Raw genomic sequence first — 72,089 nt, 5'->3', positions numbered from 1 at the left:
CCTATTTCTGACAAAAGCAGGACATTAGCTAAATATGTTAAAGGGGTCCTATTATGCTCTTTGTCAAAGTCTTGAAATGCTTGGTGGTTCATAAAACGCATTATTTTTCACATAATTTACATTATTACAATACCTTTCTCCCAGCCTGGCACAAATAGCTCGATTAGTTCCGGGTTTAATGAAGGCCCGCCTTCCAAAAAAAGGAAATGTTTTATGATTGGTTAGCTGTCCCAGTGCGTTGCGATTGGCGGCCGGCTTAGACGGTGTTTCAGTACTGCCACACCCCTTGCCAAAGCAGTTAGCGCAAGCTAGATTAATAGTGAATATTATGTTTTAAATATGGATATATTTCTTACAAAAACACATTGATTCACTACAGGAGACCCCCGGGAGACGTGTGAGGCACTTTTTATTATTGATGGATGCACTTTATTAGACTTATTATTAGACTCCGATTGCATTCGTCTTAAAGAGGGAAGTCATATACACCTAGGATGCATGGAGAGTGAGTAAAAAATACGCTACAGTAGTGTTGAGTCCCATCCTCAGCCTGCAAGATTGCAGATACATGATATTATCATGCTAATTTTTAAAATTATTTTACATACTTACTTTCATTGCCCGAAACCAACTCCAGCATAAGGCTAAAAGCAGCCTAACATTATCAAAAAACATCATCACTGATCAGCCTAGCCTAATCTAGTGCAAGTTTATGCATTTTAAAAAACAATCGTGTTATAAGTGAAGCCATCTACACTGTATGATGAATAAATGTCTTACCACACACTGCACACGTCTGCAGTGCGTTACGGCTCCACACGGCAACCGGAGTAGATCACGGCTTCAGCATGTGTTTCGACCCACTGTACTGCACACGTCTGCGGCGCGTTACTGCTCTGATGCGGCCACTCTAATCAGTGCTTGTGTTTATACCCGCCGCGGCTCGTTGAAGCAGTTCTCCATGCTGTATCGCTAAAGTTAGGCTAATCCCCCACATCCTCCCTACACACCCCCCAACAATTTAAATTTCTGTGGGTGGGATTTAATTTAATGATATTCTAATGGACCACGTTGTGACATCATTGCATGCAGAAAACAAACGCTGTAGTTCAAAGGAGCCGTTCGTTGTAGTTCTTGGAAAGAGATTTTTAAAAAACGAAATATCTCCCTTTGGAGTGGACTTTAAGATTTGTAACTTTGTAGATCTTTTTTATGCCCAAAGATACACACCACACACTGACTAAAATTCAAAAAGTGAAAAAGCATAATAGCACCCCTTTAATACACTTTAAAGGCACAGTATGTAATTTTCGCCACTAGGGGTCGCATACTGAAAACAAACAAAATGCCTAGTTTGATGACGCAGTGATTAAGCGTGGAATCATGGAAGTTGTCGTCTTTTTCCTCACAGACGATGCGATTCGACGGGACTCGGGCAGAAATCATGTTCATGGATGAGCTAATGTATTTATGTGTTATCAGTGTTACTGTAGTATGAAGCAGGATGGGGCTAAAAAGCAGTGGAAGCTAAATGAGGCCGCTGGAGCTATTGCTAAAGAAATAGGAGAGCGACCCCTGGTGAAAAAACCAGCATATGCTGGTTAGGTAGGTTTTGATGCTGGTTTAAGCTGGTCCTTTGCTGGTTTTTGCTGGTCATGTTGCTGGTCAAGGACCAGCATGAACCAGCAAAGGACCAGCATAAACCAGCAAAGGACCATCTTAAACCAGCATCAAAACCTACCTAACCAGCATATGCTGGTTTTTTCACCAGGGACAAACGGCTCGAAAACGGGAAAGCTTTTATTATGCCACAGTCGACCGCCTCTGCCTTTTCCGTTTATGCATATGTGGGGTAAAGCAGCGTTATTTTTTCATACTAGTTATATATATATATATATATATATATATATAATATGTTATAGCATAACATATTAAAGCGTCTTTGGCGTTTCCAAGTTTTCTACAAAATAAAACCGGAAATCGGAAATCACTTACAGGCTACGTAATAAGTCCGTTACAGTAGTTAAATTCTTTATTTCTCTGGATTTAAACATCCTTGGAAACATTTGGGATGATGTAAGTTCATAAGTCAACAAAATGTATATCACTGTTCTACTGTTTTTTGGATATTTTGATGAAAAACTTACATATTGTGCCTTAAAGAATGTCACATCCTTTTTTTGTGTCTCTAAAGGTAATGGTGTGATTTGGATTCATCATGCCAATTATGGACGGCGGGATCTTGTAACCTGTGCTCATAAATTAGCAACTACATCAGACTGTTACTCTCCTCAGACCCGCAGCCTTCGTTCTAGGTACAGCAGATACACTATTATATCACATACATAAACATAAACATTCAATCTTAATCTATTTTTGAAACAATATGCAAAATAATAAAGGACAATGTACATTCAACAGCTACTTATCAAATAAACACAGAACTGTTGAGTTGCGAGTAAATGATTTAATTATGTGAGGAAAAAGAGACTGCAGAAAAAGATAAACAATCAGCATAATTAAACAATACAACAAATATAACAAAATAAATGATAAAACATCAGCATAAAGTAAAAATGTAACTAAAATCTTTTTTTTAACCTTATCAGCTGCAATGGGAAGAAGTCTTGTCAATTAAACACCTCAAATCCTTCATTCTTCTCCGATCCATGTCCAGATGTCCATAAATACTTAGAAGTGATGTACAGCTGTATATAATGTTGTGAGTATCCTGGTAAATAAATGTATTTTATCCACCTTATTATTTAACATGGAAGTAAGCCTATGGGTATGACTTCCGGTTCATTAGCCGCTTTAAGGAATTAACAAGAAGATTAACAACGTGCAGTAAACGGTAAAATTGTTTGCGCTACAAATCAGTGTTCTCATAATTAAGATAATACTGTACATTAAAATAATATGGTATGACACGCCAATTTGCAATATCAAGCATGAAAACAAGCTGTTTTGTACACTTAAAAATGGCTGGGCGCGGATGAGCCACACCCATAAAATTTACAAATGGCCACGCTCGCTCTTACGAGAAGAAAAAGGTGGAAATGTTTTATATGAGTTTTAAACTAAAACACTATTATAGATGTCAGATGCAACTTTTTTGGCCTAAAACAGATTTGACTTTCTAATAGAACTGCTTATGTTTATGTAAAAATGTGCAACATGACAAAAAAAAAAACAGTGCAAAATCAATCAGTGCAAATCAGATTAAAATGTCACATTCACCTACTGTATTCAGATGCTCTAGTTTCAGTTAATTGACCAGTGTAACCACAAAATATAGACAAGCATGCCATCTAGTGGTATTTTATGGTATTGTAACAATTTGTCACCTGTCTCACTGAATACACTTATGGACTTTTTGTTTACCTGTAAAGTTTGTTTATTTATCACTTGTCTTGTATAAAATTGCACAAGAATTGATACTGTTATATTGCTGATTCATTTTGAATGATTGTCTTCATGTTGAAATGACTTCTGTGCTCCAGCGTCGCCATCTGTCCTTCATTGTAACCGATTTCAAATGGTGCTAGAAACCCCAAAAGACTCTGAACACCAAAAGAAATCGGTCAACCTTGTTTAGAGGACACGTCTTGAAGTCAAATGTAATATAGGATGTGTTTACATAGTATAAAGCATGAATGTTGTCAGTTGTCCGGTTAGACATTGCTGCATTCCCCACCCCAAGAACACTGATTTCAAATGGTGCTAGATTTATTTCATCAGCACTCTAAGACACCACTTGAAACCAGCTTCCAGGAGGAGACACGGTGAGCCTCTTTCAAGGGCCTTCGACGTCAGGTGTCGAAACATAACTCGGCGTCACTCCTCAGATGGCATGGCTTCAGATAAAAAGATAGAGAAAGTCACATACTTTATCATTTCGACCTCAGGCAGTACACAGTGCAGAAATTAATGTTGAAAGAAACGTCTTCCACTTCTCCATTACTGTAACACAGGACTGACAGATAGAGCTTTGGGATTTAGCAGAGCTGTTACTGGATCATGAGCCTGGAAACCAAAACAACACATGAACAAGCTCTTAAAAAGTGACTATCCTACTCTTACATGAACTGTGAAATCATTAGCAGCAAGCAAGGCAAAATATAAGTATGTTTTTTGGCTTTATGAACCATAAATATAAATGAAATGCCACCACACTTCATGTAAAAAACATACAAACAGGTGCATAGAATAAAGAAAAGCAAACTGTTGAACAAAAACTGATTAATCCTTTATGCTGTTATAGCTTGCAAAATCATATTTTGATATAAAATTTTGGCCATTCGATCTTCATCAGGGATTTTTTTTAAGACCCCCCAAAATAGTAATATTCACTAATAATATTTAGAATTAATGATAAAATAAAACATAATAATCATAATTAATTATAAAGTTAATTTTTATAATTAAAGTAATACTATTCAACAAAATAAAATATTATTAGTGATGTTATTTTAATTATTATTTATGATTTATATCATAATAAATGTAATGTATAATAAAATATTACGTCATAAAATTATAATAATATATTCACTAAGATATAATAATAATATAATATATATAATTATAATAATATTCACTAATAATATTAATACTACTTAAAATAAAATATGAATATTTAATAATAATGTTAATATTTATAATAAATGTAATACTATTCAACAAAAGAAAATATTATTAGTGATGTTTAATTATTTTGTTCGTAATGTAATAATGTTTAATAAAATAAAACACTGACTGTCATAAATTATATTTATAATATATTTAATAAGTTTTGTAATATAAGTAGACGTAACATATCATCTAATATATTTAAAATTATAATAATATTCACTAATAATATTTACATAGAATTCATACTATTTAATGGAAAAAAAATTTACAATAAATGTAATACTATTCAACAAAATAAAATATTAGTGATGTTATTTGAATTATTTTTGTTCATAATAAATGTTTAATAAAAAAATATAAACTGTCATAAAAATGTAAAGGATATTTATAATATATTTAATAAGATTTATAATATATTTAAGTACACATAAATAATCTAATATATTTAATTAAATTATAACAATATTTATAATATATTTAATATGATTTATAATATACTTAATTAGATGCAAACTATAAACAAAACCACACAAAATCAACAAAAATAAACATGATTTGTGCCCTAAATTATTAACAGTTTACATTTATTAAAATACAATGAAATATTATATTCATAATAAATGCAATATGTAATTTAATAAAAATTATCATATTTAATAATAATTTAAAAATATTTGTATTTAATAATAGTCAGATCCCAAACCATAAACAAATCAATGCTTGTAACAAAGATAAACATTGATTTGTATGCCAAATTATTAACAATATACATTTCATTAAAGATATAATAATTGACAAAATAATATTTTAATCTTTAATGATATGTTTAATATTTTCAATAATAAGATCAATAATATGATATGTAATAATATTTCAACACTATTTATAATACATTTAATTACATTTAATTAAATAAAAGTGGCATAATGTCCACGATTATATAATTAAATACTATAATATAATTAAATATTTCAAATTTGCTTAGAATTCACAGGCTGTCAAAGGAACGTGGTCACGTATACAGCCTATATCAACAGGAGCTAGAGTAACCGTCAGTGCTAACCAGCTATTCTCCATTAACTCTCTATTCTGAGCTTAAAGTGCAGCAACTCAAAAATCAATCCTCGTGACAGACTCACACCTCAAACCACAAAGAAAAAAAACAAGACAAAGCTCACACCTACAATTCTAGCAGGAAACCCAACACTTCTAGACTTCTTTCACAGAGGATAATCAAGATTATTAGTCTGCAAACCTACACAACACAATCAGCAACAGGCTACTTTTATCTCACACCATCATCTTCCACTCGGCTGCTCGCTTTAAACATTAAACGCCCAGAAGAAAACATTGCGTAACATGAAGCAATATAATTTGAAGAAATATTGATCTGAGGATAAAAGATAATGTGGTTTCGTAAGCGCTAGTTACGGCTCTCATAAACACAAGCAAATGTAATGGCATAATGCCAGTGAATAATTAAACACGAGACAATGCTGATTTGCAATCTGACTAAGCAAATTTGGCATGGATGAAAAACTGTGAACAGCCTGCGGTTGTGGGTTTTAAGTGGAAAATTGCGAACATACAGAAAGTATGTATAGTTCGTTTCAAACCCAAAGGAGAACAATCCCCGCCTCCGTCTCCACAGCTACAGCCACTGAAACATATTGTGTTTCTTGTGTTAATCTATAACTTCTCTAAGCAAATGAGAATACTAACTTGAATATTGACATCACATTCACAAATGGATCTCTTTCAATGCTCTAAATACAAACCTATACATACATATAATACAATAATACAGGTCTAAAACATAATTTATAGAATACACAAAATTAATAAATAAAATAATATTTATCGTGTATATCTATCCATCCATCTGTTTATCTATCTATCTATCTATCTATCTATCTATTTCTCTCTATATATATATTAAGAAAAGCTTAATATATTTATAATAATATGAAAAGAAATAATAAACCTTCCTCCTTGACATACTCAGAGCAGACTGAAGTATACAGTTTTTCAGAGAGCAGCCTGACTCCGGAATTTCCTGGGTGACTGTAGCCTAATTTTAGTATAATATCTCGGTCATGCGAATTTTTTCAGACATTATTTTTGGGGTTTAAGAACCCCAACATAGTTATCATATTTCATAAAAAAATATACAAAATGAATAAATAAAATAATATTTATTGTGTCTGTCTGTCTATCTATCTATCTCCACACACACACACACACACACACACACACACGTATATATATATATATATTTATTTTTATTTTTTTTTAGGGGTGTCAAACGATTAATCGCATACAAAGTTTGAGTTTGCCTAATATGTGTGTGTACTGTGTGTAATTATTATGTATATATAAATAAAAAAAACACATTCATGTACGTTTAAGAAATATTTCCAAGTATACGTATTTATTTTAATTTTTATTTAATATATACTATATATAAATAAAAAATATTTTGTACATAAATATTTATCTTAAATATATATATTCATTTGTGCATATATATATATATATATATTAAAAAAAAGCTTAATATATGTATAATGATGTGAAAATAAATAATACACTTTCCTGCTTGACATACTCAATGAGCAGTTTGAATCCTCCAGTATTTCAGCGTCACTCCTGAATCCTGTGTCCATGTGTTCAGACTCAGCTTTTTCAGGTGTGAGGGGTTTGAACTCAGAGCTGAAGATACACGACAGCACCCTTTCTCTGTCACCATACAGCCAGACAATCTACAAACACAGCACATATTAATTTATATAAATATATAAAATCAAGAATTCAAGAGACTTTTAGAAACCCAACATTCAAACTATTTAAAAACAGTATGGTAGACTGTCCTATTCAGTTTATGTCATATTAATAATTTTTCACAGTATTGGACTATGTTGTTCAAGGTGTATATAAAGACTGAATGTTTAATTTCACTGTCATTTTATGTTTACTTTTATATGAACAGGTTGTAAACTGTAAGTCCTGATGCGAAACCAGTTGAGCACCACGGCTCTAGAGAACGCCCTGTATGTTTTGAGCAGTTTCATCTGTCACTCAGTGGCAGGGAATGTGAAGCAGCACCTACGCAGGCAAACCAGGAAGGATTTGAGAGCAAAACCAGGTCAGAATATATGACCAAAGCTCAGTTCATTCAACCTAGCATATCAAAATGCCATTCGTTCGGCTGATAGAAACTGATAGAGAAGAAACTGATAGAACTGATAGAAAGAAATCGAACTGAATAAAAAATTAGTTTTAGATTTCAATGACAAGTACTCACTAGACCTGTGGGATATAAAGTTGAGCATCTCTATAGAGAAGAGTTTAATTTAGGCTGTTCCTCTTTCTGCCGCAGTCTCTCAAAAAGTAGCGAGCGCAGGAAATGGAGAAATCTGAAAGGGAGATTCCTAATGCCAGCACAGGCGAAGGTGTGGCGGCAGGTACTGCCCTGTAGACTGACGTTTTGCCAATGTTTTTTGTTCTTTACATATCAGTGTTCACAGAGGCAAAGTCTTTGGCAGATAAACATCCCACTCACCTGACATATATCCCTCGAATTTATCACTTTCCTCCTGAATCTTTTCAATGTCCACTCCTGAAAAACTGATTAAGACAGATTCAGTAAAGCAATTCATGGATGTCAAAATATTTTTTCTGCCTTCCTTAGTTTGCTCAACGACTGCACCGCGTGTTTGTTTTGAGCCGTACGGCAGAGCTGAAACATGCCCCAGGAGCTTGGTAACCCTTATCTGACTGATAGGACAGAACTCGTGGGAGTTTCCCGGCCGAGAGGAGAGCAGCATGGCGACAGTTGCTGTTTAGAGGTATCTGGTTGCCTTTCTCACTTTCTTCTGCCCTGTTTGTTTGCCTTCGGTCTGTTGTGCAATATTTATAAAAGACTTAAAGGGGGCTGCTTAGTTTTCTTGAGTACAAAAAACAATAAATAAAAAGAAATAAGCAAATAAAAAATGAAAAAATCAAATTAAAGGATATATATATATGTTTGTTTTTAATTAATAAACAATGTCCCTAAAATATACATGTATATATTTTAAAATGACTCATTTTATTAATTGAAAGAATGAGTAAATACATAAATTAGTAAATAAATATTTAGAAATTTAATATTATATTTATTAATATTATTATTTATGTCTAAATTATGTCTAAATTATTCTGACTCTTCAATTACTTTGGAAAAAAAAATTATATATATATATATATATATATATATATATAAAAAAAATATATATATATATATACACACACTTTCTTCTGCCCTGTTTGTTTGCCTTCAGCCTATTTATGCAATGCAATATTTATAAAAGACTTAAAGGGGGCTGCTTAGTTTTCCTGATGACTAAAAAAATAATACATAAAAAGAGATAAACAAATAAAAAAAAAAAAAAAAAAAAAAAAAAAAAAAAATCGAATTATAATAAAAAATAATAATAATATTATGTTTATTTATTAATATTTTTTTAGGTCTAAATTACAGATCCCCTGATTTGATATTTCGGTTTAATATCAGATGCACTTTGGTTTGATACTGGTTTGATATTAATATTTGTTATTTAAGGCTTTTAAATCTGTACTCATTTTTGTGTCTAAAAATGTCCAAATACATTTTGGGCCCACTATATAGAGATTATAATACAGTAATCAATCAAACATACAAAAACATAATATACATACTTCATAACTCTCCATAACTACATAATTCTATACATACAATATATACATTGCCTAGAAATCTCACAAAAACACAGGAATACTTTCAATATACAATTTACAAGTTAACTATTGAAACAGGACAAGAACTGCTTATAAAAATTAAACCTTCGTCACAACGTAGTGTCCAGTATCTTCTACGCATTCACTTGAAAATATATTTTTCACCAGGTCTGTTTTACTCCATGACAAAATCAGCAAAAATAAAATAACGTAAGTAAAATTCAAGACGAGTTGCTACGCTGACATCCGATATTACGCGGAGCAACCGTGCCAAGCTGAATATCAGTGAAAAATAGCACAAGTTACAATCTGCGTCACAGCCCGATCCTCGGCCCAGACGCCTGTAGGTTAACTCCATCATGTGGCGAGCTTCATCCATAAAAACCGCCCATCCCACGTGATAGGGAGGATGAGGTAGACGGGGATGCTTTCCCTTTCGGCCCTCTGGTGCCACCAACGTTTGCCAGAGCTCCGTTCTGTGGCGTCTAATGCAGCATTAACAGCTGCAGTGCAGGCCTCTGCCTCACACACACATACACACACACTTGGACATAACCTGGGGACAGCACCGCTCAACACGCAACAGGTTTCAGCACAAGACCGTTTCCCTAATAGAGCAAATCACATGCACGTAACAAGATGCTGTTTTGACGCAGTCTGTCTAAACAGGAAGCAACTTTGAGATCAGCTGATCAAAACAGAAAAAACAAACAAAAGTAAATCAAACAACAAAAAAAGAGAAGACTATTCTAATCGTACAATCACGTGATATAACAAAACAGCAAGTGTCAATGAAAGTCAATGGGAACTGAAACTTGGAATGACATGATGGTAAATAAATGACAGATTTTTGGATTAACTAGCCCTTTAAACTGCATTTAAATCTTTTACTCACCCTCATGTCGTAAGAACAAAGTTAGGGAACAAGCAAAATTGGATCCCATTGACTTTCAGTATATGGACAGCAGAGACATTCTACAAAATATCTCCTTTTGTGTTCCACATAAGAAAAAAAGCCAGAGATTTGGAACGACATGCGAGTAAACAAATGACTGTTTTTTGACTGGTTTATCCCTTTAAACAACATGCTTTTGCATATTTTTCCATTGCGAGCTTCTACCAAATAACATCTCTCTAAAACAACAACAGTCTACCGTAACAGAGTACTCACAAATGATAACATTACCTCGCAGCCAATCGGATTAATCCCTCCAGCTGCTTTCCAGGACTAATCCAATGGGATTTAGAGCTGCGAAAAAGTCGGAAACACCAACCAGCACCTGATAGGAGCAGAGCTCTGTCACTCATCTCTCTGATGCGGCTGCATTAGGAAGTCTAGCGCATGTGAACTGGACGCTTGCCAGTGCACAGTCACCAAGAGAGCAAGGTAAACAATTTCTCTCTCTCTCTCTCCCTCTCATTCTAGTCCTTTCCCCGGTTCCCTCCCATGACATTTAGACCCTTTTCATCAACGTAACCCTCCTCAGGATGCAATTTAACCTCTGTATTAGACCCAGGGAGAGAGGTGAAAACAGTCACGCACTGAAAAAAAAGTGCTGCAAATATGACTGCGTCATTGCTTGTGTTTCTAGTAACTGTGCAAAAACAAATGTTGTTGATGGAAGTGCGACATCTGCCCTCGTCCCTGCCAAAAGATCACAAATTTAGCCGAGGCACCTGCTCGTCTACTCATCCTTCCTAATACGTGGGACATAAAGTAATATCGAAGTCGCCTTAAGAATCCAGAGACTGATCTGTTGTATACGACTTACCTGTTAAGAGGAGCCAGAAAAGATGTGTTGTAACGTGTACCGGTTTCAGTATCAAACCGCAATTATGCGTATCGCGATTACGGTACGGACCCTTGCGGTATCCGATCGAGTAACGGGCAAGAAACGGTATTTCTATCAACTATTTGCACATCTCACAAGAACCTTCGAAAGCAGCATTTGTTTTGTTATTTCGTTTTTGTTAACCGTTTTCCGCCGCCTCGTCACACGCCCAGCAAACGTCGACACACACCGAACCTCTGCGCACACAATCGGAGAAACTCTATCACGTTCTCAGCATCCATGTTGGAGCTGCGATTGTGGAGAAACGGACTAAAACGTGAAATCAGAGAGAGTGGAAGTGGGAGAGAAAAAGAGATGGAGAAGAGGAGGATGAAAGGCGGACGAGCAGACTGGGATACACTCACAGGTAGGAGAAAAGCACACATGTCCGAATCCTCTCCTCCTAGCTGCTGTTTTCCTCTCGACGTGAAAAAGTGACGTAGCAACTAATCCAAAATCTCTTTCTCCCTCTCTCTCTCTCTCTCTTTCTCTCTCTCTCGCTTCCTCCCTCCCTCTCTCCACCAGACCTCCACCCTCTCCTGCTCGCTCTATTTTCATCTTGTTGCAACAGCAGAATCGCTGCTGTTTTTTCAGACAGACACATGTCTACGTAAATAGATCGCTAATAGACGCATACAAACACACTCATTGTGATCACTCGGACAGATAGTTGCCGCAAACGCTCCCACAATCCCTCTGTCTCCTTCTCCCTCAGTTTGTCTCATTGTGACGCAGCACTTAATTCTTGGGTCTTTTTCGCTCTGTGTTATGACCACACTAACGCAGCGTCTCGAAAAATCCACATAACGAGTGGGAAAGTGAGAGATGGAGAGCGAGAGAGGCACAGACACTTTGATTACAGTTGGCTTCTTTCTTTTCCTGCCTATCTGGTGTCCTCCTCTCCCCTCTGTCCTCCTATAACTGCCCCCCCCACCCCCTTTTTATATCTTCAGCGTCTCATCTGAGTCTCTGAGAGACGCGCTGGTGTCTCGGTGAACTGAGATGACGGTGCCCCTGTGATCACCTGACAGCCTGCAGCTTTTAAAGGCACATCGCAGAGCTTTGCTTCGGTTATGTAACAACTGGGCTGTTTTGTTTCTCGTGTTTTTAATCTCGGCCTATTTGCTCGGCCTGTTTAAAATATCCAGGCTGTCGGGGGCCAGCCAAATCAGATAATATGGGCAGGGACGGAAAGAATCTTGAATCTATGAGCATCACAAATGACATCTCTAATAATGTAACGTCATTCCAACGTTCGGAGAAATTAGCAGAATGGACGTGCAGGGAACATATGATAAAGGACTTTATGACTCTAGAAAATAATAGGGACTGTAGAATCATGGGAAGGCACATCAGTAGTTCATAGACTTCCTCTTCCTGTTTTGTGACTACATATCTGTAACCATGGAGACAGACAGTAGAACAACATGGATTATGTCACCATATTCAAAACTGAAGTGATGTATGAGGAAAAAGGGAGGGTAAACCCTGATAATCACATTTTGAAAAAAAAAGGAAGAATGTATATATATATATATATATATATATATATATATATATATTACTATTAGTGATATATAGTAATTTATTTAATTAAATATATATTAATTATTAAATTAATAATTATTTTTAAAAAATAATTAAATTAATTATTTAATGAATAAAACAATTAATTACTAACTTGATTAATAAATAAATTATTAAAATAGAAGAAAATAAAATTGAAATAATAAAGTGACGCAAAATAAAATAAATTAATTAATAGCTTAAAAAATAAAATTCAATAAAATAAAATAAAACAATGTGGATAGGAGGTCCAACTGATTCATAAATTTCTAAATCCTAATAAAAATATGAACTGAATCTATTTCAGAAAATTGGAAAACTAGTCTCTTCTGCTTACCAAGCCTGCATTTATTTGATTGAACAGTAAAATTTTTCCTATTTAAAATAATTGTTTTCGATTTGAATATATTTTAAAATGTCATTTTCATAAACATCATATTCCTGTGATTTCATATCTGAATTTTTAGCATCATTACTACAGTTACGTGGTACTTCAGAAATCATTTTAATGTTCTGATTTGCTGCTCGAAAAACATTTATTATAATTATGATGTTGAAATCATTTGTAACATTATAAATGTCTTTATTATAAGTGATAAATAAAAGTATTAATTTCTATAATTTAATTGTTATTATAATTCTATAATTTTAATTTCAGATCAATATTGATAAATATTTAAATATTGATAATAATAATAACAAAAAAAGTGTTTCTTGGACAGAAAATCAGCATATTAGAATGATTTCTGAAGGATCATGTGACACTAAAGACTAGTAATGATGCCCAAGTACTGCTCACTGCAGAGCCGAATGGCCTCCAGCTCCCCCTCTCTGGATGTCCAGCTCCACCTCTGTGTGAACTAATGGGTGGGGTTATGTTTAGGATAGGGTAAGGGGTAGGGTTAGGGTGTGGTTAGGTGTCTGTCTCCACCCATTACCTCCAGCAAGGGGGAGCTAGAGCTCCAGCTCCTCCCATTTGGCTCTGCAGCGAACACCCTCTCTGAAACTTTAGCTTTGATCACAGGAATAAATTAGATTTTAAAATATATTCAAACAGAAATCAGTTATTTTAAACAGCAAAAATATTTCTGTATTACTGCTTTTGCTATATTTTGGATCAAATAAATGCAGTCTTGGTGAGCAGAAGAGACTTCTATAAAACACATTAAAAATGTTACTATTCAAAACCTTTTGACTGGTAGTGTATATTATACGATAACATATAACAAGACATGGCTAAAATTGCTCTGTCCTCGCCTGACACACTTTAACACAGACCACAATTCCCAACATGCTCCTCTGTTTGACATCTCAATCCTAAGTGTGAAAGTGAGGTAGGTCAGCTGGTAGAGAGTGCACGGCAGGCCGCAGTCTAATGAAATGCCACCAGCCAATGATAATCCTCTCTGCTCCAGTTTATGTTAGATTGGGAGATGAACACAGTATGAAATACTGCACTATGAAGCATGATGTTATTCTGATGTATCTTCAGTAACATTTATCTTTAAGTAATCAAATATCTGCTTCACGCCTAAGGAGGAGCTTCTATGTCTCCCTAATGGCTTCTTGAACCACCTCTCATCACATTACAACTTGGCATCGGAACAATGTCAACTGTGTATTGATTAAAGCATGCTAAGTATGCAAGAAGATACAGACCTATGGAAAATAGACTCAATAATACAATAAACTAGAACCAGCTGGTGGTTTAAGATCGTTCATCCATCTGCTTTACCAAATGCAAATCAAACCTAGTCACAATTCACAGTGCATTTTACCCAAGCTGTGCTTCAATCTATTTGTGTCCGGGTAGATCAGGACAGCTATTATGTAACATTTACAGTTATGAGGGCATCTGTTGAGCTGATGGACGACTTCTTCAGCATTTATCAATTTGATGTGCACCATTATATATATCATAAAGCAATAAATGCAAAGATGCACTGCATTAGTTCAGGCAGTAAATAATAGCAGAAAAGGGAGATTTATTGTGTCAGAATCAATAAAAGAAATTATAGCTACATTTCATATTATACATTATGAGAAAAATAAAATAAAGTAACAATAGATCAAACTGATTAATGAATTACTAAATCCTGATAAACCTATTAATATTTTGGAAAATCTGACTCGGAAGACAACTTCTTTGCCTACTAGACCTACATTACATATTAATTTATCAGTTAAATATGTCATTAGCTATGTTTCCATCACCCTGTTTTTATGCTCATTTTGAAGTATCGCATCAAAAACGAGTGAGGAAAATGCCAAAATAAAAAAAAAACTTTTTACGCTCACTTGAGGTGGTTTTTGAATTGTGCGAAAAAGGGTTAATGCGAATAATGGGAAATGGAAACGAATTTTGCGAATAAAATCTTCCACGCGCACCAAAAGTCATGTGACTTTGCACTATGGGACAGAATAACTTGACTAACCAGTGGACCGATCTCATTTCACAGCATCTGAAATGTTGTTATGGTCATTCTTAAATGCCTGAACAAAGAACTGTCTTACAAGACTGCGTTCGCAAACAGCAGGCATCGGCTTCCCCTACTTTTCTTAGTGATATTTAGTACCAGTTTATCAGGAAGTGACAATTTTGTTCTCTTTGACTCGTTGGATGGAATCGGTGTTCATTCGCAAATGTTTTATGCGATATTCTAATTTTGTAACTTTGGATGGAAACCTGGCTATTGAAGAAAATAATAGTTTGTAGTATTAATAAAATGACAAAAAAATTATAAAGGATGTTATAAGTTATAAATGGCCGTGAATGCAACAAACATTTAAAAATGTACATTTTTAAGCATTTCGTACACGATTTTGTCCAAACCAAACCTAGCTTGAAATCTCACTGGTCCAAAAACCCACTCCGCAAAACATTAGTTTGGTGCGGTCACATGTACCATTGCTTGGCGAAATTTTGCAGGTCAAATCCAGCCATTCCAATAGGAATCCACACAATCAGGTTTTTCGCATGAGAGTAGGGCTGGGCGATATATTGAATATTAGCGATAATATCGCAATAATTTTGATGACGATGTAAAATTTGAAAATATCGTGAATATCGAATATTTCAAATTCCCCCTTCTCCCAAAACAGTTTATACTACTCTTTCAGTTATTAAAATAGTTCAGTTTTGTATGTAATGGCAAAGTGATTAGATTTCGTTTCGTTTTTTTATCAAGTTAATTTAGAAAAACGTTTCGAGCATTTTTTGTTCGTTAAATATAAGTTTTTGTTTTTTTTACGTAACGGCCAAGCGGCAAGCGGAAGACTGATCATAGTCTGTTTGATCAATTTTGCCTTCTGAAATCATCACGACTTGTCTAAAATAAAATTTATAGATAGCTGTTCATTGTTTTTACACAACATTTATAGTTAATAATAGTCTACTGGTGTTATACCTTCAGTCATTTTGAATTTAAATTACCTTGACTTTTGAGATTTTTTTTTTAACATTTTCCTTGTATGATTTCTGAACGTACAATATGTATGAGACAAGTTTGTACAAGATGGAGTTGTAGTTCATACATCTTTTCTGCAAAGATATTTAGCAAGTGATTTGTTTAACATTTACAGTACATCATGTTGACAACTTTATATGTGGTGCACTTGGAATAGAATTTTCTTCAACTAGAGGGTTATTAAAGAAAATGAAAATCTGTTTTGTTTGATTATTTTACTAGTTCACAGTATTATATGTTGAATAATCAATCCACTCACCTTTAACTTTCGTTAATGAACTTACTTTCATCTCTTTTAACTCTTCTAACTTCATTTTACCCCAAGGTCCAACCAATGAAGAATAACAATGTAGTTTAATCTCAGACAGAATTGGCCACTCGCATCAAGCGTAGGAGCTTTTTTTAACAAGAAGCTTTGGACATGAGACAGAACATGATTTCCTTATCAATTCAACATGACATCTTTTTGAACTTCAGCATCTGACATAGCACTATGTTTGTCTCTTTATCATTTCACACAGGATATACAGCACCGGTGCATGCTAACTAGCATCCTTCCTGTGTCTGTCTGTGTATTAATGCAGCCGTCATTAGCAGCAAGCATCAGGTGGGTTAATTTTAGCAGTGTCATCTCTACATAGTAGTCCAGTTCCTGTAGGCTTAATCTCTAACAGTAGGGGAGCCTGGCCGACTGACTACACATTGACCCTGAATGACGCACTTTCAATAGCTGCCAAAGTGTTCGCTAAAATAAAACCTTGGCAAAACAGAGAAATGAGATGAAGATCTTGGCATACATGCCAGTAAAGGCAGCTGATTCACACGCTATCAATAAATGTATGAGGTTTTAATACATAGTGTGGGAGAATTCCTATTGTTTAAATTTGGTGGAGGGAAACGGCAATAGGGTTCTGCTTGGATGGATGAAACTGCAGATTCCCACTGTGAACGCCACAATAGTGCCACACCCAAGAAGTGAAAGCTCGTTCTTTGTCATAACCTACTTTATATAAAAATCATCTCAGGATGCTTGCCGATAAGTGTACACATACCTTTACAGTGCTGTGGTTGCTTGTCATCCCGGATTCACTAAAAAACAAAAATAAATACGAGAGAAAATGGTATAAATCACATTAGAGGGATTTCATTAATATCCACAAGGAATGTACAGTACAGCACATTTTATACAATGGTGAGTCCAGACATTCCTAAGACGTGTCTGAGTTTGTCTGGTGAATAAATACAATTCATCATTCAATCTCAATTCATTTTGGTTTTGAATCATTCCCAGAGCAAGATGTATTCTCAAATAATACTACGACTAATGTTACATTATTCTGAAACGTGACTTTCTGATAGTGTGCTTTAACAACATTGATTTGCATAATATCTCTAATTATTATACTAGTTTGTCATATACGTCACATATATGACCCTGGACCACAAAACCAGTCGTAAATTACATGGGTATATTTGTAGTAATAGCCAACAATACATTGTATGGGTCAAAATTATCTATTTTTATGCCAAAAATCATTAGGGTATTAAGTGAATGTCATGTTCCATGAAGATATCTTGTAAATTTCCTACCGTAAATATATCAAAACAGTAATATGCACTGCTAAGAAATTCATTTGAACAACTTTAAAGGCAATTTTTTCGGATTCCAGATTTTCAAATAGTTGTATCTCGGAAAGCTCATTCACTCACCTTTCAGATGATGTATAAATCTCAGTTTTTAAAAAATTGACTCTTATGACTGTTTTTTTGGTCCAGGGTCACATGTTTCCTGTGAAGTAATTTGAGGTCAAGTGCCTTCATTCAGTGGCACAATAGTATTAGTTACTGTATCAACCTACAACCATTTAGTTACCAGTCCAGATCTAACTTTTAATAAGTGACTTACTGTAAATAAATCTTAAATTAAGTGAATATCAAATTAAAATTAATTATTAATAATATTTTAATTTAAAATATGAAACGTTTTTATTTATTTAAAAATAAATAAATGTGTTATTTAAGATAATGTAATTAAAATAAATTAATAAATGTTAAAATAAACAACTGTTTAATTTTAAATAAAACTATTATTTAAAACATAATAAATAAATTCTACTCGATACAATAACTGGTTGAAATGATCTAATCTGAGCAGTCAGTCGCAAAACAGCGCCGCCCAATGCCAAAGGAAAATACATGCTAGCTTTGTTTACATCAAAAATAAAAGGTGCGCACTTGACTAAAAATACCATTAGCTGATAAATAAGAGGCTGATAGTGGGTGTTTGCCTCACGGAACATTTAGAAATGAAAATAAGGTCCACAGAATCAATATGGTACATAAACTCAGTCAAATAATATCATGAATACAGTATCAGCTAAGACTGTACAAGCCTTCCATGCAAATCTGAGTTTATTTGTATGCTAAGCGCAGCAACGATTTGGTTAATCGACTGATGTCTGTGCGGAAACTTTATATGCTTTAATCAGTGGAAAAAAACAATGAGCTCACCTGTTAGATGGTATTGAGGCTGTGTGATCGACATGAAAACATATTACACGGGTCAGGGCAAAGCACACTGGGTTGTAAATAAGAACTGCGTAACATCCTCTCTTTGCCACGCCAAGTAGTCTAGGCCAACCACACACGCGCACACACACCTTTGTCGCAGCAGAAAACCCTCCTCCTTCCAGCAATCCCCACCTTGATTTTTTTCTTTCTTAGAATCACCTGTATATTTACCTAAGGACAGTATTTCCACGAAAACTAGTCTGGGTATTTCTAGAGCATCTCATTGAACGTGACTGACAGCATCCTTATAATGCAGCAAATGGATGTCAGGACAAACTCAGTATATACATATATGGCATATTTCAAATAATACATACACAAATTTCATATTAGACCACAAACACAGTAAAACAAAAGTTTATTAATGTGTCACACATCACAAAACAGCCTGTTTGTCCTGACGGTGGGTTATTTAGAATAACGCAACGCCCAATGTGAAGGACTTCACAACTTTGCTAGATAGAAACCACTCCTACTAACCTGAACAAACACGTCGTTGAGTTATTCTGTCTCTGATTCTGTCCAACGACGGATGATATCGGCTTCAACTTCATTTTTCAGTTATAAAGCGTCTTGTTGCCGAGCACATCGAATTTTCCACAGCGCCACAGCGAGGCCCCGCCCAGCTCACACACCCCCGTTTTCTGATTAGCTGAGCCTTGGAGCGCAGTATTACGTCAGCGGAATCACATGCTTTTGACGCATGTTTACAAACACTCGAGCGAATCACATGTCGCAGAGCCCTATTGACATGTTTCGCGACTGCCGGGTGGGTAATTATGATTGTTAGCAGAGGTATTTCCCTTTGCGCTACATTTTGTGTGAAGGGTGACGTTTTAAATTGTTCGACAGATCTGAGCGTGCTGTCATCGAATGTGAGCGTACTACGCTTCCTGCAAGAAAAAGGCGTTTCCACTCTGTTGGTGAAAGTCCTATTGGGCGTGTACCTGACGAACATGTTTTTAAATTCAGATTTAGAGGTCATTTTGATAGTGTATTTCTCATCTGACAGAAATGGTGACAAGACAGAGAGTGCACCTGTAGACCCCCGTGACTATGTATCAAAACAGTGTTTGTATTTGTTTATGTATTAGATATTTTAAAACTTTTATTGAAGGCATGTGCTGATGATGTTCACATTATAGTGATAGTCGTAATAGTATATGGGCTAATGTATGACTACAATGTAAGTACACTACCGTTCAAAAGTTTGGGGTCAGTATATTTTTATTATTATTTTTTTAACAAATTAATACTTTTATTCACCAAGGATGTATTAAGTTAATAATTAAAAGTTTATTAAAAGTTAATAATAAATAATTTACATTGTTATAATATTTATATTTTGAATAAACACTGTACTTTTTAAACTTGTTGTTCATGATAGAATCCTGAAAAAAAAAAATCACAGGTTCCAAAAAATATTTGGCAGCACAACTGTTGATATTATCCAACATTGATCATTCTAATAATAAATCCGCATATTAGAATGATTTCTGAAGGATCATGTGACACTTAAGACTGGAGTAACAGCTGATAAAAATTCAGCTTTTCATCACAGGAATAAATTCTATTTTAAAGTATGTTAAAATAAAAAACATTATTTTATATTGTAAAAACATTTTGCAATATTACTGTTTTTTTTCTATATTTTTAATCAAACAAATGCAGCCTTGATGAGCATAAGATACTTCTTTAAAGACTATTACAAGTCTTACTGACCCCAAACTTTTGAACGGTAGTGTATGCTTGTTTATTTTATAAGATGTTAACCTTTTTATGTAAAGGTATGTGCTGATCATGTCAACATTAATAATTCTAAATTCCCTATTGTTATTAAGATACGAAATAGGGTCATAGTATATGGGTCAATGTATGACTAGGACTATAACAATATAATGTATCCTAAAAATACACAACATGTGTACTTTTAATGTGAAATAATAAAGTAAAAGAAAAGACAAGAAAAAAGATTCGCTGTCTTTCCAGCTGCGTTTTCTCTCAATATAGACGTAGGTACTGCGTATAGTCATTGTTATTACAGCAGAGGGCGACATTTCTCCAAGAAAACATCCAAGAAGATCGTGGCTCAGTTAACATTCTTAATCCATGATGCAAGTGTTATGATGGTTTATACTATGCTGGCATGCACTTCATTCTGGGCTCAGTACACAACACGAGAATAGTTTTAGACTACCCATTTTGTATAAGTTGCTTTACCGTATTTAGGTTTAAATACATTTTTATGCTTAGTTGTTGAAACTGAGCTAGTTTATCACAAATTCCATAGCTAAATTATGCTTAGGCTGCTTAATTACAATCAAACATACACACACCATACAGATTTAATAATAAATCCAGTGTCGATACATAGAGAAACAAACAGCTGTATGATTACAATAGACTGGAATGTTCAGAGTTGAGCTGAGATGACGCTTGACTTGGGAGCGTTTAGGAGAACAGGAAATGAAATCGCTTAAGTGTGCATTGCATCATGGTGGAAAGAAAGAGACATGTTTTCCCGATTCTGCATGGTCTTCATCAGACACTGTGGCCTTGAAAAGACAACGAAGACTCCCCTGTGAAGAGAGTTAACACATCCCACGGAGAACAATAGTTGTATTCATCGTATTTTCATCTGCTGTCCTGATCCTTCTTATGAAACCAGCATTTTCATTGAATGATGACAGTTATTTATTTATTTATTTATTTTATGTTTTTGATTGTTCTTTGTATTCAGGACAATAGTGTCTTGGGTGCATATTAATTTAACCAGCAACCCAACATAAAATTCATTTGATTTTAATATGAGAAAATATTTTAACATTGATACAAATGTAAGGTCATATATATATATATATATATATATATATATATATATATTCTATTAATATTAAGATAGAAAGAGGTAGGGTCGCTGAATATGGGTCAACATATGACTAGGACTATGACAATATAATTTATCATTAAAAATACACAACATGTATACTTTTAATAAAAAAAAAAATAAAAAAAATAAACCAAAAAAGTTGGAAACATGCTACAAATAAATAAATAAAAAAGACAAAATGAATAAAAAAAAAAAAAAAATAAAAAGTAAAAATAATAAAATGTGTATATGTAAAACCATGAAAACTATTGCTCAATACATGCAAAATAAATAAATAAATAAATAAAACATTAAAAAACATTATATATAAATTTTCTATTAATATTAAGAGAAAGAGATAGGGTTGTTGTATATAAGTCTATATGACTAGGATTATGACAATATAATTTATCATGAAAAATACACAACGCATAATAATTTAATAAATAAAAAAATACAATAAATTATAAAATAAATTAAATGATGTATCTGCAATTGTAAAAAAAAAAAAAAAAGAAACAAATAAAAGTCTGAAACGTGCAATCAATCAATCAATCAATCAAGTAACAAAATAAATTCACTTAAAACAATTAAAAAGTATATATGTATGACTAGGACAATGTGTATTTTTAATGTGAAACAAAATAAAATAAAATGTAAAATAAAAATAAGAAAAATGTAGGTGATGTATCTGAAGGTCTGACACATGCAAATAAATAAATAAATAAAAAAGTACAAATTAATAAATACATTTGAAAAAAAGTAAAAATGTGTATATGTCAAACCAAGAAATCTATTTCTAAAATGCATGCCAAAAAATTAATTATATATTAATTTTCTATTAATGTTAAGATAAAAAAGGGGTTGTCAAAATTATCGATTTTATGCCAAGAATCCTTAGGATATAAGTAAAGATCATGTTCCATGAAGATATTTTGTACATTTCCTACTGTAAATATATCAAAACTTCATTTGCACAACTTTAAAGGTGATTTTCTCAATATTTAGTTGTTGTTGTTTTTTTTTGTTTTTTTTGCATCCTCAGATTCCAGATTTTCAAATAGTTGTATATCGGCTAAACATTGTTCTATCCTAAGAAACCACACTTCAATTGAAAGCTTATTTATTCAACTTACATACACAAACACAATTTCACAATATACACAATTTCACAGTTTGAAATCTGTGTTTGAAAACTCTTTTTATTACATGACAAACATCAACATTAATAAGTACATCAATCCTACACTGTTCTATAAATACAGAAGCATTCTCATTTAGTTCTTCTTATAGATATGCTTATGCAATTAAGTGTTGATCTGTCATGCGTGTCCAAACAACAGGTGCAGACTTTGCACATGTGGGAAAATGTGATAGCATATTTGACCCGGCAGTAAAATGTAATGATCCAGTAATATTCTTAAACCAGAGGACTATCGCACTGTCATATGGCTGGGTTATACAGGCATGCTCACACCCAGACTCACAAAACCCCCTCATCACAGGCTCCTTGAAATGACCTCAATCAGGCTGGGTGGAGAGAACTTCACGAGGCACTTATAGCTGCTGATTGTATACTTAGAAAGAAATGAATGCTTGTGAAAGTGTGCCTTCCAGTGTTGGCAACTTGACAATGTGGCTGTCCAAAGTGTGTATGTGTTGTTTTAACATATGCATGCATGTGTAAGTGTCGCTAATAAATCTTAGCAGGATCATATTTTACACATGATGAAATTAAAACCCCCAGGCGCGGCCACCAGGTGTCAGAGAGAGTGTGTCTGTTGAGAGATCACTCTGGCTTGGACGGCTTGGTATGTGCTAATGTGTGTGTAGTTTAAAATTTGTTAGGAACACTCCCTTTAGGTCAGACTTAGGAGTAGCACATGGCTGTGTCAAACTCTCACGCAAAGATGGATTGAAATATGCACACGCCTTACATGCGTAAGCAGCAATATCCTTTTGGCCATTCTTTGTGAATGTTTATGTCATGTACTGTATGTTCTCAAATAAAGGAATATTTTATTGCTCAGAGGTTGAGCTTTCATGGTTTAAAGGAATCTTCTGAGTTCAGAACAAGTTTCCACTTGGATTCCATATGGCAAAAAATAAATAAATACAAAAAAAATAGTAATAATATATTATTATAATATATTTTATTATATTAGCAACATCACATGAGTAGCCAAGACATATGGCTGTATATCGGCACAGCTGTGATTCAGCCATAGGTAATCACAGCGTGCCGATATACAGCTATATCTCACGGCTACAAGATGATATTGTGTTTATACAACAGTTCGACAGCAGAAGTGTGTAAACATAAGAAATAACAACGGAATGTCTTTAAAAACCCTCTTTTGTGCAGAACTACTTCCTTCCACCACGGATTCAAAATCTACTGTAAGTTGTGAGGGATTCCAGAAGAACTTGTTTCTGTTTTCTGTGGGGTTATGAGTGGTCAGTGGGTTCTCAAAAAATTGAGTTCCTGCCAAAATCAGTATTGCATCTGGTCGGTATTGAAAAGTCAATTTTTAATTTACGCAAAATGTGATATCCGCCATGTTATTCTGTCATGTTTTCTCCCTATTTTTCCAAACTGCGACAAACGCCAGTCTCACTTTTCTGCAGAATACGATGCGATAGAATACATGTCTGCCGAATCCCTTCATAAACAAAGTGTAGAGAGATTGTAAATAAGAGATTCATTGTGCAGTGTAGAGAGCTTCGTTGATTATAATGGAACTTTGTGAGAACGCGATGAACTAAGATGAGTCCCTGGTGAAAAAACCAGCATATGCTGGTAGGTATGTTTTGATGCTGGAATGCTGGTTAGGCAGGTTTTGATGCTGGTTTAAGCTGGTCCTTTGGTGGTTTATGCTGGTCCTTAGCTGGTTTATGCTGGTCCTTTGCTGGTTCATGCTGGTCCTTGACCAGCAACATGACCAGCAAAAACAGCAAAGGACCATCTTAAACCAGCTAAGGACCAGCATAAATCAGCAAAGGTGCATCTAGTGAGTCAGTGATTCAATTTCCCATTCATAAAGACTTGCCCTGCATCCCAATGTGCATATCCACCCTATCTGCCCTACATAGTACTGAAAATTACCACTATCACATAGAATTTAGGATGGATAGTATGCACAATGGGATGCAGGCTTGCTATTCCTGAATGAATCAGCCGTTCGAATGAATCAAATGAATGATATGATTCAGTAATTAAATCAGTGACTTGCCATCACCTGCTGGCAGTTCTTAATCTGTTGTTTTAATTAGAAATTTTAAAAAGCTTTAAAATATATATATTATTAAACAACAAATAACATACTTTTAATAAAGCTACAAAGGTTAAAACATAATCACCCTTTAATTAACTTTAAGGAGTCAAATATCACCTCATAATGGGAAGGCTAATTTTTTATTTTATTTATTTATTTATTTTGATTATTGATTAGAAGGTGCTCATGAAATTTTGTCTGTGCTCCTAAATTTCTTTAAGCGTAGAGCCCTGATGGATTTATTGCATTTTGGGGGGGGAAAATAATCAGTTTTTGTAATAAATCTTTGAAAATCAAAATCTGGATTTGAATTTTTAATGTTACTATAACTATAAGGATGCTATGTGAAAGTCTGAAACAAAAAATAATGGTTTTCATCTTGCTACTTTCTTGGTAAAGAAAACACATTTTTAATCAAATTAATCAAAATGGATTTACAGCGTCTTGGAACCAAACTCTTCATTTGAAGTCTAAATAACTACATTCTCATCTAAAAAAAACTCTTAAAACTACATACCCTTACACAAAAACAGTATTATTTCTAAAATCATAGTGCATTTGGGCGTCCGCATGACACTGTGAGAAAAAAACGCAAGCTGAGTGACACAAACGGTGAAACGGTTGAGTTCTGTTATCACCCGAAAATCACACTCTTATCAGCCAATCAGATTTGAGGACCAGAAAGAACTGTTGTATAAAATTAAAAAAAAAAAATCAAATATATTTTTAAATTATGTTTCAGAATATACATAAATATATTTAAAAAATAAAATACAGTAAGTTTTGATTTATATTTATGCTGCCAATATGTAATTATTCTACCAATATATTTTTTAAGCATTTAAACATATATTTTCTACATACATTTTAACATATATTTTTGTATATGAAGGTTGAAACGAAATATACATTTAATTTGAAAAATATATTTAATTTAGCTTCACATTTTACAAAATCTGTTTGGCGAGGAAAAACGATATATGCATTTTTAGTGTACAAAAATAGTTACAGTCTTTTCTGTGTTGTTATAATTACATAACTTTGTTGCAATGACAACATGGCATAACCGCTTAAAATGACTGTAAAAATGTTTAATAAAAGTTTCGCTGCTCATGTAATGCACAAATTTTAGAAGAATTAATGTGAGTGCTTTTATAAAATAAAAATAAAGGTTCACATTTAAACTTTTAAATCCTCCAAAAATTGGTCCCATTGTACTGTAATAAAACAAGTCAAAATGAATTTCTGTGGTATTCAGCATTGTGACAAATCCAGATTATAACTGAATTTAGAATATTATTTCAGGATAATAATAATATTTTAGTCTTCTGTTTTACATAGAATTAAAGCTATCCTCAACTTTGCTTCAGATTGTTTTAGATGTTTCTCCTAAAGTTTCTAAGAATACACATAAGATGGGGTCATTAGGCACTCAGAAACAATTAATACTGTAAAGCTATCACATATAGTTTCATTTATATCCATCCTTATTTTTCCCATAAGAACGAGCATGGCCATTGTGTCTGGCTTCCTGTCTCATCCGCATCCAGCTATTGTTAAACAGCTTGTTTTGCTGCTTGATATTGCAAACTGGTGTGTCTTACCATTTTATTTTAAAGTATTATCTTAATTACGAGCACACTGGTTGCAGTGCAAACAGTTTTACCATATACTGCTTGTTGTTATTCTTCTCGTTATTTCCCTATAGCAGCTAATGAACCGGAAGTTGCGTCCATAGGCTTACGTATAATAAGTTGGATAGGCGAATCTGCTCTTGGTTTGCTGCTGTAATGCTACTTATTTTTTTACAGTGAAATCTGGAGCTTATCCAGCAGCTTTCTGTGAACCTCCCTGTAAGGACAGCCTCTGATTGCCGTCAGTCACGTATAGCTGTGGATTATGTGTCCTCTATACTATCTGTACACACCCTCTTGCTGCCACAGGACATTCATGACAGTCTGTGCGTATTAATAACTGTCTGGTTTGTGGCTGGAGGTGTAGGGACAATGGAATGAGGCGAGGACTTTAAGATGGAGAGATGGATTACTCTGAAAGGCTAAATGGTCATGGGGTTCCAGGCAAAATGGAGCCTCCTAGAGGGGCTTGCGTTAATGAAAGCCACAGCCGTCTATTCTGTTACTTAACTGGCCTTGAATGACATGATGCTGATTTTCATTCCTTTGCCAGTCTGCGATGAAAATTCAGCCATTCTTCTTGCAACAAACATCTTTAGGAGTGAATGTTATGGTTAAACAGTTTATGTTCAAATATTGTATCATGCTTTTGAAAACAAAACTCTTATTGTGGCGTTGCAGAGTTGGATGAAAGCACGCATGAGCCAGGTCCAGCATATACAGTGCCTTGCGAAAGTATTCATACCTCTTCATTTTTTTTTCATGTTTTATGTTGCAGCCTTAAGTTAAACTGTTTTAAATTACTTTTTATCCACATCATAAACTCATCTAAACTCCATCAGCAAAAAAAACAGAAACAGGTTTTTAACAACTTTGCAAATTCATTACAAATAAAACACTGAAGTAAGTACACTGCATAAGTATTCATACCATCTTTTTTTCAGTGGCATTTCAGAGGAAAGTATTGAGTTTGGCCACACTGCCATCAAGCCCAGATCAGTGTTTGTTCATCACTGCAACACTTCATGTCTGCATGTATGGAGCTCAACTAGAGTGACCATCTAGAGTGACCAGTATAACCAAGGCTCTTCTCCATCAGTTGCTCAGTTTGGACAGAAGGCCAGCTCTAGGAAGAGTCCTAGTGGTTCCAAACTTCTTTCAGTATGGATAATGGATGCTACATGCTTCTGTGAACCTTCAATGATACAGATTTTTTTCTGAATTCTTTTCCAGATGTGGCAGATCTTTTGAACTCAGGGGTTGGTTTTTGCTCTGATATGCATTTTCAGCTGTTAGACCTTTTATTTAGAGCAGGTGTGTGCCTTTCCAATCATACTCCTTCAACGAATGTGCTACAGGTTTACTACAGGTGTAGTAACATCTACAAGCGATATGAATGCTTCAGAGCTAAATTTCAAGTGTCCCAGAAAAGGGTATGAATATACTTATACAATGGAATCATTTAAGTTTTTTTTATTTCTAATAAATTTGCAAATTTGTTACAAACCTGTTTTGTCCTTTTCATTATGGTGTATGGAGTGTAGATTGATGTGGAAAAAACGTAATTTGTAGCAGATAATATATGGCTGCAACATAACAAAGCATTAAAAAAAAGGGGGGTATGAATACTTTCGCAAGGCACTGTATATGGGCATATTTTTGTCTCATTTATTTTTACATATTATCAACTTTATTCTTTATTTCATATATTTTCTTACAAATGAATTTCATTGTTTGACCCAGACTTTCAATCTTACACTAAAATCCGTCATTAAAACGTGATGTGTGAAGAAAACAAAGAAAAATCAAGAAAAAAAATTGTGTTATTTACAATCACACTTTAATTTAATAAATTGATATCAAATTAAAAGTGTGCCAATTATTTTAATTATGTATACATAGGTTTCTTAAAGGAATAGTTCACTGAAAAATTAAACTTCTGTCAGTAATTACTTGGGTAATTTTTGCTCAGGTCGTTTTAATCCTGTAAGATCTTTGTTCATCTTCGGAACACAAATTAAAATATTTTTGATTAAATATGAGAGCTTTCTGACCCTATAGCCAGCAATGCAACTACCATGTTTAAGGCCCAGAAAAAATTGTTAAAATAATCCATGATGTGACATCAGTGGTTCAACATTCATGTGTTGCTGTTGACGCAGAAGCTGGCAAACTATCCCTTTAAAACAACAAGAAATGTTTATGTTTAATACGCATTAACATTACAGAATGCTATTAAACACAAAAAATATTCCGATTTATTAATGACACTGATCATTAATAAATCTGGAGATGTCCATGACTTTAAGAAAATGGACAAAAACGTCTGAATTCTGTGGTGTGGGTTTAGACATTGTTAGTGGACAAATTAACCACTAAGAGTGTGAAATGTGTGTTTTAAAAGAGATAAAGTGCCCACACCCTTATTTTATGACTCTTTGGATGACATAGCGACCAATCTGATTGGAATTTTCTTCAGCTTTATTGTCTGAATGCCTCTGGCATTCTCCAAAACATACTGATCACAGGATAGATTAGATTAAAGCAGTTTGTATCATGCTTTATTGTATTTAAAGTAAAAATGTGATGACGAAATCAATTTAGAGCAGTTTTGACCGTTTTTTGTACATTCAAGTGTGTGATTTTGTGTGTAGCGGAGACATTGATGCTGGTATAGGATTGGTCCTTTTAGAACGGGGAAACTGTCAATTCGATACACTTCCTGCTCAGATCTGTAGGGACCAGATGTTTTCCTACCCTGAGAGATAAGGACAATGTCATACAGCAGTCAAAATGCTCACATGAAGCAGGAAGTTGGTAAACATTCTTAAGCTCACTTCTTCTAATAGAAACCTCCTGAGGGTTCAGCTTCTATAATGGAGACATAATGGTCACATGAAATGGCTTTCTATAGATAAGAGCATGTGCAGGACATTTAGCCATGTTTACTTTCATTAGAATGCATCAGCTTCTACTTTACCTGTGAATGCCTCTATTAGGTTGAGATTTCTGGATCATTACAGATCAGTATTTTGAACCAAACTTCTCAAAATATAATATCATGCATAGCAACAGAATAAAAAAAATTCCTGATAAATTACTCACCCCCATGTCATCCAAGATATTCATGTCTTTCTTTCTTCAGTCACAAAGAAATGAAGGTTTTTGAAGAAAACATTTTGGGATTCTTCTCCATATAGTGAACTTCTATGGTGGCCAACAGTTCGAAGGTCCAAATTGCAGCTTCAATGCAGCTTCAAAGGGTTCTACACAGTCCCAGCCGAGGAATAAGGGACTAGCGAAATTGTTTTCTTAAAACAATTAAAAATGTATATACTTTTTAACCAAAAATCTGATCTTGCACTAGCTCGACTTCACACATTACGTAATTACAATGGAAAGTCACACGTGACGTAGGCGGAAGTATACCAACCCAGTGTTTACAAAGCGAACATGCAAAGAAAGTCAAACGCCTTTTAGAAAAAAAGGTAAAACAGCAATGTCTGATGATTTTGAAGTCGAAGGAGAAAATGAAATGGAGTTTTTAGCCCTACCCTACCTTTTTGAACCATAGTACACAGACAGAGAACTAATTGCGAGTGACCTTTCCAACATGATTACATAATGCGTGAAGTCAAACTAGTGCAAGATGAGCATTTGTGGTTAAAAAGTATATAAATTAAGAAAAAAGTATAAATTATAAAAAAAGAAATTGACCAATTGTTTCGCTAGACAAGCTCCTTATTCCTTAGGGATCTTGTAGATTCCTTCGAAGCTGCATTGAAACTGCAATTTAGACCTTCAACTCATTGGCCACCATTGAAGTCCTCAAAAACCTAAATTTCTTTGCGACTAAAGAAAGAAAGACATGAACATTGTTGACATGGGGGTAAACTATATCAGGAATGTTTTATTCTGGAATTTAACTTCTTCTTTGATGCAATTAAAACACTATGCAATTAAATGCATTACACTATTTAATAAAATAATACAATTAATTAATGTATAAATAAGTAAAATAGGAGTTAAACGCAATGAAAAATGCAAGGTGGTCCTCAGTCACTGCAGGAAGCTGTATGTTATAAGAGTAATATGAACCAGGGATCCCTTGTGTGATATTTATGTTCATTTCAAGTGTTCTAGCCTAAACATATGAGGTGGAAGTGCACTTTGCACCCTTCATCCGTTCTCTGTCTTTCTCTCTCTTCATCTGCCTTTCTCCCTCTGTGACGACAACAGACTCTCCTGGGATTCTCCAACTTCCCCTCCCTTGGCTGGTGTGGCCTGAACCTTGACACATAACATTCTTGTTCTTCTTCGACTGTATCCCTCAGCAAGGCTATCTAACCATCGGAGTGAGACGAGGGAAAACTTGACGAAGCTCACAGCTGTGACAACACACGCCTTCACAGAGCTGACAAGAGAAAACACCCTGCTGCCTTGGATGGGAGTGTGGATATATGTGTGTGTGTTTAATCTCTGACTCCTCGTGTCACACACTCTCACAGACAGAAAAAAACTATATTTTCTACTAGAAAAACAGGATTTCTGTTCTTGGCTAAACACGTGTTTTGATTATCAGTGAACAGAGATCCGGTCAACAAAAAAAGAATCATTGTTTTACCATTTTTTTTAATCAAGTATGGTATTCATGGTGTTTCTTCCAAGAACCCTGCTAGAAAAAAACTAAGGTGGTTGGCTGGTTTTAGCTGGTCATCCAGGCTGGTCATAGCTGGTCAGCAGGTTGGTTTTAGAGGGGATTTGGCCACTTCCAGGCTGGTCTTAGCTGGTCAGGCTGGGAGACCAGCTGAAACAACCAGCTAAAACCAGCCTAGCCAGGCTGGGAGACCAGCTAAAACCAGCTACGTCCATCTTAAACCAGCTAAGACCAGCCAACCAGCCTAGGCTGGTTTTAGCTGTTTTTTTAGCAGGGTTCTTGGAAGAAATACCATTGTATATGAATATGGATACATGAACATCTGATAAAATTAGTGTACATGGTTAATGGTGCCATTTGTAAAGTAGGAGTCATATTTTTGAAGCTTCATCGCTGACATAAACAGCTTTATTCCTGTCTGTAAATACTTGCATTGTATTACATTTGCATTTTTACCACACAAGAAAATACAGCAATGATGATTATTTTCTCCTGCTTTTATTGCCTGTAAACTCATTATTAGTTGTATGTGTCAAACAAACAACTTGTGTTACTCGTTCGGTAATGCTACGAGTCTTAGTAAAATTTTACTAAAAATGATCAGAACAAAATTCATATGATGATCAGTCAGATCATCATATAAGTATTTCAATATTTGATAAATATTTATATTCGTGTTTTCTGTCTGCTGTTTGGAAACAAAACTAGCGATGCTCTATTCGCGAATGAATAACTCATTTGAGTCGGTTCTTTGCAATGATTCGCTCAAAACCGCTTGAATCGGTTCGCGATTCAGTTCGAATCATTCGAACAGTTCCCTCACACGCCGAATAGTTTGTGTGGAGCGGGTTTCTCGCTAACTGTAACAAAACAGGAACTGGAGAACAACAGTTTAAAACACCGTGAACGAAAAAAACGTTACTTACAATACGACGAAACATGTACTTACAATAAACCTACAAAGCCATCCAGTCGCCAAAGATGATGAGGCCGCCAATGTACTTCAGGTAAACATTTAGTCAATGAAGTTCTCATATAGGCTAACCATAAACGCAGTGTATGGGATAAATATCTAAGTATGTTGTTACATGAAAAGTTATTTTGAGAAACTGCCCTCGTCGTTCTTGTCAGATATGGATTTATTTCTGTTCTAAAGGAAGGCTGTACTTCAGTCTGTTGTTTGTTTGAACCAGACTCATTTTTCCTAGGTCTGTTTATGTTTTGGTGGGTGAGGTTGTTGTGGTTCATTCCTGATTTGTAGTACATATTTATCATGCTTTGTATTGAACAAGAGTGCCCTGAGAATATTATGTGACATCAGTGACGACATTCAAAATATGTGAGATGATACGAACTGGCTCCAGGCAGGAAAATGTCAGGACAGTAATAATTAGTATTCATGTTTTCATTCACGTTGGCATGCCATTGTGATGTTTTTAGCAGTATCTGGCTAATATTGGTAAAAATATGATTGTGTTGTGTTGGTCTTGTGACCTTTTTAAGACTGCATAAAGACAGATTTGGTCTGGATATGAGCCTGGTTTATGGTTTCAGACAAGACCGCAGTCTGGTTTCCAGCAAAGTGAGGTGATAATTACCTCAACCAATAGACTGTGTGGTATCTTTTGATGACCCCACAGTTTTTTTTCCCCACCATTTGCCCAGTTCATTGTGATTTTTAGTAGTAATGGCAGTTAACACATAGTGGAATGGAGAAAGGTGTTAATTTGTTGTTATTTATAGGAAAATTTAAAACGTTGACAGCATGGAGAAAATGTCATAAAATGTATTATAGAATATGGTCTTTCTAAAAATGTATTTCTAGTATCTTAAGCAAGGCTTGTTTTTAACTAATGTCTTGAAGCATTTTTCTATTGCTGTAGGTAAGTATACAAAAATAGAAAAATTCCCTGTGATAAATCATATAGCTATGGAAACATTTTTAGTTTAAATAATATATTATTTAGAAATATTTTATGTAATATATTAATTTGTAGAAATATTGTATTCTATGTGTATAATAATATATTAGTAATAGTAGTAGCAGCCTATTGTTTTTTATACACTACCAGTCAAAAGGTTTTGAACAGTAAGATGTTTTCACCAATTCACAGTAAAATTTTGAAATATTTTTACTATTTAAAATAACTGTTTTCTATTTGAATATATTTTTTAAAATGTAATTTATTCCTGTGATCAAAGCAACATTTTCAGCATTATTACTCCAGTCTTTAGTGTCACATGATCCCTCATAAATCATTCTAATATGTTGATTTGCTGTTCAAGAAACATTTTATTATTATTGTTAATATTATTATCAATATTTAAAACAGTTACATTTTTATTCTGGAAAATACCATTCAAAAGCTTGGAGTCAGTATATATATATATATATATATATATTTTTTTTTTTTTTTTTGGTAGAGAAATTATATAAATTAATACTTTTATTTAGCAGGAATGTTTTAAATTGATCAGAAGTGATGATAAATGCATTTATAATGTTACAAAAGATTTCTATTTCAGATGAATGCTGTTTTTAAAACTTTCAACACAATAAGCTTTGAAATCACAAGAATAAATGACATGTTAAAATACATTCAAATAGAAAACAGTTATTTTAAATAGTAAAAATATTTCAAAATTTTACAGTTTTTGCTGTACTTTGGATCAAATAAATGCAGGCTTGGTGAGCAGAAGAGACTTCTTTAAAAAACATTAAATATCTTACTGTTCAAAACCTTTTAACTGGTAGTGTATACATATATGTATACAAATATAATTTATACCAAAAAGTTATGCTTAAAACAAAATGTAATTTAAAGTAATAAAAAATAGAATAAAAAATGAAACTTAATTCTTGTTTCATGTAATTGACTTCTAGGACAATTGACTGACTTCTAAGACAATTGATAAAAGACAAATCTTGTTGTTTTAAGGGTGTTTAGGGTTTATATTTTTACCTAAAAACAAGACAAATTAAAAATTATGATTTTTTTTTGAGGGCCTGGTCTTGACCTTATCTATGGTGTATGCTTGTTTAGAAAGTATCATTAGTTTAATTTACAGGAGATTATATTTGTAATATTATGATTATCACCTTAACCACTTTCCATTTTATGGTGATTAGTGGCAGAACTCAGAGGGCGTGAGACAGCAGTCAGTAACACATAAACGCTGACTTGCTTTCTCTTAAAGTAATGAGGGACCAATGAGCCCCACCCGAATCCCTTCTCTATGATGTCATCGCCCTCTCTTATGCAAACCAGCTGTTTGCTTAAATGGCCTTTAGATACCAGCCAAATTTTTGCACGTGTGTTGAGGAATATGGGCGCGATGAAGAGAGAACATATGTGTGCATTTCATATCAAAGTAAACAGACCAGCGGCCAAATAAATGAAAAATTGGATCATATACATCCAAGGCACACAAAGATAAGGTCTCACTGGGATAAAGTAGAAATGAACAGTAAGCACAAATCAATTTATTTTTCAAAACTTTATTCCTATCACAAACATACATCAGTTTAACACAATGCTAGTACACCGATCAAAAATATGACGGAACACCGGAATGTTAAAACAAAATGGCATAGTTCAAATAAAGGACATGATATTCATATGTATATATGTTTAAAACATACTTTTCTATTGGTTTATTTAAAAAAATACAGTCACTCTAGCACCAAATTTTGACCCTAAGTTTGTGTCAGAAATTTTGTGAAGTAATGTAAAGTATTTAACGAGAAATAGGTTTAAAGGTAGTGTAGAAATGTTCTTTTTGTCTGCACTGTTTTTTATTACATTGGAGTTAATCAAAAACTAAAATTGATGGTCCAGGGCTTTTCAGCTGCACCCAATTACATAATTTCTTTGCCTAATGATTTCTGTACAGTGTAGTAGCAAATGTAGATACAAAATAAAACGCACCCACCCAAGAAACTTCTAATAATCAGGGCAGGCCATTCAAACAATTAAGTCAGTCATTCAGTCCATAAACACTACATCTAAATGTCTGGAATAGAAATATTACAAAAAGAGCATAATACTGGTTTACAAAGTACGGTAAAGCTGTAACTCAATCCAGAAATGTCAGATAACACTTAGCTGTCACCCTGAGCACTAACGGGCTTTGCTGCATATCTAATTTGTTGGATTCTACATCAACAGTTGTTTGCAGCAATGAAATGGAGTTGATGCATTGATGCTTGAACTGATTTTTCATGCTCAGCAACTCCAAGAATCATTACTTTGTCATGCAGTGATATTAACAAAATTATACAAGACTATTAACTAGTCAAATCTGTACACAAAGACAAACATATGGAACATTTCATACAGTCTAGGAACACACAAACAACCCGTCGCAAACAAAAACACTTGCGTCCTAAGTGTTTCTTTGTGATCTGATTTACTCTCAGTTAGAAGCTGTGGAGCGCTGGGACAGGAGCAGGGATCCTCCCGGCGTTCCGTTGCAGCCCTTGCTGCTCTTATGGAAGCCAACAATGTCTCATGGGAAAGGTCCCCCACCCCACAGCAGTACTGTATTGTATTTAAAGGATGAACCTCTTGGACTAAAATGATTGTTTTTGCATCATATTACAATTTTCTTGCTATAAATCATTACTGTCATAACTGGCACTTACAACTGCTTTCATAACATACAACAATCTTTCATATAGCACTGAAACGTGTACATTTATTTTGATGGATAGGGAGGAGGATTACTTGACCAATTATTTCATCCCATTTTTAGTCCTATATAATTGAATTCCGTATCTTTAACTTTGGCTCAAAAGATGTTCTGTTTGAACTTAAATTGAACATTTTGCATCATATTTACATGTAAATTTGTGAACTTGAATCTTTGCCTCCCTTGTGCCTTCTTACGGCCAAAGTCAATATGCAGTAGATTGAGCTGGGTTTAAGAAGCAGGGACAGAGTGTTTCACCCAGACCCTTGGTGTTAGATCAGCTCATTCACAGCTCGGTGTCTGCTGTTTTGGTGGTAGAGTGGCCGTTGGTGGCGGCAGGAGGAGTCTGGGCCTTCACTGCCTCTTGTGACTCTCCGTTAAGACTGGGCTTCTCCTGGGGTTCAGGTTGGTTTAGAGGGGCTACGGACACCAGAGTGTTGCCCTGGTTCTCCTCGTCAGCCATGTATGACTCCTCAGCCTGTGGGGACACAAAATACAAAGATTTTACTTTTTGTTTTTCTTTCAGTATTACTATAATATTTTTACTACTACTACTACTATTTTATCTTGCAAGACACTTAACCCTAAGAGTATTCCCTAAGAAAAATAGCATTGCTCAAATTTATAAAGTGAGCATACAATTTATAACTCTTTACAGATGCTAATTGTAAAATTCCTTAAAGGTGCAATAGGAGGTCTTGGGAAAATAAACTTTAGCCTGATAGCACTGAAAGTCCCACTCTCCCTGCAAAATGCTGTCCAAAGCCATGCCCCCTGAACGCATCTACACATAGACCAGACGACCAGAGACAGCAGTTGTTGACATCTCCCTGCCATTTGCGCTCTGTCTGCAAAGTGTTTGTGAACGCACTGATGACATATGCTGTCTGCGTGAACAGGATGCGCAGAGGTATGCAAATACATATGTTGACAGGCAGGTATGACAGCCTATTGTAATGTTCAGACCGAGCATTTTGATTGGACAAACATTTCTTGGTCCTACAAGACCAAGAATATATAAATACATATAAGTACATGTAGACCACTTTACTTATCGGGATGTAAAGAGACTTTCAATCAGCATAACAAAAAAATGTTTCTGAAGACAATTACCTATTGCATCTTTAAGGTTGAATAACAATAGACACAAATGAGACAGTTGTTGAATCGTAAGAGTATAAAACTATAAAATCAATGGATCTAGCATAGCCCAGATCATTTGGTCTTGAAACAAGATATGTGACCAAGGAGCACAAAACCAGTCATAAGGGTCAGTTTTTGCAGGGTCAGAAAGCTCTCAGATTTCATCAGAAGTATCTTAATTTGTGTTTGAAAGATGATAGAAGGTCTTTTGGGTTTGGAACAACATGAGGGTGAGCAATTAATGACAGAAGTTTGATTTTTGGGGTGAACTATCCCTTTGATATTTTTTTTTTAGATAGTATTTTTCTAAATCAGCACTGATGAGCAAGACCCTTGAACTACACTGCCCTCCAAAAGTTTGGAAACACCCCTGGCAAAGTGTGGGTTTGGACAATATCAGCATAAATCCTTATCATTTTTTGGTGCAAATACATTAAAGTAAGTTGACATTATCATTGAAGACCAGCAACAATAATTTTCATTTTGATTACATAATAATGGCAATATATACATGTCAAAGTCAGACGTGCCCCTTTGCCAGCTGTGATGCCTGGTTACTTGGCCCAGGTTTTTAAAAGATTTTTGGGTCAGCACTCCTTAATAGCTTCAACAACTGATTGCCAATTAAGATTAGAATACAATGAATTTAGGCCCAGATTATGCAGAGCTGTAATAGCTGCTAATGGTGGATATTTTGATGAATAGAAAATTTAAGTTTTTTCTATGTATAAACTGTTTATGTAATAAAATATGTTTTCGTAGTTTGTGTTGTCCCTTATCAGAGCAAAATTATCACTAATTAAAAAGGATTCATGCCAATATTGTCTAAAACCACTTTTCTAGGGCGTTTCCAAACTTTTGGAGGGCAGTGTAGGTCAGGATATTCTTTGAGCAGTAAATGAAACTTCTATAAAATCATTATTGTTGAAAGCTAAAGCATTTATTGAACAGCATATGGCTTATGAAATTCTGCCCTATGAATGTTTTTTTTCATTGTATGACTCTTTCTGAAGTCTGCCGAGAGTGCACTTTTTCACTTTCATCATTTGACAGAGAAGGAAAACAGCTTAGAACTATTGGCAAGAAGATGAAACAGTTAGTGTTTCACTAGCATGTGTTGTGATTCTGAACATTCGATGGGGCGTGTGCTGGAGGAGTTGCGCTTCACTGATATGTTGCCAGTTGTTTCCCTCTTATTTACGAGCTTGGCAACATTCCCCTACCAAATACGCTGAACTTTGCATTTAAAATGCGTGCATAACGCATTCAAATTGAGAATTTGATTGGGAACACTTGGTGGTGTAGATACAGTCGGTGAAGTCATTCATTTGGGGGTTTTGACAGCAGGAAATGAAGGTGTAAATTTGCTTCAAAGATTTGTTTCGTGTTGAGTTAGAACATGCAATCGCATCCTCAAAAAATGATATTACAGTTAATGATCAGGGCTGGATGATTCATTGAAAAGAAATCGAAACCGAGATTCAGAACCTCTAACTGACATATTTTCCCATGCCGGTTATTTAGTTTTTTTAATCCTATTAATACTTTCTCCTTAAAAACATACTACCGCATGTGTATTCAGCGCTATACGGACATTAATGACCGTAAACTTGGATACGACATGCATGTAAACTATTGACTCGTAGGCTAAAGTATTAAAGTCATCAGTATGCGCTGGTAAACAAAAAGAGAATAATGAATCGCACTTTGGCAGTTGTATTTTTATGTGTGCTAAAAAAAAGTGGCGAATGAGGAAGGAATAAGAGCTAGAGGTAAGCAATTTTAGGTTTTACCACCATGTTGCGATGATTTCTTGTTGCGTTTTTATTGGCTGTAAGGTTGGGTGTCGTTAGAATATTATCAATTCCGATTCCGACTCTGCTTATCGATTCCGATTCTTTTCGATTCCCAGTTTCGATTCCAATCTGAATAAAAGATGATATCAAGCATATTTATGTTTCTTTTTTTGCTAAACATTTAGTTGCAGCTGAATACCATGAACAAAAATCAATAGGCTACATAAAAACAAGATTCACTTAAGAGCTGTTTGCAAAATAGAGCTGCGTGATTCTGGATAAATTAGGTTTTTTTAAATGGAAGTTGTGGTTCTCTTATGATTGAAGAGAACATGTTTAGCTTATCACAAATATTATACTTTGCTTTTTCGACTTCTGATCGCAAGCGTAGCCATTCTTTGGAGCGCTATGCACTTAGATTAGCAAAACAAGGTCCTTTCAGATCGCTAGGTCAGGTCCTTACAGATGAAAAAAAAAAAAGAACCGCATATAGGAATCGATAGGCGGAATCGAAATTTTATTGTAAGTATCCGATTCCTGACCTTAAGTATCCAATTCTGGAATCTGAATCGATTTTCGATACCCAAACCTAATTGGCTGGTCAGTAAATGTGGGTCGTGGCTTGCTTTTTACAATAAAACTGAAATTTGACTTTTAACATAAACCGTCATCTTTTCAAGCAAGCTTTGATATCAGTTGTTCAAAAATATTCAACTAATAACCATCAATAGTTTGTTTCCTTCAATGCACTCTTTTGTTAGAAAGAAAATCCCACCTTTAATAGTTGAGTATTATTTACCGTACAAACCTTTAATGAACTATGAGGGCAAATGTTAATAAGTACAAAAAAAGAAAAAAAAAGAAAAAAAAAGTTCAATAATCGTAATCAAAGTAAAGTGTTCAGTTAATCAAGGTTTTGATTTTAGGTCATATCACCCATACCTATGATCAGGGATTTTATTCTGGGGTTTAGTAAGACTGCCACTCACCAGTTTAATGCCTTTGCCGTTGGTTCGGCGATGGCACTTGAAGTAGTATATGCCGACTATTGTGGCAGCAAGGAGTAAACCGGCCATCAGGACAGACACAAAAACAGTAGGGGAAGACCCAGAATGTACTTGAGAAGACCCAGTGGCATTGTTTACTTCATCTTGATTCGGCTGTAGAAAAAAACACCGAAATGTTAACACAACCAAGGATTAAATATTGGAGAGTTTCAACAGCATTTTGAAAGTATAAAAACAAGTGATATAGCAAGATTTCTTTTGTCATTGGTCTGTTTTTAAAAAATGAAAGATTAAGCCACCAATTGGTAGATATTGTATATTTAATTGTGCATGCTCAGTTCCATTTTAATTTTACCTTTCATCTAATACACACTTAGTTAATCTTTTTTTTTTTTGTTTTTTTTGTTTTTTAAGATTTATTTTTGGCCTTTTTGACTTTATTATGAAATAGACAGATCATAGCTGACAGGAAGTGAAGTGGGTGAGAGAGAAGGGGTGACATTGGCAAAGGTCCTCGAGCTGGGATTCAAACTCGGGACGCCCGTAGCGCAACGGCACTGTATGCCGGTGGGCTGCCCACAAGCTATCAGCGCCGACAGAGTTAATTTTAGAAACACAAAAAATTTAATGACACCATGAAATCTCAAAATGAGTATCCATTTTTCATACTCTGTAGTCTAATGTTGTGCGGCCTAAATTCACCTGTAGCATTAAAAACTAAAATCAATGATTTGAAGTGTTTTATTTTAAAATAAATGTTATATTAAAGTAATTTATTTTGTTAATACATGTAGCCTCCCTAAGCTTTCCTAATTTAAACATTTTCCACTTTTCCTGACATGTGTCCGCTACCCAAAACTTATCTGTTGTACTAAGCTTCATATAGCAAACAAAAAGAGGAAGTGAACAGGAAGGAGCCTTTGTAGTTTAGCACCTCTCCCTGCCTTTCACAAAGCATGTGTGGGGTACGTTTCATCCCATGGTGTCATGCCAGAATAACCAACGCCTATTGTGATTAAAAAAACATCAGACTATCGCAGCTATCATCTCACCCACAGTACTTTCACCAGTCTCAGATCTGTTCTTGCCAACAATGGATGCTCATCATCTCCCTCCCACCCCAATTCTTCTGTCTAACCTCTTTCCTGGGTTCATAACCGCATGGCAGCAGTGAGAGGAAGCCCCTTTTCTCTCCCGCTCATTCATCTTTTGTGTGGAGGGATTATTTATAGCGAATGACAAAACAGGATCTCCCTAATCTGAGCTCACAGGCATCAACAGCTCAAACTGCCCTGCTAAACTCTATCCTCTCAGACACAAAGCTTCCTTCCTTTCTAATGTACACGGATGCAGATGACAGCAACTGAAAACATCTGAAATGATGCTGTCCATTGGTTTGGGTTGGCAAAGTAGAGATACTTAAAGTCTTGCAAAGATGCTGTATAATAGAGTTTAATCATTTTAAGCTCTTCTGATGACCTTGGGGTAGATACAGGATAGGTATATTAGTATATGACTTCACTGTAACATATGAACATGTAAATGAAAACATACAGGTGCATCTCGAAAAATTTGAATATCATGAAAAACTTATTTAAAAAAAAATGAAACTTTTATATATTTTAGATTCATTTTATGTAAAGTAAGGTTGTTTTGTTTTAATTTTGAAGATTAGAGCATACAGCTCATGAAAGTCAAAAATCCAGTATCTCAAAATATTAGAATATTTACATTTGAGTTTTATTAAATGACTATCCCTACAGTATAAATTCAATATAAATTCACTTGTTCTTTGAAACCACACTAATGGAGAAGACTGCTGACTTGGCAATGGTCCAGAAGACAATCACTGACACCCTCCACAAAGACAGTAAGTCACAGAAGGTCATTACTGAATGGGGTGGCTGTTTACAGAGTGGGGTATCAAAGCATATTAAATGCAAGGTTTACTGGAAGGAAGAAATTGGGTAGGCAAAGGTGCACAAGCAACAGGGATGATAGGAAGCTTGAGAATACTGTCAAGTAAAGCTGATTCAAACACTTGGGAGAACCTCATAAGGAGTAGAATGAAGCTGGAGTTAGCGCATCAAGAGTCACCAAGGTGTCGTGACGTCTGCTGGTGCTGGTCTTTTGTGTTTTATCAAGTGCAAAGTCAATGCAGCCATCTACCAGGAGATTTTCCATCTGCTGACAAGCTTTATGGAGATGCTGATCTCCTTTTCCAGCAGGACTTTAGCACCTGCCCACAGTGCAAAAACCACTTCCAAGTGGTTTGCTGACCATGATATTACTGTGCTTTATTGGCCAGCCAACATGCCTGACCTGAACCCTATTGAGAATCTATGGGATATTTTCAAGAGAAAGATGAGAAACAGTTGATCCAACAATATACAGATGATCTGAAGGTTCAGTAGTGCCTCAGCAGTGCCACAGGCTGATCACTTTCATGCTAAACTTCACTGATGCTGTAATTTGTGCTAGGAGCAAGTTATTTGCTGTAATATGTGCTGCCGACAAAGTATTGAGTGCATAAATGGATATACTTTAAAAAAACTAACTTTTCTTTTTTTGCAAATCCATTTTTTGATTGACCTTAGGAAATATTCTAATATTTTGAGGTACTGGATTTTTGACTTTCATGAGCTGTAAGCTCTAATAATCAAAATTAAAACAACAAAAAAAATTACTTTACATGTAATGAATCTAGAATATATGAAAGTTTCAGTTTTTAAAATAAGTTACAAAAAAAAAAGAAATTTTTCATGATATTCTATTTTTTTGAGATGCACCTGTAAAATGTAGTTACTTTGATTTGTAAAAATTTACTAAATGTTTGGCATATCCATCTTATTTTTCCCATAAGAGCAGATGTGGCCATTTGTAAATTTAATGTGTCTGGCTTATGTACTATGAAACTACTATCTGTTTTAGAGAAGTATAATGGTTGTGCCTTGCTATTCTTGGAAGTATATTGGAATAGTAGTAAAAAAGGAATATCTGTGCCACCTGATGAATCTTGCGCAATGTGAATCCTAAATGTTGGGTTTAGAAAAATGTCAGCTAAATTAGCATAGGCCAAATTAACTGTAATTAACTGAAAAACTGTTGACCAAAGAAAATCAGTGATCAATAATAAATGTAAAAACTTAATCAGTTAAATTAATCAGTTACCCAAAATTACTTACCTTTAAAACTATGGAACTTGCATTCTGTGGTAGTATCTTTTCTTCAGTCATGGTGATGTTTTGTGTTTGTGATGGTTCTGGTGAAGATGGCGACAGGCTTGCAGCAGGAGTGTTGGCAATTACTTGAGGTGCTAAAATCAAAGAATCAAGGATTAGTAGTATCACCAACTAAAAACACTTAAGAAATTATTAGGGACAGTTTTAAGGGCTCATACCATTAGAATTGTCAGCACGACCTGATTGGCTTGGTTTAGTCGTTTCTTGATCAGTGGGACTTGGAGTTGGTGTTGGACCTGCTGTTGTTTGTGTAGCTGAATGGTCTGTTCCCCAAGCTTTTGACGGTAATGGGGAAGTTATTGTACCTGCTGTAGGATTTGCTGTCGACTCGTCTCCCCGACAGCCTATGTGGAAACACAGAAAATGTTCAAGATGTCAAATAAGACAAGCTTTAGGTTGCACTCCCACTTAACCTTGGTTAAATATGTATTTTCATGTTACATAAATAATGAAGAACATGATCAAATTGATGCAAAAATGCCATTAATGTGCCGTCCATAGCAGCAATTACATTTGATCTCATTCATTTTTATTTAAAAATACCTTTGAGTTCAATATGTGATAGATCACTTTCCACACGGAACATTCATCTATTTGCAGACTAGTAATTTTTTCCCCAGTGTTGTTGTGTTTCCTATTGAAACAGGAAGGTGGGGCGGGCCAATAGCTGGTTTTAGAGAGCAGCACATCAGTATGTTTAATTCTTACTCACAAGCTCTTGATTTGATTAATTTTAATTTGAATCTTAGTTCTTTTCAGTTATATGTTTGCTGATATATGAAATTCACACTTCTGATTCAAACAGGTAACTCATCTTTTTGAATCACTTATTAAAAGAACTGAATCTGTTTTAGGAATCAGGCTATGCTGTGTCATATATTTCTGATTGACTAAAAAGATTCGGCTTTTGTTTATAATGGGACTATACTGGTTGCAGTGTATGTTTTTTATTCACTAAAATTAATTTGAGTAATTTGTATGTGAATCAGACTATGCTGGTTGTGCAGTATGTTTTTGATTTACTAAAGAGTTTGATTATAAAAGTAATTTGTGCATGAATCAGATTGCACTGGTTGTATTGTATGTTTGTTCTTCGGTGTAGAATGTGATGTTTTTATTGCATCACATTAAATTCAGAATTCACATTCTCAACTCAGTTTCATTTGCCATGATGCTATAAATTCTGCATACATAGCACTGATGCAGGAAATTTTATAACTTAAAGAAAATACAAATTTATAACGAAATGATCCAACTTTTTGCTATGGGTAAGACTTCCGGATCATTAGCCACTATAGGGAAATAACGAGAAGAATAACCACGGTAAAACTCTTTGCACTACAAACCAATGTGTTCGTAATTAAGATACTACATTAAAAAAACATGGTAAGACACACCAATTCGCAATATCAAGCAGCAAAACGAGCTGTTTTGTCCAGCTAAAAATAGCTGGACACGGATGAGACCTGAAGCCTGACCCATAAAGTTTACAAATGTCCTGTCTTATAGGGAAAAAAGGTGGATAAATTAAAATAATAATAATATTAATTTGAAAAGTTTTGCCAAATACTACATTTTGGATTTAAGCAAAGATTTCCATGCAACCCGTTCACTTTGTAAGTCATGCAGTCAAGAAGAGTTTGCCATGTTTGACCAAAGTGTCAGATCCTCCTTATCCAGAGGCTGCCGCTCAGTGTTTGCTAGCATGTGGGTGGTAGGTGCACCCTCAGGTTGTGAAAAGGTTAAAAAAAGCCTGGCCCCTTCTGACCGTTATTTAATGCCCTTCTGTCTCCACCCTCTCCAAAAATGTGCCCTGTTTACACAGTCACTCTGCATTATTAAAAACTTAAGCAGGAAGTTAATGCTCCTGACACGGACTGAGCAAATAAACATCACCCTCGAAAAGTCAAAACCTTTATCTTTGTTGTGCATTACCATACTCATTAGTAAAGAGTTACGTCTAGAGATGTGGAATGCAGGAAGCGAGTGGCCGGGCGTAAAGTACAAATGAATTCATTTCCCCGTTTGTTTAAGGTGTTGCATCCTCAACTAACTACGCCATATCCGAAAGTCACTGAACTTGAGTTGTTGCTAAAAGTAACATAAGATAAATTACTTAAGTTTTTACTTTTGACCAACACATTGAAGGTAAATTATTCAAGGATGATGCAATTATTTTTACACTAAAGTCATGTTAACATGCATATTGTATTTAAAAAAGAAACAGGACAACTTGAAATTAATTCTTGTGATAACGTGCCACACATGCGTAGTTGAACCTGGAATGAACCTTTTAAGTGGTTTTCAAAGAGTAGACAAAGTTTTTTGGCATTGGGGATTTGAGCAGCTGAGCTCTAAGTCTAGAATAATTTCTGGTGTCATTTAGGACACCACGTGTTTCACCGTCAAACTTGTCATGGAGACTTCAGTATGCCATCTGGAGCTCATGGGTGGTCTTGTGTTTTCCTAACTAGCAATACTAAGATATCTGCCACAGACTGATCATAAAGTGATTGTACATATGTCTCAACAGGTGTGCTTTTGTTTGTGACTCTTTGTGATTTTAAGAGTGCATGGCCACCATGATCGTGCTCACAGCTCCCTCATTACAGAAACACCCTGAGTATCCTGTAAGCACATCTATCGGGCTTGATACTGTGCGTGGCTAGCCATATATTTTAATTGGCTGAACTGGGCATGCATCCTACAGGTCTTAAAATGTTAATAAAACTAAGCGATGACTTACACAAGCCAAAACCTAACATGTTTATTGATATAATAATTGTTAGGAAGAATGTTCCCTCTTCTCCTTACATTGTATAAACAAGGCCAGTGTACATGAACGCCCTTGTACACTTCTGTATTTGTGTGTTTTTTACAAACGAGAAGTGCCACATTCTTTTTTTTTTTTAATGTGTACGATGACGAATGTCTTTAAATGTGTACAAAACAAAATCTCCTTGCCAGCAGAACATGATCACACACACTAGCAATGTCCTGTTTTGCATACTTTCTGTCCAAATTAGTATGTGAATTTAGAACTAGTGCATCATAGTTTTAAGGTAAATTAGCTATATGTTAAGTGCTAAAATACAAATACAAAGTAACCAAAAGATGTTTTCTTGGTATCTTACAGTACAGGGAAGGATGTTGTGACTTCTATATAGCAGGGAACACTGATATTTGTGTTGAATGAGGTCACCCTAGACATTTTGGGAGTTAGTCTTGCCTAACCAATGAATTTCCATGTAATTGTTGTCTTTCGTAGCCAGGACCTCTGATTAAACCTTGTGAACACAATTTTGTTTCCAGGCGGTCTGATAAAAACCTTGTGTTGTGTGAAGTCAGCTAGTCAATTCTTGAGTTTGCCAAATCGAGAAAGTGCTTTGCAGTTTTTTACGTGGGCAGTCGGGAAGTGTGCTGTACATTGTATGCATACATTGTATGCTTAAACTTGTTCTTGCATAAAATGTATACATTTGATCAGTCTTCAATCATGCCACTTACAGCTGTACTGCCAGTCAAATGTTTTTTGAAGAAGTGTCTTCTGCTCACAATGCCTGCATTTTATTCTTATGGTCAAAGCCAAATTTTCAGCATCATTACTCCAGTCTACCGTGTCACATGATCCTTCAGAAATCATTCTAATATGCTTATTTGCTGTTCAATAAATATTTATTGATTATTATTTTTATCAATATTTAAAACAGTTGAGTACATTTTCAGGTTCTTTGATGAATAGAAAGATACAAAATCAGCATTTATCTGAAATAAAAAGCTTTTGTAACATACACTAAGCCATTCAAAAGCTGGGAGTCAAAAGTATAATATAATTTTAATTATTTGATTTTTTTGGGAGAGAAATTAATACTTTTATTTAGCAAGGATTCTTTAAATTGATCAAAAGTAGTAATAAAGACATTTATAATGTTACAATGCAACATTTTCTCTTGAGCAGCAAATCAGAATATTAGAATGATTTCTGAAGGCTCATGTGACTGGAGTAATGATGCTAAAAATTCAGCTTTGAAATCACACAAATAAATTACATTTTTAAATATATTCAAATAGAAAACAGTTATTTTAAATAGTAAAAATATTTCAAAATTGTACTGTTTTTGCCATACTTTGGATCAAATATATGCAGGCTTGGTGTGCAGATAAGACTTCTTTAAAAAAAACATTAAATATCTTACTGTTCAAAAACTTTTGACCAGTAATGTACATTCATCACACATGTACTTGCATGCAACTTCAAATATGCATACAGTCTACATAGAAATTATTAATGATAATTTTTTAACACAGTCACCATGGCATACAGTTTAAAAATTAGACTTTGATTAAGTAGGTCAGTTGTTTTACTGCAGGCCAAACAATCTTAAAACTCAAGCCATCAAATTTCCATCCTAAATGAGATAACCATCTTGATTCTTGACATAGCTAATATTTCACAATTCGGGTTGCAGCGAAATCCGGTCATCAGACTGACGTCTGGCTGCTCCAACAGCAAGCACAAACAGAGTTCTGGAAGAGTGATAGTACATGACTCCACCTCACCGCTCCGGTGCATGTTTTTCATCTACCAGTGCAACAGAAATATGACCGGAATCATTGTTTTCGTATGGAAAGTGACACAACAGGGACTAAATGTGCGCTCCCAATTTCTGAATCACTCTAATCCTTTCCATGGTGTTCTGGCACGTCTGGTCTGATGTAATGAGACAATCTCAGGCAAAGACTCCCAAAATCCCCCATGCTCTCAGCTGTGCCTGAATGGATGTACGGCAGTAAGCTTAGCCAGACACGTCCTGACAGCGCTGATATAAACCTGAGCGCTACAGCCACCTCCTTCTTCCACAATCCTTGGAAACAGGAGAAATGCCTGTAAAATGCTTAAGGTTATTTTAAAGGAAGTATCTCATTAAATGGATAGTTCACCCATGAAATGAAAATTCTGTCATCATTTACTTTTTGTCAGTTATGGAGATGACCCGAATTTCAATTTTCAGATCAAATGTTCCTTTAAGTCTTAGGATTGTGTGTTTTTATCTGTATGTAATTGTGCTAAGCTAGAAAGATTGCAGAAGAACTCTAGATAACCTTTTTTTAATTGGACTCTAAAGCATTTTAGGTCATTTTTTTGATCATTGTCTCTATAAATGTCCCATGGGCCTACTCATAAGACTAAAAACGATGTCACTGTAATTTTCCCAGAGACATTTATTTCTGGAATCTAAAGGCATGTCTGCTTTCATTCTGACTCTGGAGGATTTCTGGATGGTGTCCTCAGCTCAGTCCCCAGTAGGAATGCAGCGATAAGCGATCTGCTGTTTCACGGCTCATAAGGGAGTGTCTGTAATCTCTAAAATGCCCGCATTAATGCTTAAATCACAAGCTAGTTGAACTCTAGGACAGTTTCTGTCTTCCTAACAGAGCCCTCCTTTTGTTCTTCCATCCTCACACAGATCTGTGATGTGATTATCTAGCGGTGCAAAAGGCCATCTCAAGATCTCCTATCTCTCAGCTATCTCTTGAAACAGGAGAATCCTAAATAAACAGCTTAGCGAAAAAGGAAAGATTGTGATGACGGATGTAGGCAATTTAAAAGCGTCAGTAATCACTATAATAATCACTAACGTGTTGTCCAGCAGGGTGGAGTCTATCTTTCTCAATCTCCAGATGCACAGATCTCAAGGGAAACACTCTCCTCCCAGTGTACTTTGTGCTTTAACATGAGGCTCTGACGTCTGCAGCCGGTTAGGCTGGACAGCAGCCTGGGACTCATCACTTCTCCACCCAGGCTGTAGAGAGCACGTCTTGGTGATGACAGTCAGCTGCAGCCCAATCCCCTCTTTTAGCGTAGGGATACACCAAATTAACGCTAAAGAACTAGCACTGAGGAAAGGCGACTGTGGCATTGCCTCGCGTTGCTTCATATCAGGGGCAAAAACACTTGCACTAGAACACACGACAGACTAGAGACGATGACCAACTAATGTGTACACTCTTCGGGCTACACTTGCATGAGAGACTATAATTCTCTGATTCCAGCAGGTGGCATTAGTCTGCATTCAGCATTCAAACAGGAAAACCGGAAGAGCTGAAACTGTCGATATACAAAGCAAGCCGTGCTCATTACTGACGCACTGGCATTGACAGCCCTTGGTTTTCTTCTTGTGGATACAGAAAGAAAGAAATGGACAGAATAACAAGAAGTGTCTGGGCATTATTTCTTTACTCCATCGCTGGTTTACTTTCGTCAGTTTGTTTTTTTCTTGTGCACTCATTCGCTAAGCTGCGTAACCAATTGGAGTTCACTGAAAAACAGCTGACGGCATCCAACTAGAGCCAACGGTGTGGATCACACCAAAAAACTAAAGCCGACTGACACTCAAAAACCACCGACTTTGCCTAATAGCCAAACGTTGACTTGGTGTGTCCTGGGCTTTAAGCAGGCCTGAGCTCTATATGTTCACTTACATTATTTTAGCATTCATTTGTTCTATCTGTTGTTCTAGCATCCATTGATCCATCCATCCTCTTTTCTCTTTTGGGAAAAAGTTTTAAGTTTTTACATTTTCAAACAAGACTTTGTTAAAGGATTAGTTCACTCCAGAATTGAAATTTCCTATTAACTTACTGACTCCTATGTTATCCAAGATGTTCATTTCTTTTTTTTTCTTCAGTCAAAAAAGAAATTCAAGTTTTTGAGGAAAACATTCCAGGATTTTTCTCCATATAGGGGACTTCAATGGGGCTCAGTGGGTTGAAGGTCCAAATTGCAGTTTTAATGCAGCCTCAAAGGGTTCTACACTATCCCAGCTGAGGAATAAGGGTCTTGTCTAGTGAAACGATTGGTCATTTTTAAAAAAAAAATAAACAAAAAAAAACTAGACTTTTTAACCACAAATGCTTGTCTTGCACTAGCTCTGCATCCACAACTTCACACATTACGTAATCACGTTGGAAGGGTCCTGCGTGACGTAGGCATAAGTACCAACCCAGTGTTTACAAAGCGAATATGCAAAGAAAGTCAAACTCCCTTTACAAAAAAAGGTAAAACAATAATGTCAGATGATTTTGAAGTTCGAGGGGAAAATCAGATGTAGTTTTTTGCCCCACCCTAGCTTGTTGAACCAGAGTTCATGGGCGAAGAACTAACCACACGTGATCTTTCCAACGTGATTACGTAATACATGAAGTCATAGATGTGCATCACAGAGCTAGTGCAAGATTAGCATTTGTGGTTAAAAAGCATGTAATATGTTATTTTATCATTATTATTATTATTATATATATGTTTTTTTAGAAAATATCCAATCGTTCCGCTAGACAAGACACTTATTCCTTGGCTAGGATTATGTAGAGCCCATTGAAGGTGGACCTTTGGACCTTTACCCTGCTGATACCCATTGAAGTCCAGTATATAGAGAAAAATCCTGGAATGTTTTCCTCAAAAACCTCAATTTCTTTTTGACTGAAGAAAGAAAGACATAAACATCTTGGATGACATAGGGGTGATCAAATTATCAGGCAATTGAACTAATCCTTTAAGTCAACAATGAAGACTTGTTCTGGCAAACTTGTTTTTTTCATTTCTCATTTCACTTTTTTTAGTAATATTTGTTGTCTTTTTTATTGTTTTATTTTAAAAATCTTCCATTGCTGTTGGAGCAATCACAAAATGTTATTTATCAAAAGGTCAAAGAACTTGATAGGCACTTTTAACTGATGCACTACAAATCCAGTGGTCACTCTATCAACCCCAACTAAGGGAGAACTATTTCCATTTGTGAGTGTGCTGATCATGAGAGTTTACTTAGCAATGAGCCCACGGCCCAGTTGTTTTCTGACAAAACAAAAACGGGGTGAAGGAATTAATCAAATTATTGTCAGGCGTGGAATGTTCCCCAAGCCAGACAGGATGTAGGTATCTCGGATAGAAACTATATGCGGTGCGCTAACCATTCACACAGAAATCCCATTCCTGAGCACTTTGGACTCATTTTGAGATGTATACACAGACCACCTACTAATGGACTCCTCTAGTACAGTCTCATTCACTGTTTTTGCTGTGTTCACTTCCATAAGAACCCTCCAGAGTAATACAGTACAGAAACTTTAAGAGCTTGATTAATGGCTTGGTTACCAAATGTTGCAGATTTTTGTTTACTTCAAACCTTGTATTTTAAGGAGCACCTCCTACTGTCCAAAACAGGCGTCTTTTTGTCACCCTCTCTAACTGCCAGCTGCTGCCTCCTTTTGCAGCTTACTGTCAGCACCACAAGCATTGCGTGGCTGCAGATGTCCATGGACTATTTCCAAGCTCTTGTTCTTTGACATCATCTTGCAGATTGATTCAGACAGTGTAATTGGATATCTAAATGTTTGATCCGCTGCCATGCACGACTTATACAATACTTGGAGAAAAGGCCACAACTGAAAGATGAGTGTAGGGGTGTTGGTGGGACTGTCTTTTTTTCTTTCTGCTTTTTTACTTCTCATTACACAAAAGAAAAACTGGGGTTGGGTTTTGCCCCCTCTCTCACTTTCTGGCTAACCGTAACAAATCCTCTGGGCTCTGTAACACTGTGGTTAGGGAGGAAAGACTGCCATGAGAAAGTCCTCGTGCTTTTGATGGCAAGCAAAGGATACAATCTTATGTTTTCAATTAGGGAACATTAGGTAGAATTGCCCCAGTGTTGTGCTGCTTGCTGAACATTAATTACCCCGGCAATTACCCCACCGGTTAAAGAGGCTCAGCCAAGCCACATTAACTCTGTTTATTCCTCAGGCATTATGGCAAAAACCACCATAGAAGTGCAAACTTCTCCATAAAGTTACATGCATGTAAAGAGTTTTATAAAAACACAATTATGTGTATCTAATAAACAAATAAAGCCTCTGTCCGCAAATAGGGTACAGTGTTTTCTTTTTTCTAAAATGCTGACCTTTGGATCTTTCTGTTTGTCACAGAATCCTGAAAAAGAAAAAATTTACTCAACTGTTTTAAATATTGATGTTAATTAATAATAAAAAAGAAGCATATTAGTATGATTTCTAGGATAGGATCATGTGACACTAAAGGCTGAAATAATGATGCTGAAAGTAACTAAATAAATAACTATATATAACTATATATATATATATATATATATAATTTTTTTTTTTTTAATTGAAATTTGAATATATATTTTTTGGCCCATTTGTTAAGCATCAAGCGTTTATTTTTATTTTTTTACCCTTAATCATGGAAAATACATGAGTACAGGATGTTGCACAAGTTTCTTAACAAAGCAAACACATTAAATCTCAGCGGTTACAGTAAAAGTTTCTGTGTAACTGAAACTTTCATCACTTTCTAAGTTGCTGTTTGACTAATATGATGATCCAACCAGCAGACTGGCCCAAACTGGTGTCTTAGAGTTTCCGCTCGTTACAGATTTCGTTTAACCACAGGCTAATTACACACTAATGTTTGGACTCAGGTTTTTGGATAGTCATATTACCAGAGCACAGTGTCAGAGTGAGAGCGGTTGGAAGCTGCATGCCAGCTGTGAGAGACGCAATAACAGCAAAATCTGCACTGGAGTGCCAGGGGAACTACAGAATAACAGACTACCAAGAGAGACGACGAAAACAAACCCTAATATGTATTCAGATTGTATTCTTTTTCTCATTTAAGATAATTGTTATTTCTCATTTGTTCATAATATACTATGTAATAGTTGTTTTGTCTTATTTTCATAATTATAAGTGAAGTGATGGGCATAAATGTCTAAACATGCAACTTGCCATAATTACTGTTTGCTCAGATGATCCTTTCACATAATCAAAGAATGAACTTCTTATTTTCCCACCCTTTCAGTTTTAATCAATATGCATGGCTGAAAAGCCCAGTGAGACCATGCACACCCAAATCGATGTTATGTAAGATATCCTACAGCTTTTGCGTATAGGCTCCCCACCCCTGACGTTAACCTCATCGGAGAGGTCTGGGACTGCAGGAATGCCAGGCACTAGCTAAAGGCCATGAGAAACTGGCAGCTGCTTGTTTTTGTTGGCCAAAGAGTGCATCGCCAGCCAAGGGGAATGTTCCAGAATCAAGGTACGCAGATATGAGGTCTGCAAGCTTATCATTTCTCTCCTTGCCCCATAGTGAGCCCTGCCATCCGTCTTGTTTTTATCATTCATGATACACTGGCATGCATGAACTTTTCCCTTATACTGTCTTTTTTGACTCTTGTGTAGCTGAACACATGAAATACGCATTTGCTGTCCACTAAATACTTTACGTGTTTGATAATAGTGTCTTTAAACATCATCTTCCTTGTGGAGTTTGGGAATTCCCATTCGTTGGTTCAGATCAGGGTGGATGAATTGGCTTCTGTTGGTACGGTTGATCTAGGCCTTGGATTTCATCCAGATATCTAACTGTAATGCACCACAGTAGCGGTACTCCAGGGATGCAAAGTCTGCCAGGGAGCTAAAGACGCGTGAAGGTGTTTTCTCACTCGCCGTTGAGCTTAAAACGCAGTCAGATTCAGTACTATTCCGTGATGCTTGGGCAGCACCAACCGTCATTCTGGCACCTGTCCACTGAAATGCCACATAGCTGCCAGGGTGTATAATAGATGAACTCACATGGGAAAAGGTGGTAAGTGAAATTCAGGGTGTCGTTCGGGGGCTAACGTAACTATGGGGAGAATGTGAGCTCAGCTACACACATTTGCCAACAGGCTGTCATTGCAAATCATTCTTCCTTGCCCTTTTCCATCCATCAGATGAGAAAAGTTGTGCCTCTACAAAAGCAATAGTTGTGCTGGGAGGTCACTGTCACATTTGAACCGTGGGTGGCTGGTTGGAATGCAGTAGTTTTATCTTCTGAGTCTTTCCTTGGAGTCCTCATTCAAATACCATGTAATTTGACCCTTTTTAGCCACTTAGCTTTGGTTAATTTAATTCTGCAGCGACTGTAGCGTGTGGTTGCCTGTCCCCATGGCTGAAACCACTGATCCGGTTATCATAGTTTGAAGCTTTTCAGTGCAGTCTTTCTCGTATCTAGCAGATGCTTTTTAGGAAGATTCGAATCCATTATAAACATACAAACATTAGTTTTATCTTCAATTGAAGTCATGGGATCATGAAATGAGCTGAATGTGATGTTAAAATGAATGTTTTAGTCACTAGAGTTATGTTTCATTATTTAAACTTGCACCAAAGAATTTGCAGTCAATTAACATTTTCTTAGAGGCATTAGACATTTATTTTATGCTCTAAAATGTCTTCGTGCTCACATATTTCCATGGTTGTCTAAAAAATGTTTCTACGTTTTGACCATCCATTGGTGAAGTCTCACAAGAGTGCCAATTGCACAAAAGTGTCAAGCATTTAACAGACTGGTGGGAATGGAAACGTATAGTGCTTTGTGGTCTCTAAGTGGGGACAGGAAGAGGCTTCATTTTAACAATATCTTCTTGCATCCTCCAGGGTCTTAACAGCAGCATGCCTGTTAGAGCCTAATGAATTCAGCTGGTTTACAATTTCACATTACTCTCATTAAAATCTCTGAGGAGAACATTTGAGGATAACTATAGGAATGTATGGCACATTAACTTCAGATTTCATATTACGCACTAGTTTTGGCAAACTACGCAGGGTTCTCTTTGGCTGCCTAATTCAATTATTCATTTAGCTTGAAAACTGATTATGTGCTGTTTGAGGGTCTGGTATGGAAGTAAGTTTTTTTTGTAGTTCAGTGGATTTTTTTTCTTATACAAAGTCTTTTATAATGTTTAACCTTTTATAAAGTTTGTTCCGTTTGACCACCATGCTTTTGAGAAACGGCTCCGTGTTCAAAACTTCCCACCGTTTAAGGTTCTCTACAGCATTGCTCTCACCTACTGGGAAAAGGGAATGGGGCGTACAGCTCAGCCCTGCCCACAAGGGCGTCACTTACAAACTAGCTTTTTTTACTCTTTTTTTTTTTTTTTTTTTTTTTTTTTTAAATAACGGACTTGTGGTAACCTCCCTGTAAGGCGAGTGCCTTTTACACACAACTCATGTAAACATCCATCTATTTTCAGGAGAACATGAACCAAACTATCCACATCTCAGCCTACAATGTATCCCCACGTACTGCTTTTCAAAAGCACTGTTTCACCACATGTAGTGGATAACGATGCTTAACAGACTCCTCAGACAGTTTCCAGCTTTTTCCAACCTCTTCCAGCCTCTTCAGTCCCTAAACACACACATAAACGCCCATGTTTCAGCCAGCTCCACCCAGATGGAGAGCAGGATGTAGCCCGCAATTACGATCAACGGCATGTTTCCACTCCAAGCCAGAGCTCTTTGTTTGAGTTTTCCCGCTAACTTTTTAACTCCGTCTCCTTTGAGTAAACACTACAAACTGCCGGCTGTCACATCAATCAAGCTGAGGCTGTTTTTGAGTAAAAATTGAGTAGAAGCCATTTAAACCCCAAATATTAGCACTTTATACATCTTCAAATATAATGTATCCACTTACTGAATAATTAACAAATTATGAGGGGAAAAAGATCCATACAACAAAAAAGCTTGAAAATTGATAATGCAGAATATATACTAAGAATGTAAAAAGAGTATATAGTCTGTATATAAAATGCTGCATGCAAGGCATGAAACTTAAAGTACAGTTTACAAAAGACTTCAAATGAACTTACTGTGAAGCAAAAGAAAGCCGAACATTAAAGCCAGTGCCATCGTTTTCCAGAGCTCATTCATTCTTCGTACAGCCATTCTCGTCTCTGAGCACGCTGAGGTGTGTGAGAGTGTGAGTGTGTGCAGGCGCTGGGACAAGGCTGAGAGAGTTTAGGGGTTTCCTGTGCCTGAGACAGAAATGAGCGGGTCACAGGATAAAGCATGGCTTGTGCTCCAGGGGTTTTATATCCACTCCCCCCACATCCCTCTCTCTCTCTCTTTCTCTCTCTCACCCTTATCTTCTTGCAGGAAAGGCCACCTCCTTTATGTTGTGTGCTTTTGATACAATATGAGATATGTGTGGCTGTGGATTTATTTGACATGTTTTCTTTCTTTCTTTCTTTTGTGGTTGCACTGGACATTTTCTGAATATACCATTTTTTTCTATTTTAATTTAATTTTTATTTTTATTAGTTTACCTAAATGTAAAAATTGTATATAATTTGCTAACTTTTTTATGTTATTCCAAACAAAGAATTTTCATCCTTTGGTCCACAAAGGGTTCAACGGGGGTTTCATGGCAAATATATAAATCATTTAGGAGTTTTATTTATTTTTTTTAAATCATATCTAATTTTCTAATTTCTACATTATGATTTTATGTCACACTTGTGGCTTTTTATCTCATGATGACCTTATTACAATCTCACAATAGCGCTTTATATTTTTTTATGTGGAAAAGGTCTTCAGTAGTTAAAAATCTTTGTTGAACTGTTAAGAGAAAATCTAGATTTTCTTTATATTGGGGGTCCCAAGGCTGGTTGAGTGCTTGTACACTACCAGCCAAAAGTTTTTGAACAGTAAGATTTTTTTTAATCTATTTTTTAAAAAAGTCTCTTCTGCTCATCAAGCCTGCATTTATTTGATCCAGTAAAACAAAACTAAAATTTTGAAATATTTTTACTATTTAAAATAACTGATTTCTATTTGAATATATTTTTAAATTTAATTTATTCCTGTGATCAAAGCTACATTTTCAGCATCATTACTCCAGTCTTCAGTGTCACATGATCCTTCAGAAATCATTTTAATATGCTGAAATTATAGAAATTAATACTTTTATTGAGCAGGGATGCTTTAAATTGATCAGAAGTGATGATAAAGACTTGTATTTCACATAAGATTTCTATTGAGATAAATTGTTCTTCTGAGCTTTCTATTAATCAAAGAAACTTGAAAAAAATCTTCTAAGCTGTTTTCAACATAATAATAATAATGTTTTTGAGCAGCAAATCAGAATATTAGAATTATTTTTTAAGTTTTTTTTTGTATTTTTTAAAGTATTTTTTGTTATTTTAACTCTGTCAAATGTTTGATGTATTAACCAAACTGTTCTTTCTTCTCTCTTCTCTGCAGACTTTATACTGTGTTCATAGCTGATCAGCTTGTGAAAGCACATCACGTCACATTCACTGGATTTGTGTGTCTCTGGACCAATGAGTAATACAGTGAGTCATCTTTAACCCTCAGTCACCCAAAAATACCAACACACACACACACAAACACAAACACACTGAAGATAAGTAAAGAATGGAAGGCAAGCTGAACAAGCCGACACATACATGCACTAATGCATCTAAACATGCGCATACCCTCACGCAAACCCATTTCCTCTGGACAAACTTTCAGTTTTCCTCAGTGCGACTGGGCGGGAATCGTTCGCATGTATCTGTGTGTTGGCGCCGCACAGAGAACATCTGGAAACAGTGCTGTGTGAGCAGCTTTGTGTGTTCTTGGGGACTGTTCGCAAAATTACTTGTCAAACATTTCGGCCAGATGGGGGAGAGAGCAGAGAACATGTGTCCCCCTCCCACAAGCCTGATTTTTTTTTTTTTTTCTTGTTTCCCTCCCTTTTTGAGGCTAGGGGAGTTAGGGTGAACCCCATCCTGTAGCCCCTTCCTGACCTCTCACACGCACATACACACCGCAGCACTGATTTTCTTCCTTCTGACTTTTTGGAAATGAAACGATCGATAGGCCCAAGCATACAACGTCCACCTGGGCTGTCTGGTTTCTGGCAGGCAGCAGTGGGTGGAGTGGGACCTCTTAACACCACAGTGTGAGGAGAGGCCGACGGCATGGCCAAGACTCCACATATGGAGCCACACGTAACCTGAGCTGTTCTGCGTTACGCAAAGAAGCCACTCCAGTTACAAACGGCCAATGTGTCTTGAATGTGTCATTGATGCACTAAATGAAAAGAACAAATCTGTAAATTAATTCCTGTGGCTGTGGTTTTGTAACGCAAGATGCTCCAGGCACTTAGCGTGACCATAACTCAAAGAAAAAATAATCTGTTTTCTGCTTCAGAGTGGATGATTTTTATTCTTAAGCGGACAAATGAAAAATGAACAAGCTTATGCTTTTAACGGCTGTTTAGTACGTAAGTAGCTATTTAGCATGTGCATTTATCAAAAGCAACTTAAAGTACTGATTACAATCACTGAAGTAAAAGAAAAATCACATATCTCAATTGTTTTTTCAAGACAGCTATGAGATTAAATGAAGGGCAAAAGACACTTTTTTTTTTTCTTCTTTCATCCAAGACCAAATTAAAAAATATAGCCACCTTATTTTATTGCTCACTACCAGTTATTTTTCACTACCGTTTGACATTTTTAAGTGTTTTTTAAAGTAAAAATGTAAAACTTTATTTCAATTGTTAAAATGTTAAAATGGCAAATTTGGCAAAGTGACGGCAAAGCTGAATTTTCAGCATCCTTACTCCAGTCTTCAGTGTCACATGATCCTTTAGAAATGATTCTAATAGGTTGATTTGGTGTTCATTTATTATTGGCACTAAATTATTGATGTTGGTTCTTATTAATTCTTTCTTTCATTAAATTTTTTTATTAACCCCACACTTTTGGATGGTAGTATGTCATGGCAAATCAGAATATAATACAAATAGAATACAGTAGTAAATATACAGTTGAAGTCAAAAGTTTACATACACCTTGCAGAATCTTTAAAGAGGTTATCAGATGTCCATTTTCCACAAGTTGATATGATATGATGATATGAAGTCTATAATATACTTTGGTTAAAAATTCTCATTGGTAGTGTAAAACAACACCCTTTTTACCTTGCCAGATCAGCTCTGCAAAAATCATCCCATTCTGGTCGAGGCTGCTTTAAATGCAAATGAGCTCTGCTCGCCCCGCCCCTCTCTTCTTTCTGTGGAGAGACGAGCCTGTTTACTTTAGTCAAATTTAGCAGTCTTTGGGCGCTAAACTTGCTAACTAGCACATTATTAGGAAGGGTGATTGCAAAGATTCATAAAAAACGCTTATACTCACTTCTGCTGTAAGTGAAGCTGGATCACGAATGATTTGCACGAACATAGATGGATATTTGTAGATCGGGAGGCGCATTCCCTTCACAAACAAAAGTTCAGATGTCGGGAGTAAATGACGACAGCAACACAACCCCTTAGTCGCTCAATTCCTGTCTAACTTACATCCCTGCTCCGGCATCAAAACATAGAGGTTGGACTGTTACAGCTGATCTTAGGTAAGACGCTCATGTCAATCAACTATCGTGGGTTTGACGCAGCAACGACAGGCATCTGAGAATGGCTTGATTTGAAAAAGGGAATATTATTTTTACAGATTAATTAAAAACCACTGCATGGATTTTGAAAACATTTGAACAGATCAAAGATTTGTACATTTTTATTTTGCCTAAATATCATATTTTTTTCATTTAGTACTACCCTTCAGAAGCTACAGAAGATACTTACATGTTTCCCAAAAGACAAAATAAGTTAAATTTACCCTGATCTTCAAATTCAAAAAGTTTTCACCCCCTGCTCTTAATGCATTGTGTTTCCTTCTGGAGTATCAGTGAGCGTTGGAACCTTCTGTAAGAGTTGCAAATGAGTCCCCTAGTTGTCCTCAGTGTGAAAAGATGGATCTCAAAATCATACAGTCATTGTTGGAAAGGGTTCAAACACACAAAAATGCTGAAAAACCAAAGAATTAGTGGGACCTGAAGGATTTTGCTGAAGAACAGCAGGCAGTTTAACTACTCAGGACAAAACTCCTGAGTAGTTAAACTGAGATTAGAAACTAGAGATTGTCCTCTCCTTTATCCTTGAGTAACCTGAGGTTAAGCACCTTTATCAGGGGAACAGTATTTCATAACTCATTCCTCATGGGGCTTGAACCAGCAACCTTCTGATCACCAGCCCTTAGCTTTCATCACTGTGTCACACCACCCTTACATAAAGAACTGAATAGGGAGATAAAACTCAAAAGTGCGCTCATTTCCTGTTTCTGCTTCCTGTCATTTCCTGTTTGTGGAATGTGTCGTTTCGGTTTACATAACATGGAACGCCAAAACAGAGCATTCGTGCAGATTTGCACCACACAAAAGCACATTCAGGCACCTGTTTTGAATTACCACTGAGAAGGCTAATCATCTTTTTCTTCCTCGTTTTCTCTTTCTTTCAGAGTCTCGGGGGTTTTGTGAAGGGATTGCCTCATAGCGTGTATGTTCGGCCACCTCCTTCCACAGCCACGCCTGTTAGAATACAGAGGAGAACATGTTCCTTCACCAGTGGCTCCACAAGAGGACAAACAGACCCTCTCTGTGGCCGTAGGCCATGGCTTGTTCACTGTTCAGGCATCATGAGGCACAGCGGGTGATGGGTAAATGGTCAGACACTTGACCTTCCGTGACCTTGTTTATTTTTTAGTCCACGGGGGCAAGCGGGGGGATGGTTTACACAAACTGCCACAATGTTACTAGCATTCCATTGGGAAGGATGATGACTTCCACATGGAAAAGATGTGCTCATGCACATAAGTAATAGGGCAGCTAAATTAACTGAACATTATCTAAATATGATGACGTTTCACCACAGTGTGTGTTTACACACTACTGTTTCAAATTTTGGGGTTGATAACATTTTGAAATGTTTTTGAAAAGTATCTAATGCTCAACAAAACTACTTATATTTTTAAATAACCTTATAAACCTTATATATTATATATTTTAACTTTAAACGACCTTATGTATTTTATAGATGAATTTTCAGCAGCCATTACTGTAGTCTTCATGATCTTTCAGAAATCATTCTAATATGCTGATCTGGTGCTCAACTATGATCAAGAAATATTTCTTGTTATTATCTTGTTAATTTTAAAGCAGTTGCTGCTGTCTGTAAGCAAACCATGATATTTTTTTTAACAATTCTTTTATGAATAGAAAATTCTACAGAATTTATGTTGTTAATTTATTTATGTTAAATATTATATAATTGTAACCCTGGACCACAAAACCAGTCAAAAAGGTAAATTGTTTGGAATTGAGAATTTCAGTCATAGGGTCAAAATTTTAAAATTGAAATTTTGAAATCAGATGATTATACAACATCTGAAAGGTGAATACATAAGCTTTCTATTGATGTATGGTTTGTTATGATAGGACAATATTTGGCCAAGATACAACTGGAAAATCTGAGGGTGCAAAAAATCTAAATATTGAGAAAATTCGCCTTTAAAGTTGTCATAATTAAGTTTTTAATAATGCAAATTCAAAAATTAAGTTTTGATATATTTACAGTTGGAAATTTACAAAATATCTTTATGGAACATGGCCCTTACCTAATATCCTAATGATTTTTGGCATAAAAGAAAAATTGATCGTTTTGACCCATACAATATATTTTTGGCTATTGTTACAAATATACCTGTGCTACTAGACTGTTTTTGTGATCCAGGGTCTCTTTTGATTAAATTCAAAAGCACAGGAACTTAAACATAGTATAACTCTGAATTAAAAATACTACAAATTACATGTTTTCACTAATAAAATTTCACTAAATGATTACAAGAAGTTTAAGTTATATATATATAATTTAATTTTAATTATTTATTAGCAAAATGTCAAGACATATTAAACAGTAATATATGAATCAGATTCATTAAAATGGACCGTTTGAAATTTTGCACTGATTCATATAAATATCAGCAGTGAATCATAATGTTATAACATTGTTATATCATTATATGCATTTGATACATCGCTTGGTCCTACTGTAATAAACTATTTGTTGAGTCAATTTTAAGTTCAGTCAACTCAAAAAAAAGTTTAGTCAACTTGAAATGTTAAGTTGTACTTAGTGACAACTTAGATATTTGGGTTGCTTCATCTTAAAATTTTAAGGCGACTGGATAACAAGCCCAGCTTTTAAGTTTAACAAACCAATTTTTTGTTTAGTCAACTCAAATATATAAGTTGTCACTTAGTACAACTTAACATTTCAAGTTGACTGAACTTATTTGAGTTCACTGAACTTAAAATTTTAAGGCAGCAGGGTAACAAATTATTTTAAGTTGACTCAACAAATTGTGTGTTTGTTTTTGGGTTTTTTTTGTTTTTTACAGTGTAGCAAATTCTACCATACTGTTAAATGCCAAAGTATGGCATTAATGTAGCATCTGCACTCTGGACATGTTTCTAGCTTTGTGTGGATGTTTTTCACCTCTTGTTGAAGAGAGTGTTGAGCTTCCCCTGACTACAGTAAGGAAGTGGGAAGGGTGGAGAAATCTGTGGCTGCGAGACTGCGGTTTGCATGCAGTGATGCTTCTGTTAAACTGTTGTGCATCTGTCGAGTTTTCATAATTTATAATGACATTACATTAGGTGGGAATGAGCGATCCGGTGCAACGTATAGAACAGGGACATCCAAACGTGCTCCTGGTAGGCCAACTCTTGCAGAGTTGAGTTCTGACCCTAATTAAACCACTTAAGGTCTTCAGACTCAGTAGAAACTTCCAAGCATGTGCACTGTAGCTCGTTGGAGCTAAACTCGTTGGGACGTTGGCCCTCCAGAAACCCAACGGGACACCCTTCTCAACCCTTTATAGCACAAATGTTGTGGGATGAGTTACATATTGAAGTTTAATACTTTGGATTAGAGGTTTGTACAAATGTAAGCATCAGTAACAAATAGTGCATGTGAAAGAGTGAGACCTTTAATGTTTAAATGGCTGAAAAATAATTTGCGAAGCTAAATTGCAGATTAATGAGCACAGCTGAGCTCAGAACTCCCAAATTGTTTTTAAATGGCAACATAACTTACATTGGCTCATCTTCTCGACAACTGTCATGACAAAAGCTTCTGAAATCTATAAATACACTCAAACGACACATGCATAATGGCCTCTAAATTCCTCCCTTGTCTGTCCAAACATAAACGAAGGGCCTGTTCAAACAAGCAGCGATTGGACTGACCAAGACCAGGCCTGTGCTCACATCTAATGCCAAATGTGACATTGATATCATCAATGGGTACTTAAAAAAAGACGAAACAAACAAATGGCAAGCCAAAAAGAAACACAGCGACAAGCAGCTGTTGAGTAATACGTGGAATTATGGGAGATTACTGGAGCCGCTGAGTGTGTCTGTCAGGCACATTCAAGCGGTGAGAATTGGGTTCCCATCTGAAAATAGGCGGATGCCGAGGAGCTTGCAGGAATCTGGATCGCATTCCTATAGAACGACTGAGGCTGGAGTCACTTTGGCCAGGAAAAGCAGGAAGCAATACAGGGAGCCCCTGTTTTGCACAGTGTGATAGCCAACACTCCCTGCTTCCTTTCCAACTATTGCCTGCTTCCTGTCTTTCTTTGGTGTGTGTGTATTTGTGAGGGTGAGTGTGTATGGATATCTGACCCCCTGTCAGCAAACTTTATGTGGACATCACTGTGGGAGATGACCCTCAGGATCCTGGCCCAGGTCAGAGAAACTGTCCCACGGTCATTATGTTGCACTGACGTGTTATTCTTTTGTCCCGTTTTAAAGGGATAGTTCACCAAAAAATGATAATTCTGTCATTGTTTACTCACTGTCATGTCATTTCTTTATTGGTGTTCAGAGACAAAAGGACAACATTAACTTTTGGACATTTTTCAAAATATCTTCTTTTGGTTCCAGGTCCGAAACGACTCATGAGGATAAGTCAATTATGACAGAACTTTATTGATTTCTGTATGAGCTATCCCTTTAAGTGAAAATTCCACATACCTGTTTGAATTTTCACATTTTATTAGAGTGGAATTGTCCTCTGGCTAACTTCAAGACACACGGAAAAGAAGACAGACCCTGAAACAACATACTGCAAACCAGAGATGGACAGAGAGTGGGCACTTTTCCATGTGGAAAAAAAACCTGACTGGGAATCACGGAGGAAATGGATTTTAGTGGAAAGTGGCGTGGCGGATTGAGATACGGTTGCTTTATTTGAACTGCGTTTGTGACGCATCTGTACTGGCTTCTGGACTCTTTTAAGATCTATCCAGTGAGGGCATCCAGATGGAATCCATTATTACTTCCTGCCAGATCCATCCCGGAATTGATTGTATCGTATATTTTGGGAAAAATTGCGCTTTTCATTTGTAGATCATTTACAACAAGACAGCCTGGCTCAAACAAATTCTTAAAGGTGAAATATGTTTTTTTTGGTTTTGTTTTTTTTGTATCCCTATCCCAGTTTAAAGTGCAGAGACAACTGTATTTGTTGGATGATTTCTCAAGAAGTGTATACATTTTTTTTTTTTTGTCTGTGGTGCTAACCATAGCCATCTTGGAATCGCGTCACATAGGCGGGATGTGGGTGGAGCTGGTTGCTGAAACCACACCCGCCTAGTGCGACGGTAGTGACAGCAGCGGCAATCCACCTTACTCAAGTGGCCACGCCCTAAATTATGCAGAACTTTAAGGCTTAATATCATTTAAACAGATGAGTTATAAAAAATTCACTCCCCTCACAGTTGACATGAAGGGCAAAATTAGCTATATAGACCAAAACAACTTTTTGTACCAGGCTGTAAACATTTTTTTTTCTGCTGTAAAGTTGGCCATTTTAACATGGGAAGTCTATGGTATTGACTCCCTTTTGGAGCCAGTCTCTAGTGGCCAGTCGATGAATTGCAGCTTAAGTCACTTCCATGTTGGTTTCAATAGAGGGAGCGGGAGGTTACTGCTTGGTGCTAACATTGCTTGAGCACAGCAACGTTGGCTCAACCAATCATTTTAGTTAGAGGCGGGACTGTTTGTTTAAATGCTATAATCCTGTCCCTGGTGCATCGACCAACCAGAAAATGTGAAAAGGAACAACCCAATAATTTTTTTTTGTAAGCCTTTCTCTGCAAGCTTGTGAAAAAACGAGCAACTCAGCTTCGCTCCCTCGTGATGTACAGTAGAAAGGTGATCTTATTATAATATTACCGCCCCTTAATCTTTAAGTTTCCACCCACAACACCGCTATTATTAACTGTTCTGTCTTTGGCTGGACAGATGATCATAGAACACTATTTAGAGTCCCAGCCTCAGAGGAGAAAAGAGAGCAGTGGATTTGTTGATTTATTTACTGTATATTACGCTGTTGCCATACTGATCTACTATAAACATGTGATTTCTTTCCCAGCTGGTTACCTTCACAGACATATCCAGCTGTTTTTGTAACTCGTGTTTTTAACATAAGCTTGTGTGTGTTTTACAGTTTAAGCTCAATAAGACATAAAAGAGAAATATACTCACAAGCCGTGTGACAACCGCTTTCTGTCTGCGTGCTTCAGATGTGTGCGCTCACAAAATCGTATATAAGAAGTTTAAACTAATATGGTTTAAAACACAATTTCAGCACGATACACTTGATAATCAAAACCAAACAGATGTTTTTTTGGCAGAGTATCTGAGGAATGAACTGTAAAGGCACGGTCCTATTCTGGAAAAGGGGAGTGGGGAGCAGCAGCTCATTTGCATTTAAAGAGACATGAATGAAAACAACGTGTTTCTGCTTCCACTCAAAATAGGCATTCTCAAAATTAGGCTGAAACTTTACAGGCACATTCTGGGACACATGAGAATTATATTACATATTGTAAGAATAATAGATCTCTTTTAATATGATTAATGGTTACATGCTGCTGTTTCGAAGCATTTGAGTTTTGTCTCCCTCCGATCCCACAGTGTTTTTTTAATATTTGTGAATAATTGATGTATGTTGCGTTAACTAGACTACCATTCATCTTGGAATCAGTGAGATTTATTTAAGGAAATGAATGTTTTTTTCTTTTTTTAAACAAAGAATGCAGAAATTTGGTTGCATGGCTGCTCTTTGATGATTTACTTTATGAGGAGTCTTACTATATGTGCAAAAATATCAAATATATAGGCAAGAGAGTTTCAGTTTGGCTTTTCAACATTTTGTCTGGGGCAGTTAAATCACTTCAGGCCACGGCTGCTCGATGACGAAATGGACAAATATGCGAAAGCAGAAAGACATGTGCGTTTACGTAACAACTCTTGTACCTTATCTCTCTTGACAACAAGAATCAAGAATTGTGGTTGAAACCGATGTGTGCCAGTAATTGTCACCGGCAAACAATAGATAACACAGACCAATTATAGACGGAATGATTAGCCGGTTGGTTTACTTTAAAGTTATCAAACTAAATTGTTCATGAAATGCAGTGAAAACTTCAGAACACAAAGCTCTGTGTTTCTTGTGCTCTTTCCAAATTCCCCTTCATTTGTTCTAAACCCCTCCCTCATTTCTTCTCTCCTTTTCTTTCTTTATAGTCTGTTGTCCAAGCTGAGCATGTGCAGATGTTTGAGTTTAGCAGTTATCTCAGGAGGGAGAACTCTCCATGTGCTAATAAAACATCCTCACCACACCCAACAGAAACCGTAACCTCAGCAGTATGGGAAACAAAACATACAACTGACATTCAATGGAGTAAAAACACAAGAATGCAAAAAAACAAAAAAACCCGCACAATTCACATCTTACATATGTGTCTGTTTATGTGTTTTTGCATTCAAACAGAGGTCTACAGTGACTCTATAAAGTATGGACACTTAAAGTAAGGCACACTTAAAAATGCACAAGATGCACTTAATTAGATTGCATTAAAACCAATATTAGCGAAGTTTTAATTTTGACTAAAGTTAACATGATTTGTTAAAGGTTCAGTTCACTTCCAGAATAAAAATGTCCTGATAATTTACTCACCCCCATGTCATCAAAGATGTTCATGTCTTTCTTTCTTCAAAAAAAAAGAAAATAAGGTTTTTGAGGAAAATATTCCAGGATTTTTCTCCATATAGTAGACTCCAATGGGATCCAAGCATTATGTAATAACGCTGGAAAGGTTATGCGCATTTAGTTCTTCATGTGTGTACTTCACTTCAAAAGGGTAAGGTAGAGCAAAAAACTCCATCTAGTTTTCTTCTCAAACTTCATAATTGTCTGACATCATTGTTTTACTTTTTTTTTTTGTAAAAGCCGTTTGACTTTGCACGTTTGCTTTGTTAACACCGGGTCCATACTTCCACCTGCATTGAGCTAGTGCAAGACAAGCCTTTGTGGTAAAAAAAAAAAAAAAAAAAAAGATTTTATTATTATTATTTTTTTTTTTAGAAAATGGCCCTTTTTCCTCGGCTGGGATCGTGTAGAGCCCTTTGAAGCTGCACTGAAACTACATTTTGGCCCTCCAACTCATTGACTCCCACTGAAGTCCACATGGAGAAAAAGCCTGGAATGTTTTCCTCAAAAACCCTAATTTCTTTTTGACTGTAGAAAGGAAGACATAAACATCTTGGATTGCATGGGGGTGAATAAATTCTTCTTTTTTTTTTTTTTTTTGGAAGTAAACTAATCCTTTAAAAAGGATATGTAAAGAACCATTTGCAACAAACTACTATTTGTTGAATAATAAAAAAGCAATTTCCAAATTAAACCAATTTACATCATTTAAAAGTACAATTTTTTAATAAAAAATATTAGTTAAAAATGGAACTGGTGCAAAAAAATAATCTAGCCAAAAAAGAAGCAGAAATGATCTGATTCAAAAGAATGATTTGTTAAGAATTAACAGGAAACTATCAGGAATTTAAGGAACTTAAAGAAGAATATGTTTTAAAAAACACACAACAACAGCTGATTCAAAAGAGTGATTTATACCAAAAAAAGAAAAAAAAAAAAAAAAAAGATTTGTTAAATAAAATTGGTTTAAAAGAATAGTGTAGTCAAAAAAGAAACAAAAAATAAAATAAAAAAGGGAAAAAAAAGCTAAATAAAGATTCTAAAGAACAATTTGTTTCAAAGACATAACTACTTCAAAATTATTATAATTATTATTATTATTTTGCAAAAAGAATTAGTACAAAATTGCAAAAGAACTGTTTATTAAAAAGAATCACTTAAAAAAATATCAGTAATACTTTATTATAGGGAAAATTCATATTGGCTATTTATTAGTACTCATAAAACACATATTCTGCATGACCATATTCTACATCCCTATTCCTACCCAATACTTAAACTTAACAACTACCATACTAACTACTAATAAGCAGCAAATTAGTAGTTTATTGTGCAAAAAGTTATAGTTAATGGTTTGTTAATAGCGAAAAATGGACCTTAAAATAAACCAAAGAATCATCTTGTCAAAAAAAAGAACCAGTTCAAAAAAATATTCTTAAAAAAATAAATAAAATAAGGACTAGTAGTCAAAAATAACCAGTATAAAGGAAAGATTTGGTGAAAAAAGAACCAGTTCAAAAGGACAATTTGTTAAAATAAAGAACCAGTTTAAAAGAGCAATTTAAAAAGTAAGTATCAAATTTGATTTGTTCAAAAAAGAACCTTTTCAAAAAAAAATTGTTCACAAATTTTACCAATTTGGTTCATAATTTCAACTCACTGACGTGATCCGGTCTTAGTGATTCTTGAGGTAACAGCTCATCAGCTAGAAAATACGCAACTATGACTTCAGAAGACTTAAAATAGTGGAAAAGTTGCATAAATGTACCTAAAAGTTACATAAAAGTTCACTACTTTTATGGTATATTTACACATGAGAGAAAAACTGTGCAGTTAAAAAGACAAATGCATATTATAAAAGTCTGTCTAAACACACAGATTCTCTCATCATTGATGCCAGCTCTTTCTGTACTAACGTAGTTCTGGGAGCCAAGCAGTCCATTTATCTGTCATGTTCTGGCTCTGATGTGGGTTTAACCACATCCTTCATTTCATCATCATCTCATCTCTCTCTCTCTCTCACTCACTTGCTCTAAGCTCGTTGTGTCTTTAGCTGATTGAAGAGGACAGAACACGCCACATGACCAGTCCTAATTGGTGCTGATTGGCTGGCTTGGCCGCTCTTGAAGTGATTTATTGTGGACTTTAATCCTTGTGAAATTCTCAAACCTCCTTCAGACATCAATATCAACCCTTAAAGTTAGACCTAGGGGAGATATCAAGAAGAATAAAGCATAGTTCCTAACCTTTTAAGTGCAGTCATTTCATAGCTTAATACTCATCGCCCAAACCCACTTCCCACAATGCCGTTCTCACACATACGGATGTTATTCTTCGTCTATGCGGTTTTCACTTCGATCTCTCTCGTTTTCTCTCTCCCCATATGGTCTGATACCATAAATCTGACTGAGGCCTGTCTGCGAAATGAGCGCGAGACAATACTTTGGAAGAAAACTGACAAAAAGCAAACAGGGATTTTGCGTTGTAAATTAAATCATTTTTGTGCAAGCCTGAAATGACATGCGGTTGTAAAGCATGTCTGGGTTATAGAGTCTATTTTTACTGTAAATCTTTTGAAGCGTGTTTATGTGTAGTGTTAGTGTTGTAGAAAGCTGGAACAGAGTAAAATGGGTTTTGCCAGGAAAGGCTTGTGTGATCGATCCATTACGGAGGGCACGCACATGCTTCTCATTATATCTGCTATCAGAATCATATCTAAACTGAGGTCATGCTGTTGGACTGTCATGTTTTCATTTGACGGATTTCTAACAAGCATTTCGCTTGTGATAGATACCTTGGAAAGGTTATTCAACACAGTAATCTGATAAATGATAGAGTTTGCTGTCTGTATGAACATTTGAAAATGACTCATGTTTAAACTTCTATCTAACATTTTAATCACAGTGCTTGCAAGGCAAGGTAATCCTCAAGCATTATAATTTTCTTCTTCTCTGGAATTAAATCTGCTTGAACAAACAGACTTTTTTTTTTTTTGGCAGAACTTTTTGCAACCTTACTTTCAAACAAATAAAGAAATCTCTTGTTCACCCTGATTATAATCAACAGCAATGAGGTCACTGAAATTTTTGCATAGCGAATTTGTGATCAGTGTTTCTTCTTGCATTTATTTGCATATTAAATTGTGTTCCTTCTCAAATCCATATGGCAGCCTGTAAAGAGGGTGTCAGATTAGTGTTTTTGCATTCAAAAAAAACTTCAAGAGTGTGTGTGTATTGTTTGTCTATGCGTTTGTTTTGGGCAGTGTTGGCGAAAGTTACTTTTAAAAGTAATGCATTACAATATTGAGTTACTCCCTAAAAAAGTAAGTAATTACATTACTTAGTTACTTTTTATGGAAAGTAATGCGTTACTTTACTTTTGCGTTACTTTTTAAATCTGGGCAGGGCTTGCTTGTTTGTTTTTAATATAAAAAGTTCTATTTTTAAAATCCAGAAAAACAGTAATATTGTGAAATATTAATTCAGTGTAAAATAACTGTTTTCTATGTGAATGTATTTTAAAATGTAATTTGTTCCTGTGATGCAAAGCTGAATTTTCAGCATCATTACTCCAGTCTTCAGTGTCACATAAGCCTTCAGAAATCATTCTAACATGCTAATTTATTATTAATGTTGAAAATTTTTCAGAATTCTTTAATGTATATAAAAGTTAAAAATAACAGCATTTATTTAAAATTTAAAAAAAAATCCTTTGCAACATTATAACCTACCATTTGAAAGTTTGTGGTCAGTAAATTTTTATTCTTTCTTTTGAAAGAAATTAATACTTTTATTCACTAAGGATTGTTGTTCATTTGATAAAAAATGATAGCAAAGACTTATATTGTTAGAAAAAAAAATCTATTTTGAATAAATGTTGTTCTTCTAAACTTTTTATTCATCAAAGAATCCTGAAAAAAGAATCAAGTTCCCAAAATATTCAACAGCACTGAACTGTTTCCAACCTTGATGTTTTTGAATTGACCTTGAATTTACTCACCCCCTTGTCATCCAAGATGTTCATGTCTTTCTGTCTTCAGTCGTAAAGAAATTGTAAAGAAATTTTTTGAGGAAAACATTCCAGGATTTTTTTTTCATATAATTGACTTCATTGGTGCCCCGATTTTGAACTTGCAAAATGTTATTTTTTGAAAAAAAAAGACTGATTGTTTCGCTAGATAAGACCCTTATTCCATGGATGGGATCGTTTAGAGCCCTTTGAAGCTGAATTTAAACTACATTTTGCAAGTTCAAAATGGGGGCACCAAAGAAATCCATTATATGGAAAAAATTCTGAAATTCTTTCTTCAAAAACCATAATTTCTTTACGACTAAGGACAGAAAGACATGAACATCTTGGATGACAAGGGGGTGAGTAAATTATTTGTAAATTGTTCTGGAAGTGGAGTTCTCCTTTAACACGGAGAACCAGTATTTTAAACTGTAATAATATTTCACAATATTACTGTTTATTCTGTATTTTTGATCAAGTAAACAAAGCCTTGATTCTTTAAGAAAATTTGTAAAAACTTTTCCTTTTGAACGACAGTGTATATATATGCTTTCAATGAAGTTATTGCATTAAAAAAAAAAAAAAAAAAAAACAAATTTAAATTAAGTTGCTTACAATTAATAATAATTAGAATATACCATATGAATGTTTATTACAGTGTTGGAATTCAAAAGATTTCCTTACTGTATCAAAAACAGTTGTGAAATTGTGCAAATTATACCCTGATGCAAAGCAAATGTTTTCCTAAAGACATGTTTAAAGTTGTAAAATAAATAAATAAATTAATTAATTAATTGATTGATTGATTGATTGATTGATTGATTAATAAATAATAATAATAATAATAATGATTATGGGTACAAGCTTTGGTGGCATTTCATTCCCTAAACATAATACATCACGAATATCATTGCTTGAATGTCTGAGGGTGCAAAAAATGTAGCCTAATAAAATGAATAAATCTCCCTTTGACTTATGCTCGCTGTTCAGAACATTTATCATTTTCCAAATGAATTATGATGGGTGCTGTTTTCCTAGATTTATTTGCATGCTAAAAATCTGTATAGACTTTACAAGCTTTGGATGTATTTAATTAATCAAACTTACTAAAACTATTCCCTTGCAAGCCTTGAT

General features: G+C 35.3%; 2 protein-coding genes across 2 annotated transcripts in view; one reads left to right on the top strand and one right to left on the bottom strand.

The window, feature by feature from the left end:
• The window catches only part of LOC127155160 (L-rhamnose-binding lectin CSL1-like), a 3,737-nt gene extending 994 nt beyond the window's left edge, over positions 1–2,743 (top strand). The window contains exons 4-5 of the mRNA XM_051097206.1: positions 2,195–2,315; positions 2,610–2,743. Of these exons, the coding sequence (XP_050953163.1) occupies positions 2,195–2,315; positions 2,610–2,718 (230 nt within the window). The 3' untranslated portion in view covers positions 2,719–2,743. The remainder of the gene's footprint in view (positions 1–2,194; positions 2,316–2,609) is intronic.
• Positions 2,744–34,747: 32,004 nt separating this feature from the next.
• cd34 (CD34 molecule) lies at positions 34,748–56,063 on the bottom strand. The gene is made up of 5 exons (XM_051097198.1): positions 55,852–56,063; positions 43,303–43,488; positions 43,088–43,218; positions 39,885–40,055; positions 34,748–36,434 (listed from the first exon to the last, which is right to left on the bottom strand). The coding sequence occupies exons 1-5, from the start codon at positions 55,925–55,927 to the stop codon at positions 36,243–36,245; spliced, it is 756 nt and encodes a 251-aa protein (XP_050953155.1). The 5' UTR covers positions 55,928–56,063; the 3' UTR covers positions 34,748–36,242.
• Positions 56,064–72,089: the final 16,026 nt, after the last annotated feature.

This window comes from Labeo rohita, chromosome 23, assembly GCF_022985175.1.
Source record: "Labeo rohita strain BAU-BD-2019 chromosome 23, IGBB_LRoh.1.0, whole genome shotgun sequence".
NCBI lineage: Eukaryota > Metazoa > Chordata > Actinopteri > Cypriniformes > Cyprinidae > Labeo > Labeo rohita.
Note: the sequence above shows the minus strand (reverse complement) of the source record. Positions and strands in the feature narration are given on the sequence as shown.

Bases quoted from the DNA above. Each gene is read 5' to 3' on its own strand.
- cd34 (XM_051097198.1), bottom strand. From the start codon at position 55,927: ATGGCTGTACGAAGAATGAATGAGCTCTGGAAAACGATGGCACTGGCT. The intron at 43,219-43,302 runs GTATGAGCCCTT...CTTTGATTTTAG, and splicing joins TCGTGCTGACAATTCTAATG to CACCTCAAGTAATTGCCAAC. The intron at 40,056-43,087 runs GTAAGTAATTTT...TTTTTTCTACAG, and splicing joins CAAGTTCCATAGTTTTAAAG to CCGAATCAAGATGAAGTAAA.